General features: G+C 39.6%; 6 protein-coding genes and 1 long non-coding RNA gene across 11 annotated transcripts in view; 2 read left to right on the forward strand and 5 right to left on the reverse strand.

The window, feature by feature from the left end:
• LOC103512555 (constitutive coactivator of peroxisome proliferator-activated receptor gamma-like) overlaps nt 1-6 on the reverse strand; it is an 11,704-nt gene extending 11,698 nt beyond the window's left edge. The window contains exon 1 of the mRNA XM_008477325.2: nt 1-6. This exon is cut by the window's left edge and continues 212 nt beyond it. The gene's annotated coding sequence lies outside the window, so the exon portion shown is untranslated.
• A 4,570-nt stretch (nt 7-4,576) lies between these two features.
• On the reverse strand, nt 4,577-43,303 carry LOC103512556. The gene is made up of 35 exons (XM_026825991.1): nt 42,717-43,303; nt 42,186-42,516; nt 41,723-41,926; nt 40,910-41,070; nt 40,330-40,431; nt 40,123-40,163; nt 38,929-39,105; nt 38,382-38,488; nt 37,114-38,169; nt 36,431-36,532; nt 35,182-35,342; nt 34,630-34,772; nt 33,654-33,929; nt 32,520-33,217; nt 32,155-32,386; nt 30,513-30,790; nt 28,347-28,622; nt 26,415-26,602; nt 25,074-25,279; nt 23,190-23,365; nt 22,704-22,817; nt 20,424-20,592; nt 16,505-16,647; nt 15,994-16,240; nt 14,651-14,813; nt 13,527-13,692; nt 12,966-13,065; nt 12,529-12,790; nt 11,984-12,221; nt 9,199-9,415; nt 7,901-8,879; nt 5,777-5,982; nt 4,940-5,046; nt 4,851-4,892; nt 4,577-4,713 (listed from the first exon to the last, which is right to left on the reverse strand). Exons 1-35 carry the CDS (start codon nt 43,152-43,154, stop codon nt 4,577-4,579), a joined length of 8,643 nt encoding a protein of 2,880 aa, XP_026681792.1. The 5' UTR covers nt 43,155-43,303.
• A 1,827-nt stretch (nt 43,304-45,130) lies between these two features.
• LOC103512550 lies at nt 45,131-46,383 on the reverse strand. The gene is made up of 4 exons (XR_541540.2): nt 46,308-46,383; nt 45,861-45,962; nt 45,422-45,536; nt 45,131-45,166 (listed from the first exon to the last, which is right to left on the reverse strand). It is a non-coding gene; the product is annotated as an uncharacterized LOC103512550 (long non-coding RNA).
• A 212-nt stretch (nt 46,384-46,595) lies between these two features.
• On the forward strand, nt 46,596-55,905 carry LOC103512551 (low molecular weight phosphotyrosine protein phosphatase 1-like). Of its 3 annotated transcripts, none has more exons than XM_008477319.3 (4): nt 46,596-46,746; nt 48,185-48,347; nt 50,738-50,949; nt 55,148-55,905. In XM_008477319.3, exon 4 carries the CDS (start codon nt 55,193-55,195, stop codon nt 55,808-55,810), a length of 618 nt encoding a protein of 205 aa, XP_008475541.1. In that variant the 5' UTR covers nt 46,596-46,746; nt 48,185-48,347; nt 50,738-50,949; nt 55,148-55,192; the 3' UTR covers nt 55,811-55,905. The 3 variants fall into 3 exon arrangements, with proteins under 3 accessions (XP_008475541.1, XP_008475540.1, XP_008475543.1); XM_008477318.3 differs by having other exon boundaries at nt 50,738-50,889; XM_008477321.3 differs by lacking the exon at nt 50,738-50,949.
• Nucleotides 55,906-57,213: 1,308 nt separating this feature from the next.
• LOC108252788 (U6 snRNA-associated Sm-like protein LSm6) lies at nt 57,214-58,455 on the forward strand. The gene has a single exon (XM_017445452.2). It carries the CDS (start codon nt 57,476-57,478, stop codon nt 57,716-57,718), a length of 243 nt encoding a protein of 80 aa, XP_017300941.1. The 5' UTR covers nt 57,214-57,475; the 3' UTR covers nt 57,719-58,455.
• A 4,624-nt stretch (nt 58,456-63,079) lies between these two features.
• LOC103512559 overlaps nt 63,080-71,104 on the reverse strand; it is a 9,270-nt gene continuing 1,245 nt past the window's right edge. The window contains exons 2-3 of the mRNA XM_026825994.1: nt 70,158-70,351; nt 63,080-63,714 (exon numbers count right to left, since the gene is read on the reverse strand). Of these exons, the coding sequence (XP_026681795.1) occupies nt 63,593-63,714; nt 70,158-70,351 (316 nt within the window). The 3' untranslated portion in view covers nt 63,080-63,592. The remainder of the gene's footprint in view (nt 63,715-70,157; nt 70,352-71,104) is intronic.
• Nucleotides 66,329-68,934, reverse strand: LOC108252789 (XK-related protein 6-like). Of its 3 annotated transcripts, none has more exons than XM_017445453.2 (3): nt 68,882-68,934; nt 67,835-68,630; nt 66,329-67,562 (listed from the first exon to the last, which is right to left on the reverse strand). In XM_017445453.2, exons 2-3 carry the CDS (start codon nt 68,462-68,464, stop codon nt 67,248-67,250), a joined length of 945 nt encoding a protein of 314 aa, XP_017300942.1. In that variant the 5' UTR covers nt 68,465-68,630; nt 68,882-68,934; the 3' UTR covers nt 66,329-67,247. The 3 variants fall into 3 exon arrangements, with proteins under 3 accessions (XP_017300942.1, XP_017300943.1, XP_026681794.1); XM_017445454.2 differs by having other exon boundaries at nt 67,835-68,558; nt 68,882-68,928; XM_026825993.1 differs by lacking the exon at nt 68,882-68,934 and adding an exon at nt 68,695-68,730 and having other exon boundaries at nt 67,835-68,558.

A 71,104-nucleotide genomic window follows, 5' to 3' on the forward strand; every position in this document is an offset into this window, starting at 1 on the left:
GTTTTAAACTACAAGTACCTGATAAGAGAAATATACAGATCTGAAATAGAAATGATTACCTCAGCATACTGGGGAGAGAGCCATTTCCGTTTTGGATTTAGATCCGTGATGTGATTTGGACTTTGGATTGTTGATTAAATGATTATTGATTACCTTTTAGAGCCCGTTCCCACTTGTCGTTCGGAAAAAAATCGTGTCGTGTGTAGTGGGAGTGGGAACACTCCTCATTTAAATTACAATGCCTACAGGACATTTTGTGTCGTTCGGAAAAAAAAATCGTGTCGTATGTAATATGAACACTCTCATATAAACAGTACATTGCCTACAGGACATTAAAAAAAAAAATCACGGACGTACGGAAATTCACGACAAGTGGGAACAGGCTCTTTATAGGGGCTAAGCATGTTTGTTGGTTTTAGGGGCCTTTGTTGATTTTAGATTACAGAGGTTGCTCGTGAGGGTTTAATCAACCGAATGTAAACAGGTATCGATCAACTGCCTTCGACTGAGTGGAACTTTTCTATGTTGTACAAAGCTGTGTCCACACATAGTCGACCTCGTTGATCGATGTCGACTGAACCCGTACACTGCCCCGAAAACATAGATTCACCTCTTCGATTGACCATGTGTGGACACAGCTTAATAATCACACGTAATTTGCATTGGAAGAAGCACTTAGGACTTAGGTTGCAATAAGTGCAAATGTGTTGTGAAAAGTTTAGGTACACATAAGTCCAAATTCCGCTTCAGTCTTTGAAGAAAAATATGGGTATTTCAACTGTGGGTTTTCTTTGTGCAGAAAAAGCCTGTCCCTATGCATGATGTTTGTTGGTTTTAGGGGCCTTTGTTGATTTTAGATTACAAAGGTTGCTCGTGAGGGTATTTAATCAACCGAATGTAAACAGGTATCGATCAACTGCCTTCGACTGAGTGGAACTTTTCTATGTTGTACAAAGTAATAGTAAGTAATAATAGTGCTTATTTATACTGCTCGCATAGGACTGAAAAGTCCCTTTAATCCAGCAGTAGGCTACAACTATTATTGTGGTCAAATTCTCAAATTATATTGAGGATAAAATTCCATACCTCGGCTGGGATTGAACCCACGCCCTCCTGTTTACCAGGCGAGCGCCTTGACCACTACACCACCGAGGTAGGTTGTAATGTCCTCTTCTCTTCGTTTTCGGGACGATAAGACCTTAAGTTGTGTCCACACATAGTCGACACACATAGTCGACCTCGTCGATCGATGTCGACTGAACCCGTACACTGCCCCGAAAACATAGATTCACCTCTTCGATTGACCATGTGTGGACACAGCTTAATAATCACATCTAAACCTTTCCTCAATCATCAACACCGTCTACCGTGTGGTTCATTTTTGTATCACGTTGGAAATCACCCAAATCGGGCCGTCGACCGTCGGGTTACATCGGGTACCCGCACCTAGAGAACTCTTGTTGGTAACACCGTCTACCGTGTGGTTCATTTTTGTATCACGTTGGAAATCACCCAAATCGGGCCGTCGACCGTCGGGGTTACATCGGGTACCCGCACCTAGAGTAAACTCTTTTATACCCCCGTAGACAATGTGTTCCTATATTTTACGGCTTAAGCAGCGCGCAGACTGATCGTACACTTCCAACACTTCAGACAGTAACTCTTGTTTTTATACCCCCGTAGACAATGTGTTCCTATATTTTACGGCTTAAGCAGCGCGCAGACTGATCGTACACTTCCAACACTTCAGACAGTTCCGACAAATTTTGTATTTTGCTTGCTATGTTAAGTAATGGTAGTCCGCACACCTATCCGTATCAGACATTTCCAACACTTCCGACATACTACCATTACTTAACATAGGAAGCAAAATACAATATTTGTCGGAAATGTCTGAAGTGTTGGAAGTGTATGATCAACCTGCGCGCTGCTTTAAGGCCATTTTATACATGACTTTGAGGAGGCCTTATTTTGAATCAGCTTGTCATACTTTCAACCGAATAAAGATGACATCCCGGTGCGAACGACTTACTGTCCGTAGTGTTAACGCACATTAAAGGGGAAAAAAGATAATGCTGCTCTTAGGATTCGAACCCCTCCTGGTTGTTAGGCAAAACCTTCAGAATAAATGGTACAAAAAGAAAACATCCGATTGAAAAAGCGAGTAAAAAAAGTATAAAAATTGTATTAAAAAAACCATAAGAAACAGTACAAAAATTAGTCATTTGGTATCTATCTACCAACATACATATGTACAAAATAAAACTACCTATGTACAAAATTGTTCAAATTTGTCCTGTCTCATCGGCAAAAGGTCATTTGTTGTCTCGTCTCGAGAAATGGTCATTTTTCTGCACGAGACGAAAAATGGTTTTTGTCTCATCTCGTGGAAAAATAACGACACGAGAAACGGTAATATGGTCTAGCGTGAATTTTCAAATGGCCGAGTTTAAAAACTGCGTTTAAGTTGAACTTTTTGAACTAAGCAAATCTGATTGGTTGATTTCATAAAAAAACAGCGAATTAGACTGCTTAATCCAAGATTTAACTCAAACGGAGTTTAAACGCATTTTGTGGACCCCGAAGTGGCGATGGGGCTTCGAACTTTTGCCGTTCGCGCGGAGTTGAACTTTTTGAACCAAGCAAATCTGATTGGTTGATTTCATAAAAAAAACAGCGAATTAGATTGCCTAATCCAAGATTTAACTCAAACGGAGTTTAAACGCGTTTTGTGGACCCCGAAGTGGCGATGGGGCTTCGAACTTTAGCCGTTCGCGCGCCCCCGGCACGCCTGATTCTGAGCCGATTTCATTAGAACAGGAATCTAAACACACTCCAGATTCAGGCCTAGACAGGTCAACCCCTCTTTCTTCTCAATGATCGGTCGATCTCCTCTCAGTGCTATCTTGAGCTTGTGCTTCATCTTCACGATCGAGAATGAATCCAGTTTGTGTCGTTCGGTAATCAGAGTGGTCGACGCTACCTTGGCAAACTTGAAGCCCAGGGTACGACAGAGGTCATTCATGAGGAGGGGAGTGACTTCAGATTCTTCGTAGCATTCGGGATGCCAGAGGCCGTAGGTTTTCCTCAGCAGCAGACCGCGGTGTCTGGAATGAAAGAGGATGGATGAGAACAGTTGTTGTTTCTGCGGCTTTAGCTTTCACCGAATGGCAATAGCAGAATAAAGAAATTTTCTTATATCTGCTATACACCGGGGTGATGTACTCTAGCTCTAGCCATTGTTAAAGTGGCTGGCTCGTCCTGAACCGCAGTCAACCTTGCCTGAAGAAACACAAAGTCCTCACGATGAGAACAGTGGTAACGCGCTTGCCATGCAGAAGGTAGAGATTTTGAACTTTGCTACAAATAATTCCTACATGCACTGATACGGAGAAAATAGATGAGTCAGGGTCTTACCTGGAGCCATCATGATTGGCAAGAGAGTAGCAACTAGCTTCATCTGAATCATCTGCACAGTTTATTATTATTATTATTATTATTATTATTATTATTATTATTATTATTTGAAGGTGATTAATACATCTACTCGGCTTTATGCCGGTTTTTCAGATGAGATACGGGTGGGTACCAAGTATTCTCATCTTTTAGCTCAAGAATTTTCGCACAATACGAGTTGTGTTCAAAATCACAGCTTTTTGGATTAATATGTACACATTTTTCTTTATATTAAGGGTTTTCAGGCTTTCATGGAGATTGAGTGGGATAATGCCTGTGGAAGACAACACTATCGGGATGGTCACTACTTTTTCGAGGTTCCACATTCTTTTCACTTCGTCACTTAGTTCCTGGTATTTTCTCCTCTTTTCATTTACAGTATGCTCCCGGTTGTGAGTATTAGGTGCCGCCACATCGATCAAGTATGCCGTCTTTTGTACCTTGTCCCGCCATACTATGTCTGGTCTGTTGTGGTTGACGGTGCGGTCTGTTAAAATAGATCTATCGTAGTATACTGTATGCCTCTCTGATTCTAGCACTGGGGGTGGTTTGTATTTATAATATGCTATTTTTTCCTCTTTGAGATTCAGGTTGGAGCAAAGCTGTTGGTGTATTATTGCTACTACTTGATTATGCCGATGGAGATAGTCTGTTTGTGCTAGACTGCTGCACGCGGATGTAATGTGTTGGATTGTCTCTGGTTTGTCTCTGCATTTCCGGCATTTATCGTTTCTTACCTCCGGGTCTTTTACGATGTATTTCAAGTAGTTACTGGTGCTGATAACCTGGTCTTGAATGGCTATCATAAATCCCTCTGTTTCAGAGTTGTTATTATTATTATTATTATTATTATTATTATACAATTGAATCAAACTTTATTTACAGAAACAGATGGTAACAATATAAATACAAAATATAAATACAAAATAAAGTTTGATCAAGGGTGGGGTTAATGCCTAAGGCATTCTCTACCACCCCATTCTCATTGACAATATTACCTTCTTTTTATTTACTTTCCAAGAGCTACCTCCGTGTCCGAGTGGTATCACACTAGATTTGCAAATAGGAGGTCCCGGGTTCGATATTCGTTATGATTTGATTGATTGACAATATCGACATGTTACTTACTATCAGACTCGATGATTTCATTCCGGACAGCACAGAGATCGGACGCCTCGTCCAGACCATCAGGACATTGACTCACACCGTCACATAGTTCAGTAGGTTTAATACACTGGCCACGTCCACACCGCATGCCTGGACTACATCCAGCGTCAAGGGGAAATGGAAAAAAAAGGAAGGAATAAAGAGGATTTTTTGAAAAAGAGAGGAGGGAGGGTCTGGGAAGAGTAGGGAAAAGAAAAGGGGAATAGTAGAGAAGAAAGAGAGAGGGCCTGGACTACATCCAGCGTCGGTTAGGTTGACAGGAGCTGCAACTGAATAGAAAAAAACATTAGAAACAGATCGGACGCCTCATCCAGACCGTCAGGACATTGACTCACACCGTCACATAGTTCAGTAGGTTTAATACACTGGCCACGTCCACACCGCATGCCTGGACTACATCCAGCGTAAGAGAGGAGGGAGGGTCTGGGAAGAGTAGGGAAAAGAAAAGGGGAATAGTAGAGAAGAAAGAGAGAGGAAAGAAAGAGAAGAAGAAGAAGAAGAAGAAGAAGAAGAAAAAAAAAAAAGAAGAGGGGGGGGTATAGAATTTGAAACAATTATTCAATTATCCAGGGTAAGCATATATTCTTTTGCCAGTAGCTTGAATGGTAGCCGGCTCTGAAGAACTTGACTCAAACGTCACATAGTTCATATTCGGAATAGAGGTCACTTAGGTTAAGCTACGTTGAGTAAGGTGGATAATAGAATGGGTCATAATACTTACATGTGATAGGTTTAGCTGGGGATAGGTACTGGTCTGCGCTAACAAAGGATATATAAAGGTCTGCCATGGCACAAAGCATCTAGTTCATATTCGGAATAGAGGTCTCTTAGGTTAAGCTACGTTGAGTAGGGTGGATAATAGAATGGGTCATAATACTTACATGTGATAGGTTTAGCTGGGGATAGGTACTGGTCTGCGCTAACAAAGGATAAAGGTCTGCCATGACACAAAGCATCTAGTTCATATTCGGAATAGAGGTCACTTAGGTTAAGCTACGTTGAGTAGGGTGGATAATAGAATGGGTCTGAGTACTTACATGAGATAGGTTTAGCTGGGGATAGGTACTGGTCTGCGCTAACAAAGGATAAAGGTCTACCATGGCACAAAGCATCTAGTTCATATTCGGAATAGAGGTCACTTAGGTTAAGCTACGTTGAGTAGGGTGGATAATAGAATGTGTCTGAGTACTTACATGAGATAGGTTTAGCTGGGGATAGGTACTGGTCTGCGCTAACAAAGGATAAAGGTCTGCCATGACACAAAGCATCTAGTTCATATTCGGAATAGTTGGAGTAGATGGCAGCCACGTACCAACCGTTGTAGGCATTGCATAGCACAGCCGCCGAGGTTAGGCGATCCTGAGAATTGAAAAAGAGTTGATAATTGGTTGGTCACGGTTGGTCCAGTGGGGGCAGAAGGTCCCGGGTTCGAATCCCACCATCGACAAAAATTTGTACTCGTTTTTCGATTGCAAATATTTCAACGGGTTCCTTTCTGGTGTTCTCGTGTTGACCCAGCACCTAAATGGGAAGTATTGTGTCTCTTCTCGCCCATCTGATGAGAGGCATACTACGGGATGGGCATGCTACGACACAGGCCACAAGCGTCCAATGTAGCAGTTGTTTCATCGCTACGAAAAAAAAACGGGGGGGAAACACTCATCTTTAAAAAAAAAAAAAAAAAAAAAAAAAAAAAAAAAACAGATCAAAATCTCCACCAAAGTACCATCATATTGCTCAACCTTGCTCCAATTAATGCTGTAAGTATAGAAAAGCATGTCAAAGTTATGAAAAGAAGTCCATATTTTGTTTTTAGTTGGGGAGCTTTGCAAAGGTCAGTTTCTCTCAAAGCGGATTGAGCCTTTCCAGGACGTTCTTAGTTTTTTCTTTGAGACTTCAATAGCGTATATCAAAGAAGTCATTCCATCAGAAACACTCATCTGAGAAAGATTTGTGCTATTCACAAGAACTGACGTAGAATTTTTCAAAAGTCATAGGTATTGAGAAAAATGCTTTTTTTTTCTCTCTACCTCGATGTTATGAACATTTAAATATTTTATCGCCTAATAAGGCCTGCCGTACAAAGTTGCCTCGCAATGCCATGTTATCATAGAGACAAAATGGTGATTGGAATTGAAATTTTCATTTCACACAAACAGCAGAACTTTACTTTTTTTTCTCTCGGTAAAAAAATGATTTCAGTGCAGAAGGGTAAAGGGCTCGATAATGAAAAGTATTCGTTAGGAAGGTATCTCATTGATCAACAACGTGCTTTCTAAAGGTCAACTCAAGGTTTTGAATAAATTAAGGAGCGCGGTAGCGCTCCGCCCCGCCAAGTCAAGAAAGTTTGACCGCGCTACTAGATTATAGTATTTCTTGTTAAGCACATTTTAAAGGATCGACAAATGATGTTGGGGTTGTAGTTGTATAGGTACCTAACAAGTTTTTTCTTTTTCTTCTTCTTCTTCTTCTTCTTCTTCTCACTTGTCCTCTTCTTCATCGTCTTTTTCTTCCCCTCCTCCTTCTCCTCCTCCTTCTCCCCCTCCTCCTCCTCCTTCTCCACCTCCCCCTCCTCCTCGTCGTCCTCATCCTTCTCCTTCTCCTCCTCCTCTTTCTCCTCCTCCTCTTTCTCCTCCTCCTCTTTTCTGACTTTCTTCTTCTTTAGATGTCCTCTTTTTTTCTGTCCATCATCTCCTTTTCTTCACTTTCCTATTCCATTTCAATCTCTTCTTCTCCGACACTGATGGGGCTTGGGTTTAGGTTAGAAATGTGTTTCGTCCAATGCCTCCTCTGGAATATAATTCCCATAAGTTGGATCTCGGTGCAATAACTCACCCGGGATCTTGAGCAGATTCTTGTTAGCTGTGACACTCTGTGGGCGCTGATCCAGTCATTGTTTGTGCTTGCTGTGCATTCTTTATTATAATTCATTATATTATTTAACACTAATTATCCTCGATCTTCATATACATGGCGAACCTCTTCGGGGTCATCTGGACCTGGATTTTTTTTTTTTTTTTTTCAACCAATTTCCGGATTGAAGGAATAGATAGATAGGTAGAACCGGACCTGGACCTTGACCTACGTGTTACGATGCTTGTCTTGGACTGGATCCATGGAGGAGACACCTACTAGATGTGAAGACACGAAAGATTTGGTCAAATCTTTCAATCAAGTAAACGGAGCAATCAAGTAAATTTCTACTAACGCTGTCCTACTGTCCAAGAAAAAAAAAAAACGTAGCTCCGTACAGCACAGCTCTAAGTCTAGCCAGCACTTGTCCAATAGGTGTGACATCCTCTTTATGAAATATCTCAATACAAGTGCTCATCTGCATCTCCTTGTTACAAATAAGCATGAGCACATCACAAGTAATCCAGCACTGGCGATATAACGTCAGGGACAAAGCGAGTAGATCACGCTCCTCTGGGTTGGCGATTTTGTCAACACATAACTCCTCTTCTACCACGTAGTCAGTGTAGCTACCAATGGAACTCAGCATCAAGTTGCATATATCCTGCACTGACATGGACTTGGCGTTGATTATCCTGGCCAATTTTTGTGTGTCATTCCAGTACTTAGGATAGCCTTTGTTATCACATGTGACGTTTCTACACAGATCTGCAATATTCCTCACATACTTGTTCAGATTGAGTTTCCCACCCACACGCTCCGAGACACGGAATTGAAAACTCTTCATCACCTCATACTCCATGATGTCATTCCCCATCAGTGTAGCAAACAGAGGTAACTGGTTCAATTGTAGTCCAAGATGTGTTGCCAAGCCTTGGCTGTCATAGATGCAGGTTGTCATGTCACGCATATTGAAAGTTCGCATGGACAAGTAGTACACAGCAGCATTAGCAATGATAAAGTCCGTGTCCTGGCTTAGTATACCGAAGCTGTTGTTCTTCCTGGCGTAGGTGATGATCTCTATATCATTCTCAGTAAGACTATGTACGATGGGTTGTCCCAGCTCATACTTGATGATGGCAGCGGTTGTAAGACACAACTCGGAAGGGAACAGAGAGCCTGAAGTCTGAAAATCCTGTTCAGCGTCATAGGTGTTTGATTGAATGCTGTTCATTATTTCAATGAAACGTTTGACGTTCTCGTATCTCTTTTTGATCCAGACGGAGCGTTTGTCTTTGGCTTTGTAATTACCAAAGAACGCGATCAATTGAATCCCCAGGCTGTTGAATTTTGAGTACAGGTTTCTCATGTATTGAACCATACTTACCATTTCACCTCCATATCTAGAAGGAAATGGGTGAGGTAAGTTAGTGTGATTTAATACGCAAGTACGTAGGTAGGTATATACCCTTAAAACTGCCCTAATACAGGCGCTTAAAAATGCCTTTTCTCAAATGTGCTCAACGGGAATGATAAATATAGGTAGTAGAATCTGACATTGGACTCGATCAAGAGAAAGATCATTCACACAATCTCGTCCTTAACCCCACGTCAAAAAGTTGTCTCGTATATGAAAAAGCTGAAAATGTAAATCCACCTTAATTGCTGAAAAAGCTGAAAATGTAAATCCACCTGAATTGCTTGGCCCAGTTTGTTAGTTACCTGGGATCTCCGTTATATGAGTGGTAAATATGAGACAGACAGCATTCGACATCAAACAGAAGTTCCACCGGACTTCCAGGATGAGATCTGATAAATTCATTCCTCAGGTCTTCAATTCGCACCCGGCGAAATCCCGTAGATGGCATCTCATTCTCGATAAAGTTCTGCAGCTTGCGCACGCCCATCTTTGATTGATGTGGATTGTGGACTTCTTCACCTGAAATTTTAGCCCCAACATGTATAAACCATACCGGGATAGCATACCAAATTTCATACCTCTACGACAAACCGTTCTTGAGATATTTTGTATACATACCACCTTTTCCCATTTAAACCTGTAGTACGTAACGTACGTACGTCCAGACCATGGGCTAATAAAAACCACTTTTTTTGGAATCAGGGGACCCCAAAACGGATAATTCCACCCATTTCCCGATTTTGAAAATTTGGACCGATTGCAATACTCTCTCATTACCTTGTATAGGTTCCCTATAGGTACGTAAAGGTAATAGAAAGTAAAAATCAACTCTCGGATAAACAATCTGATAGGTTCATTTCAAATTTTTCCAAAAAAATTCAGCCAATTAGATTTACTTAATCCGAGAGTTATACTCAGACTGTGGCCTCGGGCATAAAACAAATGATTCTCTAAAAAGGTCTCATTTAACCATCTCACCTTTAGTACCTTACCAATCTTACCTTGAGTATTGAGTAAGGTAGCAGTGAATACTCCAAAATAATACGAGTATCTTATGTAGAATATTACTTGTAAAACTACGAAATGCACAAAGAAAACTTTACATCAATCTCAAATAAAATCAACAACAGAAGTACTGCGTTAGAGAAATACGAATTATTGTTGCAAAATAAAATGTTGATAACGCGTTTACATCAATCTCAAATAAAATCAACAACAAAAGTACTGCGTTAGAGAAATACGAATTATTGTTGCAAAATAAAATGTTGATAACGCATTAGAATCAACACTACTTATCAACAGATGAAAATCATGGTTCTCCTTCCATAGACTGTCACGTTTTGAACTACAAGTACCTACCTGATAAGAGAAATACAGATCTGAAATAGAAATGGGAAATGATTACCTCAGCAAAGAAACTGGGGAGAGAGCCGTTTCCGTTTTAGATCCGTGATGTGATTTGGACTTTGATTGTTGATTAAATGATTATTGATTACCTTTTAGAGCCCGTTCCCACTTGTCGTTCGGAAAAAAAAAAATCGTGTCGTGAGTAGTGGGAACACTCCTCATTTAAATTACAATGCCTACAGGACATTTTTGTGTCGTTCGGAAAAAAAATCGTGTCGTATGTAATATGAACACTCTCATATAAACAGTACATTGCCTACAGGACATTAAAAAAAAAAATCACGGACGTACGGAAATTCACGACAAGTGGGAACAGGCTCTTTATAGGGGCTAAGCATGTTTGTTGGTTTTAGGGGCCTTTGTTGATTTTAGATTACAGAGGTTGCTCGTGAGGGTTTAATCAACCGAATGTAAACAGGTATCGATCAACTGCCTTCGACTGAGTGGAACTTTTCTATGTTGTACAAAGCTGTGTCCACACATAGTCGACCTCGTTGATCGATGTCGACTGAACCCGTACACTGCCCCGAAAACATAGATTCACCTCTTCGATTGACCATGTGTGGACACAGCTTAATAATCACATCTAAACCTTTCCTCAATCGGTAACACCGTCTACCGTGTGGTTCATTTTTGTATCACGTTGGAAATCACCCAAATCGGGCCGTCGACCGTCGGGGTTACATCGGGTACCCGCACCTAGAGTAAACTCTTTTATACCCCCGTAGACAATGTGTTCCTATATTTTACGGCTTAAGCAGCGCGCAGACTGATCGTACACTTCCAACACTTCAGACAGTTCCGACAAATTTTGTATTTTGCTTGCTATGTTAAGTAATGGTAGTCCGCACACCTATCCGTATCAGACATTTCCAACACTTCCGACATACTACCATTACTTAACATAGGAAGCAAAATACAATATTTGTCGGAAATGTCTGAAGTGTTGGAAGTGTATGATCAACCTGCGCGCTGCTTTAAGGCCATTTTATACATGACTTTGAGGAGGCCTTATTTTGAATCAGCTTGTCATACTTTCAACCGAATAAAGATGACATCCCGGTGCGAACGACTTACTGTCCGTAGTGTTAACGCACATTAAAGGGGAAAAAAGATAATGCTGCTCTTAGGATTCGAACCCCTCCTGGTTGTTAGGCAAAACCCTCAGAATAAACGGTACAAAAAGAAAACATCCGATTGAAAAAGCGATTAAAAAAAGTATAAAAATTGTATTTAAAAAACCATAAGAAACAGTACAAAAATTAGTCATTTGGTATCTATCTACCAACATACATATGTACAAAATAAAACTACCTATGTACAAAATTGTTCAAATTTGTCCTGTCTCACACTTCAGACATTTCCGACAAATTTTGTATTTTGCTTCCTATGTTAAGTAATGGTAGTATATCGGAAGTGTAGGAAATGTCTGATACGGATAGGTGTGCGGACTACCATTACTTAACATAGGAAGCAAAATACAAAATTTGTCGGAAATGTCTGAAGTGTTGGAAGTGTATGATCAGTCTGCGCGCTGCTTTAAGGCCATTTTATACATGACTTTGAGGCGCCCTTATTTTGAATCAACTTGTCACACTTTCAACCGAATAAAGATGACATCCCGGTGCGAACGACCTACTGTCCGTAATGTTAAAACCTCTTTATGAAATATCTCAATACAAGTGCTCATCTGCATCTCCTTGTTACAAATAAGCATGAGCACATCACAAGTAATCCAGCACTGACGATATAACGTCAGGGACAAAGCGAGTAGATCACGCTCCTCTGGATTGGCGATTTTGTCAACACGTAACTCCTCTTCTACCACGTAGTCAGTGTAGCTACCAATGGAACTCAGCATCAAGTTGCATGTATCCTGCACTGACATGGACTTGGCGTTGATCATCCTGGCCAATTTCTGTGTGTCATTCCAGGTAACTCAAACGGAGTTTAAACGCATTTTGTGGACCCCGAAGTGGCGATGGGGCTTCGAACTTTTGCCGTTCGCGCGCCCCCGGCACGCTTGATTCTGAGCCGATTTCATTAGAACAGGAATCTAAACACACTCCAGATTCAGGCCTAGACAGGTCAAACCCTCTTTCTTCTCAATGATCGGTCGATCTCCTCTCAGTGCTATCTTGAGCTTGTGCTTCATCTTCACGATCGAGAATGAATCCAGTTTGTGTCGTTCAGTAATCAGAGTGGTTGACGCTACCTTGGCAAACCTGAAGCCGAGCGTACGACAGAGTTGTCTCAATGATCGGTCGATCTCCTCTCAGTGCTATCTTGAGCTTGTGCTTCATCTTCACGATCGAGAATGAATCCAGTTTGTGTCGTTCGGTAATCAGAGTGGTCGACGCTACCTTGGCAAACTTGAAGCCCAGGGTACGACAGAGGTCATTCATGAGGAGGGGAGTGACTTCAGATTCTTCGTAGCATTCGGGATGCCAGAGGCCGTAGGTTTTCCTCAGCAGCAGACCGCGGTGTCTGGAATGAAAGAGGATGGATGAGAACAGTTGTTGTTTTAGCGGCTTTAGCTTTCACCGAATGGCAATAGCAGAATAAAGAAATTTTCTTATATCTGCTATACACCGGGGTGATGTACTCTAGCTCTAGCCATTGTTAAAGTGGCTGGCTCGTCCTGAACCGCAGTCAACCTTGCCTGAAGAAACACAAAGTCCTCACGATGAGAACAGTGGTAACGCGCTTGCCATGCAGAAGGTAGAGATTTTGAACTTTGCTACAAATAATTCCTACATGCACTGATACGGAGAAAATAGATGAGTCAGGAGGTTTAGCTGGGGATAGGTACTGGTCTGCGCTAACAAAGGATAAAGGTCTGCCATGGCACAAAGCATCTAGTTCATATTCGGAATAGGGGTCACTAAATAGAATGGGTCTGAGTACTTACATGAGATAGGATTAGCTGGGGATAGGTACTGGTCTGCGCTAACAAAGGATAAAGGTCTGCCATGGCACAAAGCATCTAGTTCATATTCAGAATAGAGGTCACTTAGGTTAAGCTACGTTGAGTAGGGTGGATAATAGAATGGGTCTGAGTACTTACATGAGATAGGTTTAGCTGGGGATAGGTACTGGTCTGCGCTAACAAAGGATAAAGGTCTGCCATGGCACAAAGCATCTAGTTCATATTCAGAATAGAGGTCACTTAGGTTAAGCTACGTTGAGTAGGGTGGATAATAGAATGGGTCTGAGTACTTACATGAGATAGGATTAGCTGGGGATAGGTACTGGTCTGCGCTAACAAAGGATAAAGGTCTGCCATGACACAAAGCATCTAGTTCATATTCGGAATAGTTGGAGTAGATAGCAGCCACATACCAACCGTTGTAGGCATTGCATAGCACAGCCGCTGAGGTTAGGCGATCCTGAGAATTGAAAAAGAGTTCATGATTAAATCCTGAAATTTGCTTGCACACCAAATCTGGGCACCTAATCCGATCAAAATAGCCAATACCTACTACATATACTGGGAAGTATTGTGTCTCTTCTCGCCCATCTGATGAGAGGCATACTACGGGATGGGCATGCTACGACACAGACCACAAGCATCCAATGGAGCAGTTGTTTCATCGCTACGAAATAAAAACGGCGGTGAAACACTCATCTTTAAAAAAAAAAAAAATTAAATCCTGAAATTTGCTTGCACACCAAATCTGGGCACCTAATCCGATCAAAATAGCAAATACCTACTACATATACATTAGATACCTAGTCTTATGGTGAGTTTACACGCTTAAGCCATTTGTGAATCGCAGAGTGTGAACGCAGGCTTGAAGTTAAAAAAAAAAAAAAAAAAACTATAGTTTCCTCTCACAGATAGGGGGAGTGCTCAGGTCCTATTGTCCCGAAATTGAAGAGAGAAGGAATACAGGATAGGAAAAAGCCAGCCGTTCCGAGAACGAACATTGTCCATTCAGGATAAAATCCGCCTTGGGCGGGAATCGAACCCGCGACCTAGCGCTTACAAGGTAAAGCTAGATTCGTAGAAGCTTAACCCATCCTTTAGGGCTGTCTAGCCCCGACACATCAGATTGGGCTTTTTGTGTATCGGGGTACCCTCCAAGCTAACTAGACTGGCTGTATGGTCAGCAAAAAAAGCCAGCCGTTCCGAGAACGAACATTGTCCATTCAGGATAAAATCTGCCTTGGGCGGGAATCGAACCCGCGACCTAGCGCTTACAAGGTAGAGCTAGATTCGTAGAAGCTTAACCCATCCTTTAGGGCTGTCTAGCCCCGACACCTGAGCCTCAGATTGGGCTTTTTGTGTGTGGGGGTACCCTCCAAGCTAACTAGACTGGCTGTATGGTCAGCAAAAAAACTCACCAAGCTGAATCGTTGGCAAACGTCTGCCTCCTTATCTTTGACTCGGTAGCATCTCTTGTTCTGTTCACACTCCATCAGGGGTTCCAGTTCTATATTGAGGGGAACATTGTGTATATTGTATTTAGTCACCATGCAGGTTTCTTCAGCATTGGGTCCTGATATCCTGGAGAAGAAATGGTCAAAAAATGGTTGGGAGAAGATTGAGTTGAATTGAAATTGCATTGAAAATTCGATTCGGATCAGTAAAAAAAAAAAAAAAAAAAAAAAAAATTTTTGAAGGGAACGGTGGGGGGGACAGGAAAAATCTTTTACATAAACCATTTTTATTTATTTATGAACATAAAGAAGATTGATTGAACATTCAAAAATTCAATTTGTGGGTATATTTTTTTCCTCTTCTCTAATTTTTTATTTATAATTTGGTTAAAACACCCATATAGGTTCTAACAAATAGTAGTAAAACCTGTGTTTGGGTGTTTTTTTTATATATATTATTGAAATAGGTATAATAATTTCAAAATTTAGTGGGTATTTTTCTTCATTTTTTATACTTATAGGATATGCAAATCTGACATGTTTTGAATATATTTTCTTCCAATTAGTTTGATGTAAATTACGCGAGTTAAACATTACGACCAGCTTAGTTAGCTTTCAGGGTAGCGCGTCTGCTTTGTAAGCGCTAGGTCACAGGTTCGATTCTCACCCGGAATGGATTTTATCATAAACCAATAAGTTCGGCCAAGGAACGGCTGACTTAATATCCTGTCTTCCTTTTCGCTTCGCTTTCGGGGACGGTAAGACAGTAAGTTATTTTTTGTGGCACTTGATTTATTTTGGGAGGAACGACTTGGCGGGGTCTTTTTTATGCCACGAAGTGGTATTTTTTGGGGGTAAGCTTTATTGTCGAAAAAGACTACTGGAAATATCTCGGGAACGGTATGAGCTAGAGACTTGAAATTTGGTATGTAGTTCACAAATGTGACAAGGATGCAACACAAAACGTTTGGTTGCTGCGCTTGGCGGTATTTTGACCGCTTTTGGACAGATTTCGCCCAAATGTGACAAGGATGCGACACGAAACTTTTGGTTGAGATGGTTGCTGCGCTTGGCGGTATTTTGACCGCTTTTGGACAGATTTCGACCGTCTTTGGCAGTTTTCAGCTATAGCGACAAAACGGTTAGAGATATTGTAAAAGTTAGGGTAAAAGAACACTCAAATAAGCAACATTCAATAGGATAAGGAAAGTCGTGTGATGTTCACACCAGATTTTTTTATCTTCTTTTTAAGTGATTATATTCTTGATAAAGTGAGAATCCTACCATTAAAAAAAGATATAACTTACCAGTTGGTGTTTTGTACAGGTATAGCCCGATAGGACATCTCGAAGGGCGCACTCAAATGTAGAATAGGGCCAGTGGCGGCTTCAACTCGCATCATTTTCTCGTAGGGCCCCATGATTCTCGCTAGCTTGGTCTGCCTACCCACTACGGCACTGACGTAGTCTGTGCTAGGGTTAACGTTAGAGAGACAGGATTCAGCTACTAGCACTGTTGTGTTACTCGTCAGGATACCAGCACATTTGAGTACACCTGAGGAAGGAGAGATTGTGGTTGACGAGAATTAGCTTTCAGGGTAGCGCGTCTGCTTTGTAAGCGGTAGGTCGCAGGCTCGATTCTCACCCGGAATGGATTTTATCATAAACCAATAAGTTCGGCCAAGGAACGGCTGACTTAAAATCCTGTCTTCCTTTTCGCTTCGCTTTCGGGGACGGTAAGACAGCAAAAGTTACAGTTCCCTCTATCAAAACTCTCAAAATAATAACAATAATGATTTCTTAGCCCCCCATATCTTACCTTCAACATAGATGTCCACATGCCAGGGGGCAGGTTGGCTAAGGTCCACAGTTTTGACAGAAGAACAGTCCACTCTGAGTCCATTACATGCTGATGGTACTCCTCTCTTCTTTACAGCCACTTTGTCGTAAGACCTGTATCCACTGAAACAATCAATAATCTTTTTATTTGAGGGCAGAGCTAGTAGGAAAGTACTTAATGGAGGAGTTGCAATTGGAAAAATATTTTTTTAATAAAAGGTCGATTCCTACGTAAAAAGTTGACTCACCTCCATATCTAGAAGGAAATGGGTGAGGTAAGTTAGTGTGATTTAATACGCAAGTACGTAGGTACCCTTAAAACTGCCCTAATATAGGCGCTTAAAAATGCCTTTTCTCAAATGTGCTCAACGGGAATGATACATATAGGTAGTAGAATCTGACATTGGACTCGATCAAGAGAAAGATCATTCACACAATCTCGTCCTTAACCCCACGTCAAAAAGTTGTCTCGTATTGCCATGCAGAGCTTATATTCTTCTACCATAAAGTCAACGAAAAAAAAAACCTTGGAAAAGAGAACCAAAAAGGTATAAATATTTTTACAGAACTTCAAAAATTATTATTATTTATCTGTAAATTATATGCCTACATGTTTCGGAGGGACTCCCTCCATCTTCAGTGCTTCAATACACTCGTAGTTCGATTGCCAATATGTATGTATTTTCAACGGATTACTTTCTGATGTTCTCGTGTTGACCCAGCAGCCCAGCACCTACATGGGAAGTATTGTCTATTCTTGCACATTTGATGAGAGACACACTACTAATACTAAGGTCAGTCACTCACTATCAGGTAGACCTGACAGGCACGGCTGAAAAGGTCCACCTGTCAGTTGTTTCATTCTTACAAAACAAAAATGGCAGTGAAACATTCATCTTTTTCCCCAACAATTATTACTGTTATCACATCCTTTTTCTCGTAGATTTTATTTTGTCCATAGATAAAAATAAATATACTCTGTGGAGACCTTGAACTTTGCTACAAATAATTCCTACATGCACTGATACAGAGAAAATAGATGAGTCAACCAACCTCAGTGGTGCAGTTGTTAAGGCGTTAAGACTTTGGATCTGGAGGTTGGTGGTTCGAGTCCAAGTCAAATCATAAAATTTATCTCGGTGTAATAATCGGGCATCAATATTCAGGATTCAGCTACTAGCACTGTTGTGTTACTCGTCAGGATACCAGCACATTTGAGTACACCTGAGGAAGGAGAGATTGTGGTTGACGGGAATGAGAAACTATGTATTAGGTACTTGTTTTTAGCTTACTTACCTAAAAAAAAGTTTGAAAGAACTCTAAGAACGGCGATCTTAATCTAAGAGAGGAAAAAATTATAGGAGCAAGCAAGATTCGTTTCGAGAACGAACTTTATCTGTTTAGGATGAAATTCGAACCTGCGACCTAGCGCTTACAATTACACATGAGTCAGGGTCTTACCTGGAGCCATCATGATTGGCAAGAGAGTAGCAACTAGCTTCATCTGAATCATCTGCACAGTCGGATTTTCCATCACACACTAGTTCCTCACTGATACATGTGTTGTTGAGAGCGCTGAAATATTAAACAGAAATTTTAATTAAAACGAGAATTTATTTATATTGTATGTACATTCTATGTACTTTCTAGCAGATTTTTGTTATGTGGGTATTGATTGATTGAAATATTTAACTTTATTTTTAACAATAACATTAAGTATAAAATAAATATAGAACCTACTTAAGACTACAGAACCTTCTGGGAGGTTTGATTCCTGACTGCGGCGAACTTTATCCTGAACAGTTCGTTCTTGGAACGGCTGACTTTTTCCCATCTTGCCCTCCTCTCTTCGATTTTGAGACGATAAGATCTTGGCAGTTATAGTCCCCTCTATCAAACCTCTTTTTTTTAAGAAGAAGAAAAAAAAAGTTAATCCCAGAGTTCAAGAAATACTGCCCTGTGTAAATCAAATGGGTAACGTCAAGGGGAACCCTTGACACTGTGGTAACTCTTAAGTGGTAAGATCCGCAATTAATAATATTGTTATTTCAGAATGGAAAAAAAAATCAATTGACCTTGTTTTACACCGGAACGCGTTCTTCATTTCGCATGCGTTGCCGCACCCCATCTCATCCGATTTGTCCAAACAGTTGCGCCTCCCATCACACATCCGCTCCGGATGACTTAGCCGCATGTATGCCGCACACGACGTGCGGCAATCTTTAGGCTCGTCGGAACCATCACCACAGTCATCTTTCTGGTCGCAATAGAGGAGCTTGGATACGCACTTCTTGTTGGCGCATTGGAGTTCGTTCACTTGGCATTCTGAGGGGAAGATAAAACCTCCTCTCTTCGATTTTGAGACGATAAGATCTTGGCAGTTATAGTCCCCTCTATCAAACCTCTTTTTTTTAAGAAGAAGAAAAAAAAGTTAATCCCAGAGTTCAAGAAATACTGCCCTGTGTAAATCAAATGGGTAACGTCAAGGGGAACCCTTGACACTGTGTTAACTCTTAAGTGGTAAGATCGGCAATTAATAATATTGTTATTTCAGAATGGAGAAAAAAACCAACTGACCTTGTTTTACACTGGAACGCGTTCTTCATTTCGCATGCGTTGCCGCACCCCATCTCATCCGATTTGTCCAAACAGTTGCGCCTCCCATCACACATCCGCTCCGGATGACTTAGCCGCATGTATGCCGCACACGACGTGCGGCAATCTTTAGGCTCGTCGGAACCATCACCACAGTCATCTTTCTGGTCACAATAGAGGAGCTTGGATACGCACTTCTTGTTGGCGCATTGGAGTTCGTTCACTTGGCATTCTGAGGGGAAGATAAACAAATAGATTAAGAGTTAAGTCAACTCCCATGGTGTAGTGGTCACTGCGCTCGCCTTGCACGCGGAAGACCCGGGTTCGATTCCCAGCGGGGTCAAAAAATTTGTATCGTGCAAATGATTGATTCCGTGACTGGCTGTTGCGGGGCACACTCACCCTCGTGAGTAAAATGAGTAGCTATGTATTAGAAATGTGCATAGCGACCGGTGCCAGCATGGTGGATTATGAAGATATTTTCAAAATCCTACTATCCTGCAGTGAGGACCAAAGTTGTGATAACACAAAGAAACGACATTTATTTATTACTTTCTTTTTATTTACTTTCCAAGAGCTACCTCCGTGTCCGAGTGGTATCACACAAGGTTTGTAAATTGGAGGTCCCGGGTTCAACCCATTAGCGTTCGATATTCGTTATGATTTGATTGATTGACAATATCGACATGTTACTTACTATCAGACTCAATGATTTCATTCCGGACAGCACACAGATCGGACGCCTCATCCAGACCATCAGGACATTGACTCACACCGTCGCATAGTTCAGTAGGTTTAATACATTGGCCACGTCCACACCGCATGCCTGGACTACATCCAGCGTCGGTTAGGTTGACAGGAGCTGCAACTGAATAGAAAAACATTAGAAACAGATCGGACGCCTCATCCAGACTTGACTCACACCGTCACATAGTTCAGTAGATTTAATACATTGGCCACGTCCACACCGCATGCCTGGACTACATCCAGCGTCGGTTAGGTTGATAGGAGCTGCAACTGAATAGAAAAACATTAGAAACAGATCGGACGCCTCATCCAGACTTGACTCACACCGTCACATAGTTCATATTCGGAATAGAGGTCACTTAGGTTAAGCTACGTTGAGTAAGGTGGATAATAGAATGGGTTATAATACTTACATGACGGGAACAGACAGAGTGACAGACAGACGACACCGAAGCGAATACAATAGTCCGTCCCTTATACCTTTTTATTACTATTGTAATAATAAAAAGCCCTGAAAAAAATAAATAAAAAAAAATCTCCAATTGTAACCAACTTACTTGAATCCCAGTTGGTTGCAAGCATCGAGCGCCGCAGTCTCATCGTGTATACCGTCTTGACAAGTGACACCCCATATACCACGTACATTACTAGTGACTACACCTTGCGTGGATAGTCGGGGTCTGTCACCGGCGTCTATTTCCAACGTTGAATTTTGAACGAGCATCACTGAAAATACACAACAGGATAAGAGATAAAATAATAGAAAGTAAAAAATCTTTTTCTTTGTTTTGACAGAGAGAGAGAGAGAGAGAGAGAGAGAGGGGGAGAGAGAGAGGGAGAAAGAAAGAAAGAGGGAGAGGGAGAGAGAGGGATAGAGCGAAGAGAGAAGGAAGACGGAATAGGAGAAAGCCAGCCGTTCCTAGAAAGAACTTTATCCATTAAAGATAAAATCAGCCCAGGGCGGGAATCGAACAAAGCTAACTAGGCTGATCTTTCAAATGAAATTGAGAACCTGTTGAATCGGTTCGTGTAAAGATACACAGGGTCGTGTTTCGTGTACTGGAACTAAAGCCTAGCGGACTGACGAGTATTCAGACAACTAATTTTATTACTAGACTTAATACCTACTAATTAAAGAAAGAGGGGGAGGGAGGGAGAGAGGGGGGAGAAAGAGAGAGAGAGAGAGAGGGAGAAAAAAAGAAAGAGGGAGAGGGAGAGAGGGGGGGAGAGAGAGGGAGAAAGAAAGAAAGAGGGAGAGGGAGAGAGAGGGATAGAGCGAAGAGAGAAGGAACACGGAATAGGAGAAAGCCAGTCGTTCCTAGAAAGAACCTTATCTGTTTAGGATAAAATCAGCCCGGGGCGGGAATCGAACAAAGCTAACTAGGCTGGTCTTTCAAATGAAATCGAGAACCTGTTGAATCGGTTCGTGTAAAGATACACAGGGTCATGTTTCGTGTATTGGAACTAAAGCCTAGCGGACTGACGAGTATACAGATAGGTAACTAATTTTATTACTAGACATAATACTAATTAATTAATTAGTATTAAGTCTCTAATTGATTATTATGCTGACTCCCCAATATGCCCATTATGCTCACATCAATCACCCATGAATGCAGCACACTTAATTACTTGCCCTGCCGTGGAAGCCAGCAATGATATTGTAGGAAAATATTGGGACGCGCGTAGGAAAATGACATAATAATCAATTCCTTTGCATTAGTAAACAACAACAATTATTTAGGATCGACTAAAAATAAAGTTATTAACTTACTGCAGTCGGTTTCATCTTCATTCATATCACAATCCTGCACACCATCACATCTCAATTGTATCGGAATACAAGTCCTGCTCTTACGACATTCAAACTCTGTCTCCTCATTACAATCTGAAATAGAAATTTTTATGTTAAGAGTATAAAATTTGCTTAAAGTTGAAGGGTCTCTCAAAAATAGGCTTCCAAGGAAATGATACTAGGACAAGACCAAAGACCACAACAATACTTGATGTTCCTCCCAAAAACAAAACACTCTTGTACAAGTCACCATTGATCTTAGGGATGGCTCGCTACAACTCTCTTGACGTGAAACCAGATCTGTTTTACTCAGAAAAGTAATAATATATGTATGTATACACACACCCACCCATCAGTAACTGCCCCGATCTAATTTATTAGAACGAGGGTGTAGATGGTGTAGGTAATTTAAAAAAAAAAGGGATGTGCTAGAAAAGTTGAGATGAAAATGAAGAAAAACCATGAAATTTCGCGCTTGGTTCGAGCCCAAAGGAAGACATAATGTTTAGTAGTGGTGCATGGATTGATGAATGCGTATTATGACAAGCATCCTCTATAAGTAGATAGAAGTGTTAACTGTATTTCTTTTGTTTTTGTTAAATGTTCCTTTGTTCTGTATTCTATGTACCTATATCCTTTGAAAAAATAAAACGTCCATACGATAAAATTATTTTAGGTTATTGAGATATTGGGAAAATCCTACAATGCTGCAGTGAGCACCAAAGTTGTGACATAATAACACAAAGAAACTGCGACTAAAAATAAAGTTATTAACTTACTGCAGTCGGTTTCATCTTCATTCATATCACAATCCTGCACACCATCACATCTCAATTGTATTGGAATACAAGTCCTGCTCTTACGACATTCAAACTCTGTCTCCTCATTACAATCTGAAATAAAGAAATTTATGTTAAGAGTATAAAACTTGCTTAAAGTTGAAGGGATGTGGGAGAAAATTAAGAGTATAAAATTTGCTTCAAGTTGAAGGGATGTGACAACAATTAATTAGGATCGACTAAAAATAAAGTTATTAACTTACTGCAGTCGGTTTCATCTTCATTCATATCACAATCCTGCACACCGTCACATCTCAATTGTATTGGAATACAAGTTCTGCTCTTACGACATTCAAACTCTGTCTCCTCATTACAATCTGAAATAAAAAAAAAATATGTTAAGAGTATAAAATTTGCTTAAAGTTGAAGGGATGTAGGAGAAAAGTTGAGATGAAAATGAAGAAAAACCATGAAATTTCGCGCTTGGTTCGAGCCCAAATGAAGACATAATGTTTAGTAGTGGTGCATTGATTGATGAATGCGTATTATGACAAGCATCAATGCTTAACACAAATAAAATTCCTTCCTTTATTGTTAGGTACTCGATATTTTTTCAGCTAAAGTCCCTTTGAGTATTGTGTTCACCAGAGGTATTTTCTTAACTTAATTCCCAGACACTTGGCTGCTATCTTTGTCGGAGGAGGGGGATTTCTGCTGGATGTTTCGAAGTGCTCTCAGCAGATACTAACCTGAGCAGAACACTTCATCAGACTGGTCCGCACATTCTATGATGCTGTTACATATCATATCCTCATGTCCCTCCTGCAGGAGTACATCCTTACACTGACAATCCCTCTCATCGGTACCATCCTCACAGTCTAGAATACCATCACACCGACGAGATCCTGGGATCACTTGAGGAATCCTGCGAAGAAAAACAAAGCTCATATCAAAAACTCTGCAATTTTCCTTAATTTTATTTCAAATTAACTCCCCCATGAACCAAGCATAATTCTTGTCCAGTCATGGAAGCCAGCAGTTCTATTGTAGAAAAATGAAAACAAAAATCCCCATTTAAAAAAAATAAAAAAACGGGAGTTTTACTGCTGTTTTTATTTCGTAAGAGTGAAACTGCTACATTAGACGCGTGTGGTCTGTGTCGTAGCATGCCCATCCCGTAGTATGCCTCTCATCAGATGGGCGAAAAGAGACACAATACTTCCCACTTAGGTGCTGGGTCAACACGAGAACACCAGAAGGTAACCTGTTGAAATGTTTGCAATCGATTTTTTTTGTCGATGGTGGGATTCGAACCCGGGACCTTCTGGAGTACCACAAGAGCGTCACTTCTGTTCTTCTATACTTACTCAGCACATGAGAACCTCACACTACTGAACACAGGCGGGGTGTATTTTCTCTTTAATTTCACTAGTTCCTCTCTCTGGACCTGCATCTCATGAGTCTTTATATCTTCTGGGGTGACATCTGCTTGAGTTGCCGTTGTGATATCTGCCTGAGTTGTCGTTGTGGTTACTTCCTCCTGTAGTGTAGTTGTTTCAGGCATAGTGGTCGTCTGTAGAATAAAATATACAATCGTTAAAAATAGATTTTCATTTTTACTTTCTATTACTAAAGTATAGCGAAATCCAAGTGAGGACAGGATAGGGAGAAAGCCCGCTATACCATCGTTAAAAATAGATTTTCATTTTTACTTTCTATTACTAAAGTATAGCGAAATCCAAGTGAGGACAGGATAGGGAGAAAGCACGCAATGGAGGAGTTGCAATTGGGAAAATATTATTAATAACAGGTCGATTCCTACGTAAAAAGTTGTGGAAAATCCAAATCTGAGGTGAAAACTCCGAAAAAGTAACTTTAAAAGGCCGAAAAATCCCTCTCATCGGTACCATCCTCACAGTCTAGAATACCATCACACCGACGAGATCCTGGGATCACTTGAGGAATCCTGCGAAGAAAGGATATGTAAAGTCAAATTAACTTTCCCATCAACCAAGCACAATTCCTGTCCAGCCATGGAAGCCAGCAGTTCCATTGTAGAAAAATGAAACCAAAAATCATTTAAAAAAAAAAAGGGAAAAAAAGATGAGTGTTTCACCGCCGCCGCGCCGTTTTTATTTCCTAGTAATGAAACAACTGCTACATTAGAATCGTGTGGTCTGTATCGTAACATGCCCATCCCGTAGTATGCCTCTCATCAGATGGGCGAAAAGAGACACAATACTTCCCACTTAGGTGCTGGGTCAACACGAGAATACCAGAAGGTAACCTGTTGAAATGTTTGCAATCGAATTTTTTGTCGATGGTGGGATTCGAACCCGGGACCTTCTGCATTACCACAAGAGCGTCACTTCTGTTCTTCTATACTTACTCAGCACATGAGAACCTCACACTACTGAACACAGGTGGGGTGTATTTCCTCTTTAATTTCACTAGTTCCTCTCTCTGAACCTGCATCAAGAGACACAATACTTCCCACTTAGGTGCTGGGTCAACACGAGAACACCAGAAGGTAACCTGTTGAAATGTTTGCAATCAATTTTTTTTGTTGATGGTGGGATTCAAACCCGGGACCTTCTGCATTACCACAAGAGCGTCACTTCTTCTATACTTACTCAGCACATGAGAACCGAACACTACTGAACACAGGTGGGGTGTATTTCTTCTTTAATTTTACTAGTTCCTCTCTCTGAACCTGCATCTCATGAGTCTTTATATCTTCTGGGGTCACATCTGCTTGAGTTGCCGTTGTGATATCTGCCTGAGTTGTCGTTGTGGTTACTTCCTCCTGTAGTGTAGTTGTTTCAGGCATAGTGGTCGTCTGTAGAATAAAATATACAATCGTTAAAAATAGATTTTCATTTTTTCTTTCTATTACTAAAGTATAGCGAAATCCAAGTGAGGACAGGATAGGGAGAAAGCCCGCAATGGGGGAGTTGCAATTGGGAAAATATTATATATTAATACTTAACAGGTCGATTCCTACGTAAAAAGTTGTGAAAAATCCAAAGCTGAGGTCAAAACTCCGAAAAAGTAACTTTAAAAGGTCAAAAATTCAATTTTTGTTTTATGAATAAATGGTCGATTCCTATGTAAAAAGTTGTGAAAAATCCAAATCTGAGGTCAAAACTCCGAAAAAGTAACTTTAAAAGGTCAAAAAATCAATTTTCAATTGCCGTTCTAATGAAAAAGTTCAAAGAGTTGTGACGTCAGATTTCACGTCAAAATTCGCAGAAACGCTTGCCCTGGACTGGAATCAAATTGGCGACATTAGGGCTTACAAGGCAGGTGCGCTAATCTCCAAGCCAACTAAGCTGGCTATATTACTCGTATTGTGATCGAAAGAATTATTTCCATCACGGCGCCAATGCACTTTTTGGGTACTTTTACATCGGAATAGGACTCTATCTCGAAAAAAATTTTCATTTGGTTGTGCCCCATTGAAGAGAACCACTCATTCCGAGAACGAACCTTATTTGTTTAGTATAAAGTTCGCCCTGGACTGGAATCAAACTGGCGACATTAGGGCTTACAAGGCAGGTGCGCTAATCTCCAAGCTAACTAAGCTGGCTATATTACTCGTATTGTGATCGAAAGAATTATTTCCATCACAGCACGTGCTCAACTGCAAAGGACGCGCTTATATTTATTCATAAATACGGGTGTAAGTATTCTTTTAATCTAAAGACTCAAGTGGTTGCTACTCAGTTGTCCTCACGATGTTCCGTGCACCCCGTATTCCAAGCACAAAGCCGAAAAAACTTCGACACTGTCGGGAATCGAACCCGGGAGCTCAATCTAAAGACTCAAGTGGTTGCTACTCAGTTGTCCTCACGATGTTCCGTGCACCCCGTATTCCAAGCACAAAGCCGAAAAAACTTCGGCACTGTCGGGAATTGAACCCAGGAGCTTCACTGTTGGCGGAATTTCCAGATATGAAGATACTAGATACTTACTGTGGAAGTAGTCAGATCTGTGCTGTCCAACTCCGTAGTTGTAGCCATCTCCGTGGTTGTAGTCAGAGGGGTGGTGGGAAGTTCGGTGGTGGTTGATACAGCGTCTTCTAGTCCAGGGTTCAGATCGATCAGGTTCGATTCCTGGTCGAGACTGTTCTCACTCAGATCCGACATGTTTCTTATCATTCCTGATAGGAGAAAGCCAGCTGTTCCGAGAACGAACCTTATCTCTTTAGGATAAAATCCGCCCCGGGCGGGAATCGAACCCGCGGCCTAGTGCTTACAAGGCAGACGAACTACCAACTAAGCTAACTAGGCTTTCCTTCAGGTGAGAATGCCTGACTGTATAAATATTTAAATAGAATGTTCGATTCCCGCCCGGGACGGATTTTATCCTAACGATGGGTCCACAAAGACAAACTCGGTTTAATTTTAACTTTTGGATTAGGTAAGCTCCATTTTTTTTCTTTAACCACGATCGAGTAAACTACGGGCTAAAAAATTCCCGGAGGCACGGGCCCAGCTTGTTATATATTAGATAAAAAAATGAAAAAAAATCCCTATAGGTACCTACATATTCCCTTTCGCCTGTTGATTTCAGATTCTTCGCTCGTATTTGCAATAATCCCAACAATCATAAGGAAGAGGTTCTCTCCGCTATTAAAAAAAACCTAGACGGATTGCACAACATATCGGGCGAACGTATTTGGACAGAGTTGAACAAGATTCTGGGCGGATCGTTTAGCAAAGAGATGATGCTTAAGATGTTGGAGATTAATATGTTCCCTCATCTCGGTGAGTGTACTGGGATCATAGAATAGAATATACAGTAGAACCTCGATTATTTCAACTAATTAGGACCGAGGGTAGTTGATACTATCGAGGCTCTGTATAAAAGTTGATATAACCGAAATTCCGTAAAAAACAATGAAAATAGGGCCAAATTTAGTAGTACAAAAGAACAAAATAGGGAAGAAATACCCTTTTATTTTGAAATTAAATAAAACAAACTAAGAAACATGCAGAAAACACGCCGTCGATATTGTTTTCTTCGTCATTAGTAGAAGTTAGGGGCCCAGCTTGTTTGTCAGTCTCTCAATCAGCCCTAGGGTGATTGCTTTTGGCTGACATTTGATTTTGGCTACAAACATTTTACGAGTGGATGCCTCCGCACTCAACCTTTGCTCTTTCTTTTCCAAGGATTTTGTTTCGATAATTAATGATTTGGTTTATAAACTATGGGCTAGGGGACTATAAACAGGGAGAAGACTAGCCCAAATTTCCTCACGCCATATCAATAGCGAAGGTTGAGTGCGAAGGGTAACCCACTCGGAAAAGTTTGTTTAGCAACATGGGAAAAGGTGAAGAAGAAGAAGAAGAAGAAGAAGAAGAAGAAGAAGAAGAAGAAGAAGAAGAAGAAGAAGAACATTATTATTTTTCGAAAATCAGCTCCCATGAGTCACTCTAAAGCTGATTGAGAGGCCGACGACAAACGCCGACCCCATCTGAACATGGGAAAAGGCGAAGAAGAAGAAGAAGAAGGAGAAGAAGAAGAAGAAGAAGAACATTATTATTTTTAGAAAATCAGCTCCCATGGCGTAGTGGTCACTGCGCTCGTCTTGCACGCGGGAGACCTGGGTTCGATTCCCGGCGGGGTCAAAAAATTTACATAATGCAAATGATTGATTCCGTGACTAGCTGTTGCGGGGCCCATTCAGCCTCGTGAGGAAAATGAATAGCTATGTAATATAAATGCGCATAGCGACCGGTGCCAGCATGGTAGGTAAACATTAGGAGCTGGATTATTGAAATATTTGGAAAATCCTGCAACAATGCTCAGGTGAGCACCAAATAACACATTTTTTTTTCTTTTTTTTTACATTAAAAAACCTTCAAAACTTGAAACTCAGCGTGTTTCCCGCCCACACTTACCAGAATTGCTCATAAGCCAAGGCACAAACTGGGACACGCGCGTGTACACGCCAGGCTCGTTGGGTCTTGCACACCCTTCTCCATGACTAACCACGCCTGCCACATACCACCGGCCCTGACTACCAGGCACGGGACATAGGAGGGGGCCCCCACTGTCCCCCTGACAGGTGTCGCGGCCCCCCTGGGGCATGCCGGCACAGATGACGTCGGCAATGCGATCCTCGTAGTGCTTGCAGGCAGGGAGAATCGGTACTTGGACTTCCCGCATGTGATCCGCTGGGGAAGAGAGAAGAGAGAGAACATTTAATGAACGGGGGCTATCGATTTATATTTATACAGTCAATCAAGGTCCACCTGTCAGGTCTACCTGATACCTGATGACCACACACACTATCAGGTAAACCTGACCATACCTGTACGTTGTCACAACTGAAAGTGTTTTGTGGACAATCTGTGAGAACGAAATAAAGAAATCAGATAAATTAGTTTTAGTTACAGTAGGAACAGTACATCCACCTCTATGAAAAATGGTTAAAAGCACCGAGTCTCAATGCGGAAGTGCTTAACCATTTGCCGCAGAGTCTCAGCTTTAAAGTTATGTGTTTGAATTTTGAATCCCAGCCGGGGCGGGAATTTGCTCATGAAACTTTTCCCGGACAGGTCAATGCATAATGGTTCCATCATGGGATGGGTCGATGTACGAACCTTCTCCACCAATTTCCATCTTTGTATCTCTGCTCCCTCGATATCATTTCCAATTTCCTTGTTTTCTTTGAATATCAGCTCTGATGTCATCACTATATCGGTATCTCGATCTTGGTCTCATACCTTCTACTCTCATCTCATACATTTTCTTTGGTAATCTCTCACTGCTCATTCTTTTCACATGCCTCATCTCATACCTTCTACTCTCATCTCATACATTTTCTTTGGTAATCTCTCACTGCTCATTCTTTTCACATGCCTCACTGCTCATTCTTTTTACTTGTCTCACTGCTCATTCTTTTCACATGTCTCACTGCACATTCTTTTCACATGCCTCACTGCTCATTCTTTTTACATGTCTCACTGCTCATTCTTTTCACACGTCTCACAGCTCATTCTTTTCACATGTCTCACAGCTCATTCTTTTCACATGTCTCACAGCTCATTCTTTTCACATGTCTCGCTGCTCATTCTTTTCACATGTCTCGCTGCTCATTCTTTTCACATGTCTCGCTGCTCATTCTTTTCACATGTCTCATTGCTCATTCTTTTCACATGTCTCATTGCTCATTCTTTTCACATGTCTCGAGGATCGGGACTTGGACTTCCCGCATGTGATCCGCTGGGGAAGAGAGAAGAGAGAGAACATTTAATGAACGGGGGCTATCGATTTATACAGTCAATTAATGCATAATGGTTCCATCATGGGACGGGTCGATGTACGAAGCCTCTCCACCAATTTCCATCTTTGTATCTCTGCTCTCTCGATATCATTTCCAATTTCCTTGTTTTCTTTGAATATCAGCTCTGATGTCGTCACTATATCGGTATCTCGATCTTGGTCTCATACCTTCCATTCTCATCTCATACATTTTCTTTGGTAATCTCTCACTGCTCATTCTTTTCACATGCCTCACTGCTCATTCTTTTTACATGTCTCACTGCTCATTCTTTTCACATGCCTCACTGCTCATTCTTTTTACATGTCTCACTGCTCATTCTTTTCACATGTCTCACTGCTCATTCTTTTCACATGTCTCGCTGCTCATTCTTTTCACATGTCTCACTGCTCATTCTTTTCACATGTCTCACTGCTCATTCTTTTCACATGCCTCACTGCTCATTCTTTTCACATGTCTCACTGCTCATTCTTTTCACATGCCTCACTGCTCATTCTTTTCACATGTCCATAACATCTAAGTCTTCCTTTTCTTATTTTCTCCTCTAAACTCTAAATCTGTAGGTAGCATTCTTTTTCTTCTTCTTCTTATATCACCGTTTCTCACTCTACAAATCTATAGAATAGGTTTATAAGGCCAGCCACTCACTGTCAGGTAGACCTGACAGGTACCCCTGAATAGGTTCACCTGTCAGGTCTACCTGATACCTGATGACCACACACACTATCAGGTAAACCTGACCGTACCTAGAGTGTATTTAAAATTATGCTGAAATACTCACGATCAGGGCCATGTTCAAACACCGCACCCCAGCCGACGGCCGTACATGTCGAGTACGGTTCGGGCGTTTCCGTCACGTCCGGCAAACAAATTGGCCGCACGTATCTATTGTACCGCAGCGGCGCAGCTAACTGCAGCAGGGCGAGGTCATTGGTCATTTCGGCGCGCTTGAACATGGAATGCATGACGATGCGTGACACGGGCCGAACCTGCTCGGTCGGGGAGAATGAGAACCGACGGAGCATGCCAGCGTACACCTCGAAGTAGTGCTTTTCAAACCTGAGAAACGAATAGAATATTTAATCCGAAAGTCACCTTTCATCAAACTGCCCCTGATTTTCGTCATGGAGAGGAAGTGCCTGACGTTAGAAGAGATATGTCAGGTCATCAGTACCCTGGGGACAGGCGCTGTCATGCGTATGAAGAAGGAGCTCTCATTTATTCTGCCAGGCCCGGGGATCGATCAGGTGGGTATTTGTTCATAAGTCACGTCAATGGAAAATTGCTACACAAAGGAGCTATTACAAATGAGCAGTGACCAGTGTTATTACAGGGTTAGGTTAAACACAGAAAGGAGCTTTCACAATTTGAGCAGTGACCACTGACCACTGCTCTTAAAGGGTTAGGTTAAAAACGAAAATGTCATCAAAATAATAAGTTTTATTCTTTCATTCTTTAGAAAACTAGCATATTCTTCATCATCAGCACCCTGGGGACAGGCGCTGTCATGCGTATGAAGAAGGAGCTCTCATTTATTCTGCCAGGCCCGGGGATCGATCAGGTGGGTACTTGATCAGAAGTCACGTCGATGGAAAATTGCTACAAAAAGGAGCTGTCACAAATGAGCAGTGACCAGTGTTGTTATAGGGTTAGGTTGCTTGATGCATATCTGGTGGTAGAAATATTAGCCGATTTATTATTTGGTATTAGATCGTTTCCAGGGACGGCACGTGGAGCCGCTTTCTGTGTCTCCCTAGGGTCAAGTTAGACACAGAAAGGAGTTTTCACAATTTGAGCAGTGACCAGTGTTACTATAGGGTTAGGTTAAACACAGAAAGGAGTTTTCACAATTTGAGCAGTGACCACTGACCACTGCTCTTAAAGGGTTAGGTTAAAAACGAAAATGTCATCAAAATAATGAGTTTTATGTAGATGATCATGACTATGTAGAGAAAGTTTTAGAATTCCTGCGATACATAAATGTATACCACTCTATCGACACAGTGATGGTAGAAAGAACCATCATGAACACAAAAATACTTTGTGGTTGGGTGGAAGAGCTCCATTTGGAGAATCCTGCCACATTAAATAAAGCCATAAAAAAAGAGGAAAAATAAAACCTTGCAGTTTAAGCTCTTTATATAAAAATAGTTACTCACCCATCCACACAGTGGGCTGCAGTCATGACCCACGACTATGTAGAGAAAGTTTTAGAATTCCTGCGATACATAAATGTATACCACTCTATCGACACAGTGATGGTAGAAAGTAGAAAGAACCGTCATGAACACAAAAATACTTTGTGGTTGGGTGGAAGAGCTCCATTTGGAGAATCCTGCCACATTAAATACTTAAAGCCATAAAAAAAAGAGGAAAAATAAAACCTTGCAGTTTAAGCTCTTTATATAGAAATAGTTACTCACCCATCCACACAGTGGGCTGCAGTCATGACCCAGGATTCATCGAGTACCACTCCCCCACAATGGAAGAACCCATCCCTGTACAGAGCTATCAACCAGGGCCATGCTCCCAGCTCTGCCTTTTTGCCACCCACCACTCGGCCACTACCCAGGATCGGGTTGCCTGCCATATCTGTAGCCATATTTCGAGCTCCCAATGGGTTGCCTGCCATATTTCGCGCTTCCATCGGGTTGCCTGCCATATTTCGAGCTCCCATTGGGTTGCCTGCCATATTTCGAGCTTCCATCGGGTTGCCTGCTATATCTTTAGTTGGGTTGCCTGCCATATTTCGAGCTCTTTGCCATATTTCGCGCTTCCATCGGGTTGCCTGCCATATTTCGAGCTCCCATTGGGTTGCCTGCCATATTTCGAGCTTCCATCGGGTTGTCTGCTATATCTTTAGTTGGGTTGCCTGCCATATTTCGAGCTCCCATTGGGTTGCCTGCCATATCTTTCGCGGGGTTTTCCTTGGAGTTACTCTTTCCCATAGGAGTAGACAGGTCTCTCTTGGCGCGAACATAATAGATGGGATGTTCAACGTTTCCAAATTCATCCAGCGCCGTGCGATAGGCGCCAAACTCTTGCGCTGATCTGTCATCCATATATCCTAAATCGGTCAGTTCCACTTCTATTTCATAAGCATCGGGAGTGGCTTGTCTCTCGCCCATATATGCTGGACCTGCCATTTGCGAGTGTTTTTCGCCCATATATGCTGGACCTGCCATTTGCGAGTGTCTATCGGCCATATAGTTTTGTGCGCCCTCCATGTAAGCTTGTCTACACTGGGGACAATTCTCTGGGCTCATGCCAGCAGGATGGGTGTGTGGTTGGTATGGGTTGTAGTGTGGTTGGGGTGTTTTGTACAAGAAACTATTTTGGTAGGGATTGTCGGATTGGTACGGTTTTAGATAGGCGTATTTATCGACAGCGTCTTGGCGGTTTGCGAAGTATTCGGTATGGGGATCAACTGAGTGTGTTAGGTCGGAGTACTCGGGATGATTGTAGTTTTTGCTTCGGTACATGGAGCTGAAATAGGAAGTCAGCGAGTTAGTGAAGAAAAAGAAAACTGGGAGCTTTTGAAAGAATAGTCCTGCGGGGATGAGAAATTATGGTTCGCATAGAATAGATATTGTTTCAGTGCTAGGACAAGGCTAGTGTTAAAAAAGAGGCGATGAGAAATTTACTTCTAGCTTCACGGTCTGGAAGCTACTAGCACTTTCATTATTGATCTTTGAAAATATGAAACTTGAAAAAAAAAAAAAAAAAAAGGCTTGAAAGCTCATACCCCTTTCATTTTTTATTTTTAAAAAAAAAAAACTTAAAAAAAAAAAAAAAAAAAAAAAAAAGTCGAACATTCTTTTTCAAGACGTCACACATGTATCCCAGGAACATTTTGTTCAAATGTTGTTAATTTGTAGTTTTTATGTTCAAATCATTGTCAATACAAATTCCAAGTACTTACGGGTGTTCTCCATATTGTTGTTGTTGTTGTCCATATTGTTGTTGAGCGTAGAAATCTTCTGCATTCATATTCAAGGCCCGGGTCATTCGCTCCTGGGACCTGGCTAGAGGTGACTTCAAGTCAAGTCTGGAGCCACACGTCGGTTTGGGACACTGGACATAGGCCACCATTTGGTTCACTTCACATCTGTCGACCAGCGTGAGTCCTTCTAAAGTTTCCTGAATGAACAGGCCTTCGTAAAGGACGTCTTGGGGTTTGGAGAGGACTTGAACTGATCTGAAAGTCAGAAAGGAAATTTTATGTTGACAAATAACATTGGGGGCGAGAAAAAATCTACAACTTTACCTATCTTGAAAAGAATTGTTGCAATAGCTGCAGCGAAACATTGGAGAAATCAAGTATAGCCGGACACGAAAAGTAAGTAAGCAGTGGATCTCTAGGAAAGCTGCAATCTCTCAATAAAACTGCCACGGTAAACACAACCGAAACCAAAGATAATTACCGGATTGATGTGGTGCCTTACGACTTTCCTTTTTTATGACATTTTTCAAAGTTCAATATCAAAAGACATTTTTTTTCTTGCGATATATGTATTTGGAAAAATCCTACAATGCTGCAGTGAGCACCAAAGTTGTGATATAGTAACACAAAGAAAAGACATTTTTCTTTTCACACGTCTCTTGACTCTCTTGGTCCATTTTCATTATACTTCCAAAAGAAGCTACTCATACATTGAGTACAGAGATACAACTTCGTGAAGAAGTTTTGGATACTGTCGGACCATTTCTGGAACGACTTGAGATGATTATCCTAACATCGATGGTTGGGTAATTGTTGGCCTTACAATATAAGGTACGATATATCGTAAGGCGAACAATTATCCAACCAAAAATGTTGTTAGAGTAGGGGCTACATTGATCATTATTCAAAGTTCAATATCAAAAGACATTTTTTTTCTAAAAGAGAAATAACTTACTCAATTTCGGGATCAATTTCCATTTGGCAAATTTCTAGGGCCCAAGATGACGCGATTTTCCTGATGGTCGAGTGACAGACGGGATACCATTTTCCCTTGTAGTTGTGATGCAAGAAACCATCGCCATAAGAAACAAAGTTGTCCTGGAGAGCGGAAGTCAGATTTAATTAGAAATGATGGAAATACAACATAATCAGTAATATATTGGATGGTAAGCATAAAAACTTCCTAACACTCCACTTTCAAAGTATTTTTCTTCCTTTTCTTCAAAGATGAGTTTTTCACCGCCCGCCGCGCCGATTTTATTTAGCAATGAAACAACTACTACATTATTAGACTCGTGTGATCTGTGTCGTAGCATGCCCATCCCGTAGTATGCCTCTCATCAGTATGAATATTATCAATATTGTTCTTCAAATCAAATTGATCAAAAGAGCAAAGTAAACGTTGACCCAAATAACGACACAGTCAAACAAAACCAATTCAAATAAAAGGGGGAGCCTCTAAAATGAGGTAACGAAAAGTCAGTTCAGAACCAGGATCAGGACTTGCCTTGTGTTCAGTCACAGAATCAGTGAGGGCAGAGCAGTCAGTTTCATCTTTACCGTTGTTACAATCGTTATTGAAGTCACATCGCTTCTCAAATGGTACACAGGTGGATTGACTCTTACGTCTATCCCAGTTGTCACAACTGAAAGTGTTTTGTGGACAATCTGTGAGAACGAAATAAATCAGATAAATTAGTTTTAGTTACAGTAGGAACAGTACATCCACCTCTATGAAAAATGGTTAAAAGCACTGAGTCTCAATGCGGAAGTGCTTTTAACCATTTGCCACAGAGTCTCAGCTTTAAAGTATGTGTTTGAATTTCGAATCCCAGCCGGGGCGGGAATTTGCTCATGAAACTTTTCCCGGACAGGCAGGGATATTAAAAAATGTGCCTTAAGTTGTGTCCACACATAGTCAACTCCGTCGATCGACGAGGTGAATCTATGTTATGGATGGACACAGCTTTAAAGTTATGCGGAAGCGGTCAACACGTGGAAAGCTAAGCTGAAACTAGATGTGCAAAAAGAGAGGATTTTGCCGAAAACTGAACCGTGCCGACGCCGGCGCTCGGAGGCTCAACTTCTGAAGAGAAGGCTTAACCTGGGAGTACTGGGAGGCCTGGCAGACGCGCTCAAAAGTGAGCAACTGCCTGAAGGATATGAGGAAGGCTCAACCAAGGCTCAGCCAAGGACCAACCTGAACTGTAGGCACAGGCACAGGGAGTACAGCGAGGCCTGACAGACGCACCCAAAAGTGAGCAACTGCTAGAAAGCTATGAGGAAGGCTCAACCAAGGTACAGTCAAGGCTCGACCTGAGCTGTAGGGCGCAGGAACAGGATGCACAGGGAGGCTTGACAGACGCCTCCAGGAGGGAGAATCTGTAGGAAGAAGGCTCAACCAAGGCTCAGCCAAGGTTCACCTGAGCTAAAGGGCACAGCACTTGGAGCACTGGGAGGCCTGACAGACGCACCCAGGAGAGATAATTTGCATGAAGAGGCAAGAAGAAGGCTCAACCAAGGCTCAGCCAAGGTTCACCTGAGCTGAAGGGCACAGGCACTTGGAGCACTGGGAGGCCTGACAGACGCACCCAGGAGAGAAAATTTGCATGAAGGCAAGAAGAAGGCTCAACCAAGGCTCAGCCAAGGTTCATCTGAGCTGAAGGGCACAGCACTTGGAGCACTGGGAGGCCTGACAGACGCACCCAGGAGAGAGAATTTGCAGGAGGCAAGAAGAAGGCTCAGCCAAGGTTCACCTGAGCTGAAGGGCACAGGCACTTGGAGCACTGGGAGGCCTGACAGACGCACCCAGGAGAGATCTTGCTTGAATTGAAGGCCGGGGGAAGGCTCGGCCAGGGCTGAAAAAGAGAGTAACTTACCTATGACAGGTCACAGGAACAACTACTTTTCACTAACTTTTTATTTATTTCCAAAACTTAAATCACCCTACTTGGTCAAAAGCTAAGAGAGTACTGATTAGTAGCTGGCTGCCGGTGGTAGAAACAGTTGTTGCCCCCTCCGAAAACCTGAGGGGGGAAAAATGTGGGATCTTCTGAGGGAAAAAGAGGGGAAAAATTGTTAGAATCGCAACTATTTGGTCAAAAGCAGGGAAAGTAATCTCACCGGGTCAAGCTGTAGCACAGACCTAAAATACGCTTTTTCAATGGTTATCTGAAAGAGGGCCTCTGAGTGAAATTTTAATGGGGCTCAACCACTTTTTTTTTCTTCGCTGATAAAGGAAGTTCGAAACACGCTGATTTCGTGAATCGCATTGATTTATCCGTATTGAATGGATTCTTGATGGTACCATCGGGGCCAGTGGGTGAGATATCATTTTCAGATGTAATAAAACAACCTTGTCTAACCGGTTGAACATATTCTGTGTTACAAATCATCCTCAGGTTTGGCTTTGATTCTGGAATGCTATATGAAATTGAACTCTTGAAAGGTGAAGCCGTGGTTGAGGGATACTTTGATTTGGAAGTTTTAAAGTTGAAATCGAATAGTTCATTGGACATGGCTTCAGTGGTTGGTTCAGGATCATTCAGAAGTGTGACTATCTCTGTAGTGGTGGGTGGTTCAGTGGTGACAGTTGTGGACTCTGTCTGATCTTGGGCAGTGGTTGATTCTACAGTAGTGGACTCTGTGTAATCCTCCATAGTAGTAGTCTCTGGCTGCGTGGTAGTTATCTCCATGATGACGTCATCCAATGAAATTGATTTGAGCAGTTTCTTTTTCTTCAAGTTCAAGCGAGTCTGCTCGTAAGGCACCACATCAATCCGGGAATTATCTTTGGTTTCGGTTGTGTTCACCGTGACAGTTTTATTGAGAGATTGTAGCTTTCCTAGAGATGCACAACAATTCTTCTCAAGACAAGTAGAGTTATAGATACTGTTGAAATCTTTGCTCAAGTAGTGGAACTGTTTCTTCAGCTTGTTAAAATGTTTTGTCAAATTGCTGATAACATCCGGACATTTTGGTTTGATGGAGTCAGTGGAATATCTCATAACTGGGTCGTTGACGGATTCAACACCATCTTCTAAACTTGCTTCCACACTACTCGATTTACTGCTGGCAGCAACCATTTCAGATGGATCAGTGCTCAGCATGGATAACACTGGGCTAATACCTTTTGGTGCAGTTGAATCCTGGTCATCAGAGTTCTCTACAGCTGTGGCCTCATCATTTGCCACTTCTGTTTCAGTTTTGTTTTCGGCTTTGTTGTAATCTTCATAGTCTAGAACTGTGAATTCTGAAGCAGATGGTGTTGAAGTAGGAATCTCGTTTTCATTGTTAATTATTTCTTTTTCCAGACTTGCACTCGCACCATTACTTTGTTCCACAGATTCTTGCTTCTTTGATTCGCCGTTGGTTGATTTCGTATCAGTGCGACTGCTGTTTTCATAATTTGAAGAGGTTTCATGGTTGGCATTCGATTTCATGGATAGAGTTCCTGTAGATTTAAGATTGTCGTCAGTGGTGGAAATCTTCTTTTCTGTAATATCAAAAAGTTTGTGATCAGAAACATAGTTGAAGCTGCTGCTGTGCGAGATATCACTGAGGCCAGTTACTACCAGTGTATGTACAATTATTTATTTTCATTCTCAGATGGAGATCATAAGCAACATTATTTTGGCAATAAACTATCAAAATATTGACTTATAGGCCAGGGGAGAGTTTCAATCAATTTTAAAAAATGCCAAAAACTATCGACAGCGTCTTGGCGGTTTGCGAAGTATTCGGTATGGGGATCAACTGAGTGTGTTAGGTCGGAGTACTCGGGATGATTGTAGTTGTTGCTTCGGTACATGGAGCTGAAATAGGAAGTCAGCGAGTTAGTGAGAAAAATGAAGATTGGGAGCATTTGAAAGAAATGGCCCTGCAGGGATGGGAAATAATCAGGATCCGTTGGTGAAAAAAAAGAAAAGATGATTATGGTGCTGGGTCACCACGAAAACGAGAACACCAGAAAGCAGAAAGTTACCCGTGGAAATATTTGCAATCGAATATTTCTCTCTTTGAAATCAAACTTTTTTCCAAAGTGTCACACATGTATCTCAGAGATACTTTCTTCAAATATAGTTAATTTGTAGTTTTTATATTCAAATCATTGTCAATACAAATCACAAGTACTTACGGTTGTTCTCCATATTGTTGTTGTTGGTGTTGTCGTCCATATTGTTGTTGTTCTTGTTGTTGAGCGTAGAAATCTTCTGCATTCATATTCAAGGCCCGGGTCATTCGCTCCTGGGACCTGGCTAGAGGTGACTTCAAGTCAAGTCTGGAGCCACACGTCGGTTTGGGACACTGGACATAGGCCACCATTTGGTTCACTTCACATCTATCGACTAGCGTGAGTCCTTCTAAAGTTTCCTGAATTAATAGGCCTTCGTAGGCGACGTCTTGGGGTTTGGAGAGAACTTGAACTGATCTGAAAGTCAGAAAGGAAATTTTATGTTGACAAATAACATTGGGGGAGAGAAAAAATCTACAACACTACCTATCTTTACCTGTTGAATTTTATTTCATTGCCATTCTCTACTACCACTATTAATTTACATTTACCTTTTTTTTCCTAGTTAAGCAAGGTCTTTTTGATGTGAAGAGTTTTTATTGAATTGTTAGTTGTATGTATTATTATTCTTTAACCCATCAAATATACGAGACCTTGTTTAGACTGCTGGGGTAAACGGACTTTTCAGTTCTATTCGGGCAGGATAACCAAGGTATATTCTATTCTATTCTATCTTGAAAAGAATTGTTGCAATAGCTGCAGCGAAACATTGGAGAAATCAAGTATAGCCGGACACGAAAAGTAAGTAAGCAGTGGATCTCTAGGAAAGCTGCAATCTCTCAATAAAACTGCCACTGTAAACACAACCGAAACCAAAGATAATTACCGGATTGGTGTGGCGCCTTACGACTTTTCTTTTTTATGACATCTTTTCACACGTCTCAGCTCCCATGGCGTAGAGTCAGCTCCCATGGCGTAGTGGTCACTGCGCTCGCCTTGCACGCGGGAGACCCGGGTTCGATTCCCGGCGGGGTCAAGAAATTTGTATCATGCAAATGATTGATTCCGTGACTGGCCGTTACGGGGCCCACTCAGCCTCGTGAGGAAAATGAGTAGCTATGTAATATAAATGCGCATAGCGACCGGTGCCAGCATGGTAGGTAAACATTGGATTTTAGGATTATTGAGATATTGGAAAAATCCTACAATGCTGCAGTGAGCACCAAAGTTGTGACATAATAACACAAAAAAACTGCATTTACCATAAGGTCGAAGGTATGGACACCCTTTTGTTATACCTATCTAAAAGCCCTCAACCTGTTTAACTTCATATATAGGAGTATCAGCGCGAACGACCTACTCTCCGTAGTGTTAAAACGCCTAAAATTGGGGAAAAAACAATAAAACCTTATCTAGTCCTGTTCTGAAACTTACATGTTTCTTTTTCTCTGCAGGTGGTGAATTTCCTCAATGATCTCTACACATTATTCGATAGGATTATCAAAGGCTATGACGTGTACAAAGTAGAAACTATAGGCGATGCCTACATGGTGGTAAGTGCCCTTTTTTTCTTAACTAATTAACTGTGACACCCCCCCCCAAAAGGAAGCGGTAAATGACTAAAAGAAGACCACAAGGGGCCCAAGATGACGCGATTTTCCTGATGGTCGAGTGACAGACGGGATACCATTTTCCTTTGTAGTTGTGATGCAAGAAACCATCGCCATAAGAAACAAAGTTGTCCTGGAGAGCGGAAGTCAGATTTAATTAGAAATAATGGAAATACAACATAATCAGTAATATATTGGATGGTAAGCATGAAAACTTCCTAACACTCCACTTTCAAAGTATTTTTCTTCCTTTTCTTCAAAGATGAGTTTTTCACCGCCCGCCGCGCCAATTTTATTTCGCAATGAAACAACTGCTACATTAGGCTCGTGTGGTCTGTGTGGTAACATAGCCATCCCGTAGTATGCCTCTCATCAGTATGAATATCATGATGGAAGACTCAGTAACTTTGTGAAGTTCCATAACAATAGATGTAAAAGAAATATAAAGTATGAATATTATCAGTATTGTTCTTCAAATCAAATTGATCAAAAGGGCAAAGTAAACGTTGACCCAAATAACGACACATTCAAACAAAACCAATTCAAATAAAAGGGGGAGCCTCTAAAATGAGGTAACGAAAAGTCAGTTCAGAACCAGGATCAGGACTTGCCTTGTGTTCAGTCACAGAATCAGTGAGGGCAGAGCAGTCAGTTTCATCTTTACCGTTGTTACAATCGTTATTGAAGTCACATCGCTTCTCAAATGGTACACAGGTGGATTGACTCTTACGTCTATCCCAGTTGTCACAACTGAAAGTGTTTTGTGGACAATCTGTGAGAACGAAATAAAGAAATCAGATAAATTAGTTTTAGTTACAGTAGGAACAGCACATCCACCTTTATGAAAAATGGTTAATAGCACTGAGTCTCAATGCGGAAGTGCTTTTAAGCATTTGCCACAGAGTCTCAGCTTTAAAGTTATGTGTTTGAATTTTGAATCCCAGCCGGGGCGGGAATTTGCTCATGAAAGTTTTCCCGGACAGGCAGGGATATTAAAAAATGTGCCTTAAGTTATGTCCACACATAGTCAACTCCGTCGATCGACGAGGTGGATCTATGTTATGGATGGACACAGCTTTAAAGTTATGCGGAAGCGGTCAACACATGGAAAGCTAAGCTGAAACTAGATGTGCAAAAAGAGAGGATTTTGCCGAAAACTGAACCCATCTCGAGTTATGATCAATTTTTCGTGGCGAAGCAAGGGCAACCTGCAGAAGAACACTTTGAGCGCGGGATGATGGATCAGTTCCTAGGCTCAGAGCCCTTATCATACCCGGCGTAGTTCGTTTACCCCATTCAGGGCTAGAGTGTTATTTGGGTATATTCGATTTCCAACCAATCTGGACAAGAGCACCACCCATTCGTCCGCGAAACGCCGGCCGGGCAGTTTCGGCTTGGACAACTTGGTAGTAAATAAAACTCACCGAAGCAGCCCAGTTCATCTTCACCATGTGGGCAATCAAATATGCCGTCACACAACTTGCCCGGGCCCACCAGGGCACGACACGAGCAATGTGCTTCATCAGATGCGTCAGAACATTGCACCGTGTTGTCACAGAAAGCAGCCTGAGCGATGCACTCCTTGCCGTTGTCACAAGCGTATTCGTCATCACTGCAGACGATGCTTCCTGAAATAATTTAATAGAATTTTGTAAAAATCGAAGGAATCTGAGTACATGATATATGAAAAAAATCGTGAAAGAGAAAAGGATAATGTGTGAACCTGTGAACACCATGAGTAGCGCACGGACCCTAGGCTTCTGTGACGCCCACTTTTAAAATAAAAAGAGAAAAAAAGATTTCGTGGAGAAAATATTATATGAAGATACAAATGTGTGTCTTCGTTTGAAAGGCTTGTTAATTCTCAAGTTTAGGTAGGTACTTTACCTGCTAGTTTCGGAGATGTGACGTTCAACATCCGTCCAGTTTTCACAGGAGATGGAATGGACAGGGTCATACTGTCTGGAGTACTCTTTGCTTCAGCACTGGGGTAGTTGGTATCGCAAGGAACAGGGATGTAGGCTGGCGGCTGCATGGCATAAGATGGTTGCATCATACTGTACGGGTTCCATGCGGGGTAAACACTGCCGAAGCCTGTAGGAGCGTACATGGGAGGATAGTAAGGAGCAGGAGGCATCATGGGGACTTGCATGTACGGCATGACTGGTGATCCAACATCAGAGTAACAGCACACTTGCTGTTTTCTCCGTAGGAACGGGTTATTGAATCGCATTGATTTATCCGTATTGAATGGATTCTTGATGGTACCATCGGGGCCAGTGGGTGAGATATCATTTTCAGATGTAATAAAACAACCTTGTCTAACCGGTTGAACATATTCTGTGTTACAAATCATTCTCAGGTTTGGCTTTGATTCTGGAATAAACAGCACACTTGCTGTTTTCTCCGTAGGAACGGGTTATTGAATCGCATAGATTTATCCGTATTGAATGGATTCTTGATGGTACCATCAGGGCCAGTGGGTGAGATATCATTTTCAGATGTAATAAAACAACCTTGTCTAACCGGTTGAACATATTCTGTGTTACAAATCATCCTCAGGTTTGGCTTTGATTCTGGAATGCTATATGAAATTGAACTCTTGAAAGGTGAAGCCGTGGTTGAGGGATACTTTGATTTGGAAGTTTTAAAGTTGAAATCGAATAGTTCATTGGACATGGCTTCAGTGGTTGGTTCAGGATCATTCAGAAGTGTGACTATCTCTGTAGTGGTGGGTGGTTCAGTGGTGACAGTTGTGGACTCTGTCTGATCTTGGGCAGTGGTTGATTCTACAGTAGTGGACTCTGTGTAATCCTCCATAGTAGTAGTCTCTGGCTGCGTGGTAGTTATCTCCATGATGACGTCATCCAATGAAATTGATTTGAGCAGTTTCTTTTTCTTCAAGTTCAAGCGAGTCTGCTCGTAAGGCACCACATCAATCCGGGAATTATCTTTGGTTTCGGTTGTGTTCACCGTGACAGTTTTATTGAGAGATTGTAGCTTTCCTAGAGATGTCAAGTTCAAGCGAGTCTGCTCGTAAGGCACCACATCAATCCGGGAATTATCTTTGGTTTCGGTTGTGTTCACCGTGACAGTTTTATTCAGAGATTGTAGCTTTCCTAGAGATCCCCCAACTAAGAACCCTAGTCAACTATAAAATAAGGTAAGCCATTATCTAATTTGGGTGTCTAATATGAATCTAATTAATAATAATTCGAGTGAAAGGATTGGTGGGTAACTATGTATGAGGATTGGTAGAGTCAATTTTTTTTTTGATTTTTGACCAGTAACGATTGGACAGGGCATAGTGGAAAAAGGTTTGGAATTTTTCATCTAGTTTTTCTGCTTGTAATTTGTTGTATGTATATTATACGTACATACACAAAAAGTCCACTCTGTGGCTTAGATGTAGGGGCAAAACAATGGGTTAAGCTTATGCGAATCTACTATACATTTTCTCACACAAATGAGCTCAGATCTCGAAATTTGTCGCGACGACGAACTCAAAGCGAGAAAGTTTTAGATAACACTTCAGTCGATCATTTAAGATCGGTTTTAGCGTCACCCAATCCCCAACTAAGAACCCTAGTCAAATAGAAAATAAGGTAAGCCATTATCTAATTTGGGTGTTTAATATGAATCTAATTAATAATAAATATTATCACCACAAGATTAGGAAGTAAAAAATTCGCGAACACCGCGCAAATCGCAAACAGCGAAATATTGGACCAAATCGATATAATAATTAAACCATGAGATTTGGGAGCAAAAAACACCGAGATTTGACAGGTCGCACTCGTACTAAGCACTTTTGTTATTCGCCTTTTCCGCGAAAACCGTGAACCGCAAAAATTCGAGTGAGTACTCTATTATACTTTAAATTTAACGTAGAAAACGAGTATGTATGCAATAAAAAAAATAGGGGATCTCATTTAAAAATCCAAAGTTGGTTCGAAACGCTCAGAGAAAAAAAATTTAGGCTAAATTCTGGGACACCCTGGATTTATAAATACGATCCAAAAGACCCAAAAAACACAACACCGACCCAAAATTTCGTTAGAAATGAATAGCTCACCCCTAAAGGTAATTTAGTTTAAAATGAAATTTAGAATATCCGCCTTGATGGCCTCCGGGGCGGGCGTGAAAATGGATGGGGACCAGAACAGGATGTTCAGGCATGAATTGGAATCTACTTCACACAAAGTTGTAGGAATATTATTACCTATCTAACATGTATTGGGCAAACCCACTCTTTTCAGGATGTTTATTTTTGACACTCGAGTAATGTTCTTTGATTCTAGTGTGGATAGGTCTAGCAGTTTTACCAATATATTCCCCATGATCTGGTACTCTAATAGCCGATTTCACCAAACTTCAATCAAGCCTTAATTGAATCTTTTTTTTTTTTTTTTTAAGTGATGAGTGTTCCACCGCCGTTTTTATTTTGTAGCAATGGAACAACTGTTACATTAGACGCTACATTAAGCACTGATGGGGAATTAAAGTTGAAAATTGCATTTCACCAACCTCCGTTAAGACATTTCTTCGATCAATTCACCCTAAAGAAGAAGAAAAAAAAACTCGTTTTTGATTATTCTTTTAACGGATTTTCAAATATTGTGCACGTTTGGTTACGTTTAGTTGAAATCTAAGACACAACATTTTCCATAGATATAGTTAATTTTCGAGCCATATAGTAGATGGTAATATTATAAAATAAATTGAAGTGTAAAGCTATTTTCAAAAAACGCAAAAACGTTTTGAAAAACGTCAATTTCGAATTGACCCAGAAAAACGGTCATTATATTCGGATTCAGCTATCTTGAAAAGACTTTCGTTCAAAGCTGGATGTGCTGGTGAGTCAAGTGCTGAAAAAGGACAGTAAAATATAGTTTAATACCAAGTAGGAACAAAGGAAAAATTAATTGATAAGTAATTAAAGTAATTGATTTAAAATTGTTTGTTTTTTTCTTTATAACTAAATTTATTCGATGCACGAAAAAAGACACCAAATAAATAAACAAGATAATTTTCTTTGTTTTTCTTCAATTTTCTAACGTTTCAGCTACAGGATAATTGTGATAAAAAGAAAAAATTAAAGTAAGACAATGAAGATCACTTACCAGCAGCAGAACATAAATAGAGGGATAGTGCTAAAGCAGCATACAATGTGGGTAACGACACACCCATGGTGAAATTAGAGGTAATCAGAACATTGACTGAGGATGTTTATCAGATCTGAAACAAGAAGAAACTTCGAATTTTAGGCACTCCTCATGGTATGGGCGAGCATATCTAAGCCAAAATGTCACAAGTGCAGTGAGCATTGCAGCATTACAAGGACCTACTCCAACATAACCAGATAACCACGACTCTGAATTTATTTACCATCCCAAGTTGAGACTTATTAAATTATAACCCCACTGGTCGACACACTCAAAATAGAAGGTACCTAGCTAGGTACTCAATTGTCCTCAAGAGACTAAATAAACCAAGGATTAAAAAAAAAAAATCCTAACCGCTTTGTCAAAATCTGTCAGATATCAAAAAATTAAAACTTACCAAGCAAAATCTGTTTCTCTGATTATTTCAAAAGGTTGATTTATCCAAGACGTGATAGCGAGCTGGTTACACGTTACCTATTTCTTGAACATTTGCAAAAATCTGAAAACAAAAGATCACACAGTTATGTTTGATAAAACTGATAAACCATCTACCAACTTGTAAATTCATTCAATGTAATAATAAAATATCAGAAAAATAGGTAGTATTAGCATTTTTTAACTTTTTTCTTTTTTTTACATACCACCAAAAGATAAGAAAATGATCAACACCATTATCCGAATCACAAATTAATTTTGCTGAGATGAGAATTTTTGGATGGAGTAACATAAAAGACGTCTTCAATTAAGGAGCACGGTAGCGCTCCGCCCCGCCAAGTCAAGAAAGATTGACCGCACTACTAGATAGGTACACCTTTTTCAAATTAAATCAAATTTACTATTTTACCATTATTGTTCGAGGCAAAAACTCTCCGATTTTAGAGAAGTAAAAAATTAAACTATGAACTTGCGTACGTTTTAAGAAATAAGAACTCAGTAGGAAAGCAATAGCAGTCGGAAAAAAAATTGAACTTTCGACTAGACGACTTAGAAATATTTAAACAAAACACTTTCTGATAAACAAACTGATAACAGCAACGCAAAAACGTTTTGAAAAACGTCAATTTCGAATTGACCCAGAAAAACGGTCATTATATTCGGATTCAGCTATCTTGAAAAGACTAGTGTAATAGCAAGATAAATGTATCTATTTTATGTTCTAGTTCAATTGGATATTATAAAGTGCAGAAAATGTGGCGAAGAGGTTACACAAACAAGATTGGAGTCATATTTGAGCGCTCTGGAATTCATTGAAGCTCAATTAGACAGAATGAAACACACATCATGTATCCTTTAGTAACCATTTAGAGTAGCGATTCTGAACGGGGGCGATTTCCGATTTCTGGGGGCGAAAAGAGAACTGGTCAAGACCGAACAACATTAGAAGTGGGTTTTGAATCCATCCACAGCGGACAATCCTTGGTCCCTGAATCTATTCAAAAATCATTGATGGACATCAAGTATGATGTTGAAAAGAAGCTCTGTTCAATTCGTATGAGTATGAAAAGTTCTGGCCTCAAGGAAAAGAAACTTGTCGAGACCTATGGAATAAGGCCAAGTGGTTATTACTTGCCTTTCCAACAACATACCTGTTTGAGAAGGGCTTCAGTGCAGTGACACATTTCTATATATATGTACAGGGTGGTTCGTGATTTGCGAACCACGCTTATATCTCAGAAACGGCTGGGAATTAAGGAATGAAATAAACGGCATCATGTAGATGAAATTTTGATGATTAAAATGGCATTTTTTAAATTTGCAATTTTTTTGCAAAGCGGCCCATTTTTGCCAAATATAGGTCACTTTTATGGGAACCCCCATTTTTTATTTAATTTTTGGAATCAGCATAAAATTTTAATTGAAAAAATGTATTCACTCGAAAAAATTTGCTCTACAAAAAAAGGTCTATTTTTGATAAACTCTCTCTTTTAAAATGCAGAGGTAGCTCTAAGTTCAGAGGTTGGATTCCAGAACAGGTAAGGTGGATATCGCCTTACCTGACTTTGTTTCACTGTCAGAGGAAGCACTGTGCAATATACTTCCCCTTTTAAAGATTCTCTACCATTGCACATGTGACATGTTTGGCAACAATGCCTATTTTTTTGCTGCCACATTGATCTGGACACACTATACATACGTAGCTGTGTGATTTCATGGTAGGCAACGGGGTCATTACTTTCCGATCATCTTGTAGAAAAGTTAGCTCATTGGATCATCTGGAAAACTAATATTCTATCGATATTTTAAACATAAATAACGGTCTTAGCCCTTCAACGCCCACTGTTATATCGACCCAAGGTTAAAGACATGCTAACGGCTTCCTGGGATTTAAACCGGATAATCGTCCAGGCGAGTGAAAGGATTCCACAAAAACAAAAAAAAAAAAAAAAAAAAAAAAAAATCTCTCAAAATTCTTTGTGGTTAAGCAGAACTTTTTCACAACTTTTGTGGATATCACAGAATTACTAGTGCCTCCTTTGCAATCATTTCAATATTGTTTTTACACTGGTAATGCCGCCACTGATCGCTACTCGATTAAAGTAGCCACTCAATTGTCCTCACGAGGCTGAGTGTACCCCAAAATCCAAGCAGAGAGCCGAAAAAAATTTGGACCCCGCCTGGAATCGAACCCAGGAACTCCGGTGTGCAAGGATAGTGTGATACTCACTCGACCACGGAGGTTTCTACATTGCTCCTAAAATGTCTTAACTCGAAACGCTTCAGATCTCGATGTATGTCAAATATCTTTGAGGAAGCAAGAAGGTTTGTTTCACGAATACAATATTTACAAATTACAAATTCTAGACTGTGCATTTTCATCTGCCATAGATCTTGCACATTGGAGGGAAGCTAAGGAGTATGGGGAGCGGTTACTTGTGGGTCAGAGGTAAGTCATGAAAAATAATTTCAAATTCAAAAATACAGGGTCCGGCAGAAAGAACGGACGATTTTCAAAATCATGCTGCGGAGTCAATTTTTAAGCTAGAGTAGTGATTTTACTTTAAAAAAACATGAGTTTTTAGAATATCTGATTATTTTTTGATACAAGTTTTTTGTGGATCACAACGTTCGTTAAGTGTCGACCCTTTTTTTTCTACACACTGCTATTAGCACCAAAAAAATCTCCATCACACTCTTCGAAAATTTTCAAAGCATAGCTCGCAATTTTCTTCCGATGGCACTTTTCAAATCAGCTAGGGTACTTTATTTATTGATGTAGACTGTCCTTATTAAGAAAAGTCACGGGGATTGAGCTCAGGACTCAGGACGCCAAGGCGGGTGGTCCATGTCACCTCTCTTTGATATCACTTTTCCTTAGAATAAAAGCTTTTTTCGTCCATACAATCATTTGAAGTGTGCCAGGAGAGCTTTATCTTGTTGAAAACACATATTTTCAACATTTATGCTAACTACGATAAAGTTCTTGCAGAAGGAATTTAAATGCCAGTTCGAGTATTTTTTACATTCTGAAAAAAGTCGAAAATAGAAAAAAAAAAAAACATGATCAGATATGTTTGAAATAAATAAAGAAATAAAACATTGTCTGTCTTTTTTGCGTGTGATCGCCCCCCCCAACATATTTATTGTGTAAAAATTTCCATTTTGGCAACTTGAAAACGAAGCTGAGAAATAGGCTGAACATTGTTGAGAGGGGAGACTTGCGACTTAGCTTGACGGATATTGAACCTGACATAACCAGCCTCTGTAAAGCTCACCAGGCCCAAGGGAGCCATTAACCACGAAGCTCAAATAGAAAAAAAACATGATCAGATATGTTTGAAATAAATAAAGAAATAAAACATTGTCTGTCTTTTTTGCGTGTGATCGCCCCCCCCAACATATTTATTGTGTAAAAATTTCCATTTTGGCAACTTGAAAACGAAGCTGAGAAATAGGCTGAACATTGTTGAGAGGGGAGACTTGCGACTTAGCTTGACGGATATTGAACCTGACATAACCAGCCTCTGTAAAGCTCACCAGGCCCAAGGGAGCCATTAACCATGAAGCTCAAATGAATATATAAAAATCCTTTGAGTATAAATGTGCAAAAAAACACAATTTTTTTTTTAGAAAGTACTTATCAAGATATTATCAAGACTTGTGTTTTTACAATTTTTTGTCAAATTGATAAACATTAAATAACATATTGAACTAATTGAAGCTGACAAAAACCGGTTGGGTGGGCCATTAAAGCTTAAAAAAGAAAAGAAAAGAAATGTCTCTGCCTACCAACGTACCAACGGACGTTGCTCCGATTTCCCGCGAACCCACTTGGAAAAAAAGAAGAAAAAAAAAACTCACACTCGTATTTATGAACAAGAATGATTGTTTCTTAGAATCAGTCTCAAGTCAAAAATTGACCAATCAAATGCCTTGAGACTATGCTTAGCACGAACTTAAGCCAGCCAATGTTTGTTCATAAATATGGGTGTCATGCCAGACTCTGAATGAACATAACGATACTAATATTATCAATTTCTGACGAGTTTTAACGAAGTTATAGGCAAAGAAAAAGCCGTCCATTCTTTCTGCTGGACCCTGTTATACAGAGTGTTTATAAAGTCCCGGGGACCCCTGATTATTTTTTTGAACGGCTAAAGATGAGAAAGCTGAAATTTTAGGGTAGTGTTGTATCTTTTGAAATATCATTTGTGAAAGTAGTTGGCAAATTCAGGTCGGAGGCCAGGTTCGGCCCCAGAGGGGGTGTTTTTTTTTTTTTTTTTTTTTTTTTTTTTTACCAAGGCAACATAAATTGGAGAGACCGGCAAATTTGATATTGCCATGGTGCACTGAATAAATAAATAAATTCAGAATGTTATCACCAGAGATCGGCAAATGTCATACTGCCATGGCGCCATACTTTTTTTTTTTGCAAAATTTTGAAAAATGCCATTAAATGCCTGAAAAGGCTTATTTTGCAATAGGTACATTTTAGTTTACTTTGTCATAGGTACATTTTGGTTTACTTTTGTCATAGGTACATTTGGAAATCAGGTCTATGTTTATTTGGACCAAAATATTGTGCCTTGGCTCTAGGTTTTCACAAAGTTTAGCGTTTAAAATAAAAAAGTTTTGACACAAGATCTGTAATTTTTTGAAAAGTGGTTTTTGACTTTTCTCGAAATCGAAGACGAAGTCGGGAAATAGACTCAGTGTTGGAAATTATTAAATCTCCCTACCTTGAGCCGTTGTCAGTTTTTTTTTCTGGCGCACCCTGTATATTCAACTATCTCTTTGCAGTGTTGGTTCAGGAATTTTTCACAATTTTTTCCCCAGGAAATACTATGGAGAAATCCACCCAATCTTGGGGCATACGCTTCTGAAAGTCGCCAAAATCATGCTGCTAGATGAATTAGATGATGCTTGTATAAGAGATAAAGTTCGCTGTTATGTTGAGAATGGAGCGAAAATTATCAGGATTTGTTTTGGTGAGGAACATAGATTATTCAAGGAGCATGTGAGGTCTTTGTTGGACTCTGTGTGTACTTGTGAGTATTCAAGTGGTGAATTTACCTACAGGGTGTAGCATATTTCCCCCACCCCATTACAATACTTTGTAGTGTGTTCATAAAGTCCCCCACCCTACCTTAATTTTTGAATGGATGATGTTAGAAACAAAAAAATATATACGAGCCTATATTTACCTCTAGTTTTTTATAGGCTATGTAAAAGTTCAGGGATTTCTTTAAGGTCGGCCCCAGGGGTTCCAACTTTACAAATGAGAACCCCCTACTTGGGATGCATCATATCAAAGGTCTTAAAGACCATGGTACTTTAATACAAGTTTGAGCTCGGTCCAACAGCCGGGGCCGGAGTTATGGCCTATTCAAATTTTCATTTTTTCATGTTCTCCCGCTAATACGGGAAGCACCAAAAATGAGAAATTCATATGTATTATTGATGAATTGTGCCTCAAATAAGTCCCACTAATGGTTTGTATTGAAATTCAGAACCAAAAAGGAAATTTCGGCCCTGATGGCCTCTGGGGGTGAAAATCAAATGTTTATAGGGCTGAATTTCAATAAGAAATTCAGTCTTTTGATATGATGTATCACAAGTGCGGGGTTCTCACTTATGACTTTAAAGTTGTTGGCCCCCCTGGGGCCAACAAAAAGTCCCTGAACTTTAAAATAGCCTATAAAAAACTAGAGGTAAATATAGGCTCACAAACAAAATTTCAGGTTTCGAAAATCATCCGTTCAAAAATTAAAGTTGGGGGGGGGGACTTTATGAACACACTGTAGAGCTAGGGTTATCATACGTTCTGGTTTCACAGGATCAGTCCCGGCCTATTACGCATTTTGTCCCGGTTTTGCATTTTCTCGAAATCGAAGACGAAGTCGGGAAATAGACTCAGTGTTGGAAATTATTAAATCTCCCTACCTTGAGCCGTTGTCAGGCTACTGCTGCTTTTCTAGGCATGTTAGGTACGATTCGTGGTGACTTTATTAAGGTTTCCTTTCTTCTTCTTCTTCTTCTTCTTCTTCCTCATTTCTTCTTCAAGCTTGTTTTTTGAACTACACCTCGTGTGTTTGTGTGTGATCTTTATGAATCTTTTAACTGAGTCGAAGAGGTTTATTTCTCTGATAAAAGCCCAATATTTCTAATATTTTGGTGCCTTATGGGCCTTGGCCTTTCTTAACAAGGACATCTGCTCTTTCATTTCCCTCTATTTCACAATTTACCAGAATCTAATGAATGGCTGTATTTCGGCTTATTTAGTTGTTGAAGTTGTTTTAGAATTTATTATAAACGGAGTCCCAATAAGAATACGGGCAGTTTCCCTTAGGGTGTGTGGGAGCCGTTACAAGACTAGAAGCTTAAACATTAAAGATGGGGCAGGGGTTCCCTAATGTGTTGATGGTGTTTCTGATGATGTTTTCTTTTTATGCATAAAGAATTAATTTTGGACTCTATATTTTTTTTTTTTTTAATTTTGGAACTCTCGTCCTATTTTGGACTCCCAAAAAGAAAAAAATAAGAACGCAAGATTTGATTGTTACAGAGCGTTCGAAAAGTTTTGGAACCCCATAGAATGAAAGGTCTTTTGAACGGCTAAAGATGAGAAGCTGAAATTCAGGGTTGTGTCTTATTTTTTAAAATGGCATTTTCTTAAGTAGTCGTCAAATTTCGGCCGGAGCCAAGTTCGGCCTCAGGGGGATCAACTTCAAAATCTTAAATGGGAACCCCATAAAATCAAAGATCTTAAAAACATAGTACTTTGATTTAAGTTTTAGCTCGATCTGACATCGATTTAAGACTGCAGTGGTATGGACATGTTGAAAGAAGAGATGATAGCTACGTAGAGAATGAAAGTGAGGGGGAGAAAAGGGCGACATGTAGGCCGAAGAAAAGGTGGAAATTCTGTGTGAATCAAGACTTGGCCTGGGTGAGAAAAAATTATCAGGACGGGACGTGAGGTACACAATAGGGCTGCCTGGAAGAGACTGACAAGAAACGCCGACCCTTTTAAATGGGAAAATGCTAGGAAGAAGAAAAAGAATAGAATATGCCTTGTTTATCCTGCTGGGATAGGACTGAAAAGTCCCTTTACCCCCGCAGTTTGACCAAAGTCTCATATATTTTGACATATTATGGGGAACACATATTACAATTAGAGTAAATGAACACCCTGAATAATTAGTAAAAAAAATGTTTATAAATTCCACCCACAAAAAAAAAAAAAAAAAAAAAAAAAAAAATCCAAAATTGTCGAGACTTCCTCCATCCCAAACGTAGACCTTATCATCGTTCGGTAAAAAAAAGGTAATTTTTGATGACTTTAAGGGCCGAATATACAGTCGTGCCTTAATGATGAAGGATTCCTCCTAGTTACGCAAGCGCAATGTGTATTTTTCGACTTTTTTTTGACCGAACGATAGTGAGGTCTATGTTTTCACTCGACCGTTTTGCATTTGGTTTAGATGTTCGTTTGTGTGTTCCGCTATAACTCGCGATTGCCTGGTCTGATTTTGATGAAATTTGGTACATATGTTCCTTGAATCAAGGCACGTCACTCATTGAAATTTGGGTCCTAGAAGTGAGCGGGGCCAGAACGGAGGGTAATTTTATGTTCTGCATGTTTCAAAGTCCAATGGGTGACTCATTCATAAAGTCATTGTATTTTTTCTACAAAAAATATTCTGCCAAAAGACTCCAATTCTTGGTACTTAAATCTGTTGTTTTAAAAAAGGTCAACCATTCTTTGAATCTTTTGAGTGATTGTAAATAAAACTTGGTCTCTGTTCTTTTTATTACGTAAGACGTATAGGTGGTACCTTCTGTTCTACATATTTCGATTCGAGTGTTACATTCATCATTTCATTCGTAGCTGAGTGAGGTCTACAGTTCACAGAAGTACTAGTTTTAAAGATGAGTGTTTCATCACCGCCTTTTTTATTTCGTAACAATGAAACAACTGCTACATTAGACGCATGTGGTCTGTGTCGGAGAATAAAGAATTACAGCGCCGCGGGCGAAGTTTTTCTGTTAATTGTAGTGCAATGTCACAATTTTTTGATGCACTGACAGTAGATTTTTTTTCTATCCTCAATATAATTTGAGAATTTGACCACAATAATAGTAGTAGCCTACTGCTGGAGTAGAGGAACTTTTCAATCCTATGGGAGCAGTATAAATAAGTGCTAGATTATTATTATTATTATTATTATTATTATTATTATTATTATTATTATTATTATTATTATTATTTAATTACATGTAACATGCCATAATATTGTATTAAAAATAAATTAAATTGAATTAAATTACATGTAACAAGCTTGTCGGTTGAGAAAAAAGTTTGCTCCAGACAAAAAAACGAAGCCGTGGTACCTAGCACTTGGAAGGCGATGTGCTTTCCTCCAAGCTAACTACCTATTAGAGCCATATTTTCCTTTCATGGTGGTAGTGGTGGGAAATGGAACAACGCTAGGCAATTAATTTCTACCATTACCGCCACGAAAATGAAAATAAAAGAGAACACCTTTTGCGACAGACACCGAAGCGAATACAATAGTCCGTCCCTTATACCTTTTTTATTACTATTGTAATAATAAAGGAAGGACGGACTAAAAAGAAGGAAATAATAATAATAGTGGTGATAAAAAAGGGGGATATACTCAAAATAACAGTAATAGAAGGGAATGCATTTAAGAATAGTTATGAGTATTATTAGAGAGAATCGCACACCCTTCACTATACAGACACACAAACATACAGACCTAATCATCGCATCACACTCACAGACACATCACACAGCACAGACACACAGGCGTACAGACTTAATCATCGCATCACACTCACAGACACATCACACAATACAGACACACAGGTGTACAGACCTAATCATCGCATCACACTCACAGACACATCACACAATACAGACACACAGGCGTACAGACCTGATCATCGCATCACACTCACAAACACATCACACAATACAGACACACAGGCGTACAGACCTAATCATCGCACCACACTCACGCTCACAAACACCGACATCACATAACATTGAAGAAATGAAGAAGGATTTGGCATAGGATGCGGTGTTGTGAGGAGGTGTGGGGAGGTTTCCTGGTATGTTGTTTAAATAATATAAGTAATTACTTCCAAACCTTTGATCTTGAAAATGTGCTAGATGTAATTTATATACTAATATTAATTTTTGTTGATTTATTTTTTCAGTTTGAAGGTAAGAAGTCCGTATTATTTCTATGTCGAGACAATTACATGCGATCACCCATGATAAAGTCACTGTTCAAAGAAATGCTAGCCATGGCAAATCAAACGAACGAATGGATTGTAGAGAGTGCTGGTATAGGTTGGTGGGATGTTGGCAAGGGCATGGATCCTCGGGCTAAAGAACGTTGTGAGATGTATGGTCTGGATACTGAGCATGTTGTAAGAGAGATAACCAAGGATGATTTCTACAAGTTCGATTATATTATTGCTACCGATGAGACTGACCTATCGTTCTTGAGACTTGAAGCCCCTCCTGACTCTTCAGCCCAGTTAGTAAAATTAGGAACATTCACCAGGAAAGCCAAGTTTCAAGGACCTTCTGACCTACCTGACCCGTTCTTTCTTAAAACCAAAGAACTAATCAATGCTCTAGATGACATCATACATAGAGGCTATTGGTATCTGAGAGGATTCCTAGATACATTAGGCATAGAAGTGCCTGAGACAACAACTCTAAAAATCGTTACAGTTAGAACTTCGCCAAAGATAAAATCATCCACTTGGAATGCTTGGAGGTTGGAGATGTCATCTTTACAGGCACTAGTTAGTCGTACCAAATTCAAAGATCGAATAACCGTGAAGAGTACTCATAGGAAATTGCAATAAGAAGCCACCATTCTGGTCTCGAAAATACAGGACTTTATTTAAAAACCAAAGTTGACCTTGAAAGAGACACCTGGCAAAATTCCAGAGGTCACCGCTAAATCTGACTTGGCAATCGCGAGACTGATCGCTCTATCTCCAGAACCACAACACCTAGAAAGCTGAAATTTGGTAGGAATATTCCTTTTATGGTCTAGGTGTGCAATAAAGAAAGGATTTTGCGAAAATCTAAACTAATCCTGAGATATGATCAATTTTTGATCGCTAAAATCTCCATAAGAAATACACAGAGTGCTGAGACTGCGGGAGAGAAATGTTCCGCTCTCGATCAACATTTTGAGTTTCGTTTATGTTTTTAGTTTGATACCTAACTATGCAGCTAATAGGGAGTGCGCAGCGGGACCGTATTTTTTTATTATTTTCTACAAGTTTGGCCATGCCTCGGGATGAACTAGCGGGATTCCGGAGCGAAGCAACGGAATTCAGCTAGTTAAAATAATAAAACATGCGTTCGCCTATATTCGGTACGTAAATTCCATGGAGCTCCTTGGTAAATTCCATGTGACCTTGACTAAACCGAACTCTGGTTTACGGCTTGGTGTTAAATAAAATGCGACGTTAGACAACATGACAACACTGTACCAAAATAAAACCACCACCTTCCGGAAAATTTCCATAAGAAATACACAGAGTGCAGAGACTGCGGGAGAGAAATGTTCCGCTCTCGACCAACATTTTGAATTTCGTTTATGTTCTTAGTTTGATAACTATGCAACTAATAGGGAGCGCGCAGCGCGACCGTATTTTTTATTATTTTCTACAAGTTTGGCCATGCCTCGGGATGAACTAGCTGGATTCCGGAGCGAAGCGACGGAATTCAGCTAGTCTTATATTATAAAAACAAGATCCATGCCTTTTCCACAAGTTTGGCCATGCCTCGGGATGAACTAGCGGGATTCCGGAGCGAAGCGACGGAATTCAGCTAGTATCATAATAAGTACATCAACATCAGGGAGGGGAAAAAACGAGAGAAAAGTTGCATTTCCCTATATTGTCCTCTCTCCTTTGCTTCTTTCTTCCCTCGCTTCCCTGTCACATCTCTCTCTCCCACTTCAATTCCCTTACTACTACAATAAGTACGTCAACATGCGAGAAGAAGGGGTTTTATATCTCTTTCTGCATTTTTTTTTCTCAATTTCCCTCCCTCTTTTTCGTCTTTCTGCTCCTCTTCTTCCCCTTCTGTTATGTGTCTCTCCTCCCTTTATCCTAATAGATTTTGTTACAGGAATTTTGAAGATATCACGTACAACTCGAAGTGGAGGAAGAGGGGAAAGAAAAGAAGGGGGAAGTGGAGAGGAGGAGGAAAGACAAGATGGGAGAAACATGACGTAGTCAAATGAAAATCCCACGCGAGACGAAAATTCCCTGACAAATGAGCTCCCCATTCACAAGTGAGTTGGGTTTTGAAATCTCGCCTTCCGGGCGCCGGGCGAGTTGGCGGTAATTTTCAAAATCCGGCAAAGTCTTTGACTTTTGACTCCATGTGTCCATGTTAATCCATTCTAGTTCCATTTCAAGAATCAATCAAACAAGTTTTTTACTTTCTACGAATCCAATAATCTCAGTGGGTACTGAGTGATCTTCATTTGTGAGTTAAAAAGTACAAACATGAGTAGAAAAGAATCCCTTTCTCAATTTATTCAACAAATTCACGGAAGACCTGTAGTGGTCAAGTTAGTGAGTGGTGTAGACTACCGAGGCGTCTTATCTTGTCTTGACGGATACATGAACATTGCTTTGGAACAAACAGAAGAATACATCAATGGACAGCTGAAGAATAAATATGGGGACACATTCATCCGAGGAAACAATGTCCTGTACATAAGTACACAGAAAAGGAGAGGTGTTTGAAATGTGACTGTTTGGTTCTTTCTCGAGAGATTAATATAGTTTCTAATACTTTTCTACAACCATGAGGTGCGTGTGTCTGCTGATACCTACTGATCTCATTGAATTCTTATGTGTTTAAGTATTTGAGCTGTATCCATCTCATGCAAACATAAGTTGACTGCTTGGGGTACCAGTCATGCAGGTGAAAGTGTTTCTTCCCCCTCAGGAAAATATTTTTATAATACAGCATGGCTCAGAAGTCCTAGTGATCTAGTGAACCCCTTGTAACTTTTGATCAGCTTTGAATTTTGAAGGTCTGCTTTCTTCCAGAGATGGGAAAGGGCTCATCCAGGTTTGAACCCTGGAAGTGGCACTTTCTGTATAAAAGTAGTCATTTCTTGAGCAATTCAAATGAGAACCCCTACTTTTCATTTCATTTTTGAAATCTATATTGAATTTCATGGGGAACCAATTAATCTTAAGCTATTATTTGTAAGTGGTAAGTAAGGGGGGAGGGGGTGTAGTTTTAGGTGCTGAATAATGTGGTGACAGTTTTTTGATATCTTTAATGTTTGAGGTCTTGGGGATAAAGGGTGTTCAAACTATACCCTTAGACCCAAGAGCTCTAAAATGAAAGGTAACAAATAACTAATGTCACCACGTTATTCAGCACCTTAAACTAAATGAATTTGATATGTCACATCACTAGTTCAGGATGAAAAAAATCTTGCCCCATGTACTTAGCAATAATAGGAAAAGATTATTTTATTCCTTATGAAATTTGACATAAGCTGTATTTTTTAAACAAATAAAAAAAATATTTTATTTGGTTTTTCTATTCACTTTATTTGTGTCATAAAAAGATGCAAAAAGGAGCTTACAACTAAATAGTCCGCAAGAGTGTGCTAGCAAGTAAACTTAAAATGATTTGTTATAAAAGAAGTTTAACAATTAGATGAAAGTCACAATGTAATTAATTGATTTGTATCTCACGCAAGTGTTGACACGGCTATTCAAGTTTCAAGATTTCAAATTTCAAGAATAATAGGTAAATAATAAATTATAAAATGATTTGTTATAAAAGAAGTTTAACAATTAGATGAAAGTCACAATGTAATTAATTGATTTGTATCTCATGCAAGTGTTGACACAGCTATTCAATTTCAAGATTTCAAATTTCAAGAATAATAGGTAAATAATAAATTAATTATAAAATTAAAATTGCCACTCAAAAAAAAAAAAACAAAAAAACAAACAAAAAAAACATGGCGGACAAATAAATAAGAAAAAATCCTATTCGAAATATTTGAAAAAATATTTGTAAATAAATTGAATAAACTGAAGAATGAAAGGATTGGTGGGTAACTATGAGGATTGGTAGAGTCAATTCTTTTGATTTTTGACCAGTAACAATTGGACAGGGCATAGTGGAAAGGTTTGGAATTTTTCATCTAGTTTTTCTGCTTGTAATTTGTTGTAGGTATGTATATTAGAGGATTGGTAGAGTCAATTCTTTTGATTTTTGACCAGTAACAATTGGACAGGGCATAGTGGAAACAGAGCCTGTGGGTTTTTTTACTACAACCAGAATATTTCACCAGACATTGCCTGCAACTGTAGTAAATATTTATAAGCGTGAGTTATCTTTTTTTTTTTTAAAAAAAAAAAAAAAAAAAAAAAAAAAAAATATGCCTATTGATTTCAAAAATTAAATATAAAATGGTGTTTCTTATTAGAATTTCTCGAAAAATGACCATTTTTATACAGAAAATGCCATTTCCTGGATCAAACCTGATTTTGACATCACCATCAAATTTGCTATGGGCCTTTTCCTATCTCTGGAAGAAAACAGAACTTCAAATTTCCATGCCATTCAAAAGTTACAAGGGGTTTGCTAGGACTTCTGAGCCGAGCTGTATGTAAATATTTTTAAATCTAAATCTGAAGAAAATTTCTAATATTGGAAGTAAAAACTTAGCCAGTAGTAACAACATGTATTTTCCTTTTGAAATTTCCCCTTTTTACTTTCCTTATCCTACAGGGAGGAAAGTCATGTAACTTCTGGATATTTTGATGAAATAATGTAGGTATTGTGATTTTAAAAAGATTTTTTTTTTTTTTTTAAACTTGTTTAAAATGAAATTAGTAATAGAAAAAAAAAAAAAAAAAAAAAAAAAAAAAAGCCTTTTTTTTTTTTTTTAAAAAAAAAAAAAAAAAAAAAAAAAAAAAAAAACCTTGAATGTTAATAAGAAAGATTTGAAACTGAAAACAAGAAGGACAGACAGCTCTATTTTATTTATTTGAAGTAAAAAAAAAAAAAAAAAAAAAAAAAAAAAACTTTAAATTTAAAATTGCTGGGGTAAAAGGGATTTTGCAGTCCTATTTCGGGCAGGATAAAACAAGGTATATTCTATTGCCTATTCTATTAGCTGAGCCTATACTAGTAATGGAAAGTATTGCAAGTCGGTCACCAAATTTTCAAAATCGGGAAATTGGGTCGAATAATATCTCTTTTTGGGATCCCCTGATGTCAAAAAAGTAATTTTTAGCCCATGGTCTGTACGTTACGTACGTTAACGTATGTATTGTATGTACGTACTACAGGTTTAAATGGGAAAAAGTAGAAAGTTTTGGAACAAAATATCTCAAGAACTGATTTGTCGGAATGAGGAAATGAAATTTGGTATGCTATCCCGGAATGGTCCCAGACAGCGGACTGTAACAATTTGTAAAAATCGGACCAGTCCCACTCATTCCAGATATATCAAACCAAAGTCAATGTTGTTCGAACTTCGGGAACTTAGAAAAATTTTCAAAAAAAAAAAAAAAAAAAAATCAATTTTCTTCATACTTTATATGATTCCTTATCACACGGGGAGTATTTTAAGATAGGAAATTTTCGACCAAAAATCGGCCGCCGTAGGCGGCTCAGGCTCGGGACATAAAAAAATTTTCATTTTTTTTTTTCTTTCTTTCAAATACCTACGTATTCCGCAAATGTAATAGAAAGTCGTGTGATGTTCACACCAGATTTTTATATTAATTTTTAGTAAAATTTTCTCTTACTGAAACACAACTAACAAACTACATAATATGTTCTAGAAATGAGAAAATAGGGTGCTATGAGCTTTTTTTTAGTGTACTTTTTTTGGACCATATGGTTTGTACATCATCTTGGAGAACTGACAGTTTCATTTATTTGGTCACTGACAGTCTCCACCCTGAAGAAATGCACTGTAGTACCGGGGTGGGCATTTCAGACGAATTTCCCGTCAAAATAAATAAAGGTCACTTACAGTGCTGTTTTTTTTCTAACAGAGGGAACTGTAACTGCCAAGGCCTTACCCAAAATCAAAGAGAAAAGGAAGACAGAGTAGGAAAAAGCCAGCTGTTCTAAGCATGAACATTATCCCATCAGGATAAAATCTGCCATGGGTGGGAATCAAACCCGCAGCCTAGCACTTACTAGGCAGATGCACTACCAACCAAGTTAACTAGGCTGGCACTGGTTTCTTCAATCACTGAAACTAATTCAACTGGTGCAGGATTTTTTTCCTTAATTTCAATTCGTTAAGGATTTCCATTATTATACCTTGAAATTTCACCATTATGACTGAGGTCAATTTCTCAAATAAATGAGGATAAAATTACATGCCTTGGCTGGGATACCTATCTTGTTTACACAGATCTTCACTTTTAAAATGAAATTGGTCTTAAAGGTAGCCTACTGCTGGAGTAAAGGGACTTTTCAGTTCTATGTGAGCAGTGTAAATAAGCACTATTATTATTATTTTATTTTAAACACCACAGATTTTTTAGTCCAAAGTTTGGAGCAAAAGTTGAGGTACTTGTGGGGGGGGGGGGGAGGGGGAGGGGGACAGATTTTTTAGTTCAAAGGGTGGGGGAAAAGTTGAGGGTGTTGTGGGGGGGGGGGGGAGAGAGAGAGAGATGAAAAAGGAAATGGTCTTAAAAGGAAGGTAATATTGTTTACTTTTCATAGGTACACTTCATTTACATACTTATTATTTTAATAGCACAAATTTTAGACAAAAGGAGCAAGGTTGGGGTACTTGGGAGGGAAGTAAGCACAAGTAAAATTATATCTTCACCCTTCGAATTCCCATAATGGCCGTTTTTAATGGCTCGCTTTATTCTATTGTTACACATTACATAGGTAGAAAACTTCCAGTTTTGAACACATTAAACCAAGCGGTACAAATTCTACAGGGTAAAACACGTTTTATCTTCGAACCCATTTTCAAATATTCCCTGCTGCTGAAAAATTACGAGGGGCCACCTTGCATGAGTAGCCCAATTCCAAAAGTGGACAAAGGTTCAATTTTCGGAAATTGAGTTTTTGGTATATCTGGATTCGTCTTTTCAAGGCGAATCGTTTGAAAACATCGTCAGACCTCTAAAACGAACGGAAATCCGTTAAAAACGGCGTTAAAGATCAGCTACGGTAGCAAACATGGACGAAAATCCACGTGTTTTTGACAATTTCGGTTCCAAAAATGGACAAATACACTGCATTCATAAAGTCCCCCCCCACCTTAATTTTTGAACCAATGAATTTATAAACCTGAAATTTTGTATAAAAGCCTATATTTACCTCTAGTTTCTTATAGGCTATGTAAAAATTCAGGGACTTTTTCAGGGCCGGTCCCAGGGGGGCCAACTTTAAAATCTTAAATGAGAACCCCCCCTTTGTGATACATCATATCAAAGTTCTTAAAAAACGTAGTACTTTTGTATAAGTTTGAGATCAATCCGACAACCAGGGCCGGTGTTATGGCCTATTCAAATTTTCATTTTTCCATGTTCTCCCGCCAATAGGGGAAGCACCAAAAATGGGAAATTCATATCGATTGGTGATGTGTGCTTCAAATAGGTCCCACTAATCATTCACATTGAAATTCAGTCCAAAAATTAAATTTCGAAACATCCATTTTCACCCCCGGAGGCCATTAGGGCCGGAAGTCTAAATTTCATTTTTGGGTCCGCATTTCAATATGAACCATTAGTGGGACCTATTTGAAGCACAAATCACCAATCGATATGAATTTCCCATTTTTGGTGCTTCCCCTATTGGCGGGAGAACATTGGAATATGAAAATTTGAGTAGGCCATAACTCCGGCCCTGGTTGTCGGATCAATCTCAAATTTGTATCAAAGTACTCCGGCCCTGGTTGTCGGATCAATCTCAAATTTGTATCAAAGTACTACGTTTTTTTAAGACCTTTGATTTGATGTATCACAAACAGAGAGTTCTCATTTAAGATTTTAAAGTTACCCCCTCCCCTGGGGCCGACCCTGAAAAAGTCGCTGAATTTTTACATAGCCTATAAGAAACTAGAGGTAAATATAGGCTTGTCTACAAAATTTCAGATTTCTAAATGCATCGGTTCAAGAATTAAGGGGGGGGGGGGGACTTTATGAATGCACTGTATGTACGGTTTCAAGAGGAGACGTTTTTTTTATATAGGAAAAGCCTGCTCTTGAATAGCATTTTCGGGTCCAAAACTTAACAAATCAGTACCTTACGGTTCCAAAAGGGGACATAAAGGGGAAAATCCACGTGTTTTTGCCAATTTCGGTGCCAAAACTGGACATCTCGGAATTTTGATTTTAAATAACTAATTAATGTCAACTTTGCCAGAAATGCCATAAATACCAACAGATTCCCTTAGATTTTAGCTTTTTTTTTCAAGACCAAAACCATTAAAATTGGCTGCTTCTTTCAAAAGATATGAGTTTTTCGTGATTTCCCTAAAAAAGTTTATAAAGCCTTTGTCCACTTTTGGAACTGGGCTACTCGCATGAAACATACTGTGCTTTCAGCTGGGATATGAACACCTTAACCACTATACTATCGCTACAGAGGCAAGCTCTTTCCTAAAGTTTAGTTTCATGTTTGGTTCGGAACACAGGTTGAGTAAGTCTTATATTTGCTCCTAGCTGAGATGCCGTGTGAGAGGATTGATCTGATTCATTCTCATCAGCAGAATCCACATCACCTGAGGAACAAATAAAACACAAACATGTTAGTGCACAATGGATTCCAACAGTTCTATTGATACAGGGTTCCATGATGACTATTCCAGAAAATTTCTACGAATTTTCCAGAAAATCAGGGGGCGGGGGTACTTCCCCCCCTTCCGTCTTAATGAAAATAAATCAAAAGTTAAGAAAGTAGTATAGGGGGGTCAAATCAAATGATCATGGGGGAAAGTTCTCGTCACTAAAACGGGAAATGACACGATCACGACCAGGAAAATTTTCGCGCAAAAGTGACAATTTGTCGATTTTATGATGCTAACACGTTGTTGAACAGTGTAGTGGTCCATGATGACTAAATTTCATTGGTTTAACAACCAATATGTAAAAGATTGGGCAAGATAAAACAAATCATAACAAAATAATGACCCTTTCAAATCTTGCGTTCTTATTGGGACACACTTTTAGGAATAATGTTTGGATAAAATTCTTTAAGAAGTAAATTGAAATTACTCGTAGGTCTCCTCACAGTCCAACTGTTGAAACCTTTCTACGGATACGTTTCTATAAATATAAAATACGGCTCCTAGAAGGGATTCGAACCCTCGACCTGGACGAAATGGAGAAGTGGCGAATTGAAGAGTGGTAATAATATTATGTATGTTTATTTGGATGATGAACAAAAGTTATAAAAAAAAAAAAAAAAAAAAAAACACGCAGACACACACGGTCGCGCTCCCTCACATAGACATATCAGTGCAGCTTAATAGGCATAACTTTGAACCGCCGCCATTTTGAATCAGGATGGAATGTTACAATTCTAAGTAGCCTATGTCAGCCCGAATACTCTTCTTAATAACCACAGAAAATTTCATCAAAACCGGTCGAGCCGTTTTCTCGGGAAAAGAGGACAATGTCACCATGTGCTCAGAACGGCATAAGCGTTAGACCCACGTAATCTTCAACATGTGATCTCCACCCATTTGTGACCAACTGCCTTATTTGATCTACCTACAAACCTACATCCTCATTTGGTTACATACCCACCACAGCCACCCACCGTAAGCTATAACACATAATTACCTGTTGTGGTAATGGTCTACACCAGAATGGAATCATGTTGATATGTTCATCATGGCCCCGCTGAATGGTTTGATTTGTACTTGTAACACAAGGTGGCGGTATGAAGCTAGTTGGTTTCTTTTTCTTTCGTATGGCAGCCATGTAAGGATTTGTAAATCTACAGTTAAACACACCAGGAATTCCTCCGTGGGAAGCACTACCAGGATAGCGAGTTTTAGTTAACAATTCTGTACTTCTCAAACATCTTCCAATTTCATTTGATTTGCTTCCATTCCCGTTGAAATATGTATTATAGTGTGATAAGTTCTGACAAAGAAAAACAAATAGGTACATTGGTAATTAGCTAATTAGAAAAGGACACTGCCTACTACAAAGTCACAAAATTTAGCGTACCTAGTATATTAAGCAGGGACGACGATTTTATGACGAGCATATTATGCTTAACACTATACAAAGTCACAAAATTTAGCGTAGCTAGTATATTAAGCAGGGACAACAATTATGACAAGCATATTATGCTTAACACTATTAAAATTCCTTTAAAAAAATATATACAACCTCTGTAGTGTTTGATACACTTATTTTCTTTTCATCAAAAATGTTTTTTTATCGAATTAAGGTAAGATATTAGCTATTTATTCACGTTCTTCATTAAATTTCCCATTTTGATGGGTAATTTGTGCTTCAATTAGGTCCCACTAATGATTCATGTTGAAATACAGACCCAAAAATTAAATTAAAAATATTGGCTCTTTCCTGCACAGCGGTGAAAATGGATATTTCTAAATTTCATTTTGGAATTTTGATGGGTAATTTGTGCTTCAATTAGGTCCCACTAATGATTCATGTTGAAATACAGACCCAAAAATTAAATTAAAAATATTGGCCCTTTCCTGCACAGCGGTGAAAATGGATATTTCTAAATTTCATTTTGGGTGTCCTTTATCAATTGTGATATGCGTGGTTTAATTGTGTTGGCTAACGCGAGGCGCATGTCATCGCTAGCGATCAGTTTGTTTCTGTGTTTTGTTTTAATGTTTTAATAATCAATAACCTCAGATAAGTGGTACTGAACAGCATCAGGTGTCTAAGCGCCGCTCTCCTTATTATCGTGTATTTTACAGCTTTGGCGGCCCAAAAAGTTCCAGCTCTGTATCTCTGTAAGATTCTTTTAAATTTGTATCATTTTGAAGCTCAACCAGCTCCTCCTGGATGTCTTCTGGCACATCTTCAACGGAAAACCGAAAATTTACAGGAGTAGGAAAAAAAATATATACCTATATATTATTGGACGGCTTTGCGGACCGGACCACCTGAAACCTGCCCGCGGACCACCAGTTGGGAACCACTGGATTAGATTATATGTATAACTTGTATAACTATGTATGTATAACTAGACTATGTATAACTTGTCTGGCTGGGGGACGTTAAACACTGAATTTCCTTTGCTAAAGAAATAGCAAAGGTTGAGTGCGAAGGAAGTACATTGGTGCAAGTTTGACCTTAAAAAACGTAGTACATTGGTGCAAGTTTGACCTCCATCCAACAACCAGGGCCGGAGTTATAGGTTATAGGCTATTTAATTTTTCCATACTTATTCATTCACTGATAGGGGAAGCACCAAAATTCATTTTGATGGGTAATTTGTGCTTCAATTAGGTCCCACTAATGATTCATGTTGAAATACAGACCCAAAAATTAAATTAAAAATATTGGCTCTTTCCTGCACAGCGGTGAAAATGGATATTTCTAAATTTCATTTTGGATCTGGATTTGAACATGAGTCATTAGTGGGACCTATTTGAAGTACAAATCTCCGATCAAAATGAATTTACCAGTTTTGGTGCTTTCCCTATTGGTGGATGAACATGGAAAAATCAAAAATTGAATAGGCCATAGCTCCAGCCCTGGTTGTTGGATCAAGCACAGCACCAAGTTGCAGCCACAAAGGGAGGCCAGAGCCTAAAGAGCCTTAGATTATTTCAAGGCAATGTACTCATGATGCTCATGCAATTGCCCTTTGGACAACCAGAGAAATTTTCTGAACCAAGTATTGATGCAAGTGAGGGTGTGTTTATGTAGGTACTGGGCTGAGATAGGCCATTCTCGTCCTTTCTTGGCGTGTGGAAAATGATGTGGTAACTTAACACAGCCATCATGAGCATGTAAAGTTAGTGGGAAATTTGAAATTTTGATTTTTTTTTCTGCAACTTGTACAATCTGAATTAATTTTTTACTTTTCATCTCTAGTTTGCACGTTTATATTATACTTTTCATTTATAATAGATATTACAAACAAGCAAATTACAAAGCACACAAAAATAAATATAAAATAAATTTTAAAAATTGCCACTGGGACAGAGGGTTAGGAAAAATGCCCAACACTCCCATGCTATCCTTGCCTAAGTTACCACTCCAATGCATAACTGTAGAAAGAATATCCTATCTCAAACAATATCCTTGTCCGAGCTCATCTCAACCCAGTACATAAACACACCCTGAGGATCAGCAGAAATTTTGTAAAACTTACCATCTTTTGTCTGTGACTAAATTCAATCAAATTGATGTATGCAAAAGTGTAAATAAATGCAATGAGGGAATAGTAAGCTCCTTTCCTACACATTGATAAATGTTCACCATGAAATACATTTCTGGGTGAACTTAACCACAATAGCATACACAGCCAATGACTCCCCAATACTAGAAATACCCATTCATTGTAGACAGTTGCATAGGCAGCAAGAGATAGGATTCTGGCTCCAACAGTGCCCAAGCGCCATAGGAACTGAAACAGTTTATAAGTTTTTACAAAATATAATAATAATAATAAACCTACAAATAAAGCAGAAAGATTTCTTCTACTTGTGAACAACAGAAAAAAATGTTCTAATATTGTTGAAAATTAAAACTCTTATTTATTTCATTAGAATCATTACAGGTAGGTATATGGGACCCAACTGGTGATAGGCCTGGGACCCAATTGGTAGTCGACTAAAGGAACAACTGTTTTTTCAAAATACTGATAAGTAAGTAGTGTGCTGGCAGTATTAGACTTACTTGAAAGATGACTCCTAGCCATGTGAGGACAAGTCTATGAACATTTTGCATTCGAACATTTTTGCTAAATGATGCAAGTGCCCAGCAAACATTAAATAGAGAGATGATAGTTGAAACTGTGTATTCTTTACTGGAGCCTTCTTGCCATAGCAAGTAAGACTGTAACAAGAGCATTGGTGCTGACTCACAGAATGCATGCAGTAACCTTAACACACAGAGATCTCGAACCTCATATTTCACATAACAAAGATCAACAGGGATAAACAGCTTGAAGTATCTCCATAATATTCCAAATAGAATGACATGCAACACAATAACACAGCTTGTAGTCACTTTCTTCACAGAATTTTTGCACTTTGAACTTTCCACAGTAACAATTTTCTGTTTGTTTTCCTGTTGAACTTCAACAACATGGAGATACCACCTTATAGAAACAATTTGTTCCACGATGAGTGAGAGGAGTACAAAGAATATAGAGACTGTAAACCATGCAACCTGTCTCTTGCTATACAAAGCATATGCTAGCACTATGTCAAATACAATATCACAGAAATACGCTGCCAGTGAGATTATGTTGAAGAGTACATCACATAGAGGCAGAAATTCATATTGCTCACTATCCACACTCATGATTGAATTTTCTTGATATTTGATATAGGTTCGGCTTGTATGAACTTGGAGGCATCATGTTCTTCACAAGAACACCAATATCATGTTCTAAGTACTTAGCACATTAGTTCGTTATTTTATTTGGATGTTAAAATAAATTATTAGGTAGGTACGTATACGTAGGTACCTATTTTATTATTATTATTATTATTATTAACTTTTCTTCACTGCTTTAGATAGGTACCTACTATTATATTTATATATTGACACTCATGTTTAATACACTGAAATCTTGAAAACTAATGAGTTTGACAAGTGAAATATAAACTCAAAAAAACTTAACAGACAAATTATATAAACCTAAAAAGAGTAATTGAGACAAATTAAGTACTACACAGCTACAACAGTACAACTATACTATACTAACTAACTACTCACAAGTTTTATACGATAATCTTCATTTCAGTGTTAAAATTAAAAAATAAAATATAAAAACTAAATACTAAATAGGTAGGTACCTACCTACAATAAGCTTTGAAAAAAATATCCCCCACAAAAACACAAATGTGAAAAAAAGGCCAAGTTCCTATCCAAAAATGTCAGCCTTATAAAAGTGGTGATAGGTATCAGAAAATTAAGGCCAAGTCTGCATTCCCAGTTTTTCGTGCCTGCTGAAAATGCTGAATCTTAATTCCTTCAACCTTCTCTCAATTTCAACTTGGCTATATGTTTTCTACTCTCAGAATAATAATAAACAGAATAATGAATAATGTTTATTATTATTATTCTGAGTTTCTACTCAAATAAAAAAAAAAAAAAATCAAACCTGAAGAAAAAATCAAACCTGAAAGTTTATCTTTAGAGGAAGCTGATCTATGAAGGTGGGAAAAACCTGCCGAATCGGTTCGTGTAAAGATACACAGGCGTGCTTACTGGAACTTGGCCTGGCGCACTGCCGTGCGCTCAGATTTCATTTATATGTAATTTTGTAGAAAAAACGTGAGCAGTGTTGCCAGAGTGGTGACATGAGAATACCGTACAATCATAAGGCCGGCCATACACTATCAGGTCGCCTGTCAGTTTTGACGTGTCAGTTCCGAACTGTCATGTCTGGAATGAAGTGTGTGGTCCAGTGAGATTATGTTGAAGAGTACATCACATAGAGGCAGAAATTCATATTGCTCACTATCCACACTCATGATTGAATTTTCTTGATAGACCATATTGTGTTACGATGGCTGAGGCAGTAGTCGGCAAGTATTTTGACTCTTACGAAAGTGTTAAGTGTTTTGTAAAAGATTATGAACAGTCGAAATGTGTGCTCGTTGTTGCTTCCTTAGAGTATAATATTGATAGGAGTAAGTAATAATAAGGGAGGACTCACCAGAGGATTTTCACACACATGAACACAACAACTCACACACTTCGACTGCCACGAATCATGGATCATGGGTCTGTCACATCCAAGAGCTCCCAGAACTGCTGACATCAATATTATGTCGATCTATTATTTAATTTGCAAGTTACTGGGTAGCTCCGGAGACACTGTAGGGTTGGAAACATAGCGATTTTTTCGAAACTTTTTTTTCGAATGAGGGTGTTTGTTCCCAATAAATGAGTCGTTTGTACAGTTCTTACGATTGTATGGATGTGAAAATAAATGCCATAAATAATAAAAGGAGGAGGGAGAAGAATAAAGACAACAGAATTTTACCATCACTAGAGTTTGTTGATGCAATGAAGTGTTCAGTTCGAATGGGCTTCCGTTGTTTGGGTTTTCTATAATATTTGAAATGTCTAGGTAAAGTGTAAGAGCGGGGTAAAGACACTTGAGAATCCAAATCAGAGGCCATACGATATGACTTGTACATTTGATCATGATCCACTTCACCATCCTTCTCTGACAACCTGAAATCAAATATAGAAAAAGTGTGATAGAAAAATTTAATAAAACATGATACAAAACTGTATCTAAAGCCTCATATTCAATCTTGTAAATCTCAAACATGAGCCTTCACTTATATCTTTAGTCAAATTATTTCTTTAAGAATAATCATAATCATATCCTAGTTATGTAGAGGCAGTGTACGGTTTCAGTAGCTATCGATCGACGGCGTCGACTATGTGTGGACACAGCTTTAGATTAGATCAGGGGTTCCCAATAAGCCTTGGCTGGCGGACCACTTCCGAAAATCAGGATCACTTCGCGGACCACCCCCCCCCCCAAAAAAAAATGAATCGTATGCTAAAGTTGAATATTTTACCAACAAAACAAGACAGCCGCTCTCCTTATTATCGTGTAGTTTACAGCTTTGGCGGCCCAAAAAGTTCTAGCTCTGTATCTCTGTAAGATTCTTTTAAATTTGTATCATTTTGAAGCTCAATCAGCTCCTTCTGGATGTCTTCTGGCACATCTTCAACGGAAAACCGAAAATTTACAGGAGTAGGAAAAAAAATATATATATATATAAGTAGATTATTGGACGGCTTCGCGGACCACCTGAAACCTGCCCGCGGACCACCTAGTGGTCCGCGGACCACCAGTATTTTTAATTTAATATTTACGATTTTCCATAACTTTGGCCGACTTACCTCGCACGCCGGCCATGAAGCCCAAAATGAGCGCCTTTTCCGTGCGGCTCACAATGTTGGCGTTCTTGA

The sequence above is a fragment of the Diaphorina citri genome, unplaced genomic scaffold (assembly GCF_000475195.1).
Source record: "Diaphorina citri unplaced genomic scaffold, Diaci psyllid genome assembly version 1.1 scaffold851, whole genome shotgun sequence".
In the NCBI taxonomy this organism is placed as follows: Eukaryota; Metazoa; Arthropoda; class Insecta; order Hemiptera; family Psyllidae; genus Diaphorina; species Diaphorina citri.

Coding starts and splice junctions, on each gene's coding strand:
- LOC103512556 (XM_026825991.1), bottom strand. CDS start 43,154: ATGGAGATAACTACCACGCAGCCAGAGACTACTACTATGGAGGATTAC. Junction 41,071..41,722: donor AGATGAACTGGGCTGCTTCG/GTGAGTTTTATT, acceptor TCGTTCTCACAG/ATTGTCCACAAAACACTTTC. Junction 28,623..30,512: donor GTTTGAACATGGCCCTGATC/GTGAGTATTTCA, acceptor TCTCTTCCCCAG/CGGATCACATGCGGGAAGTC.
- LOC103512551 (XM_008477318.3), top strand. CDS start 50,851: ATGTTGAGAATGGAGCGAAAATTATCAGGATTTGTTTTG. Junction 50,890..55,147: donor AATTATCAGGATTTGTTTTG/GTGAGGAACATA, acceptor TTATTTTTTCAG/TTTGAAGGTAAGAAGTCCGT.
- LOC108252788 (XM_017445452.2), top strand. CDS start 57,476: ATGAGTAGAAAAGAATCCCTTTCTCAATTTATTCAACAAATTCACGGA.
- LOC108252789 (XM_017445453.2), bottom strand. CDS start 68,464: ATGAGTGTGGATAGTGAGCAATATGAATTTCTGCCTCTATGTGATGTA. Junction 67,563..67,834: donor GGCTAGGAGTCATCTTTCAA/GTAAGTCTAATA, acceptor AAACTGTTTCAG/TTCCTATGGCGCTTGGGCAC.